Source organism: Apis cerana, linkage group LG10, assembly GCF_029169275.1.
Source record: "Apis cerana isolate GH-2021 linkage group LG10, AcerK_1.0, whole genome shotgun sequence".
Lineage (NCBI taxonomy): Eukaryota > Metazoa > Arthropoda > Insecta > Hymenoptera > Apidae > Apis > Apis cerana.
The window spans coordinates 2669250-2730197 of NC_083861.1; the positions used below are offsets into that span (position 1 = coordinate 2669250).

The 60948-nt window shown below is 34.9% G+C and overlaps 2 protein-coding genes and 1 long non-coding RNA gene across 5 annotated transcripts; 1 reads left to right on the forward strand and 2 right to left on the reverse strand.

Moving 5' to 3' along the window:
- Positions 1-18474: 18474 nt before the first annotated feature.
- On the reverse strand, positions 18475-33522 carry LOC107993050 (uncharacterized). 3 transcript variants are annotated; one of them, XR_001765038.3, is made up of 8 exons: positions 32764-33522; positions 30021-30264; positions 26586-26847; positions 25157-25439; positions 24267-24455; positions 23001-23119; positions 20456-22917; positions 18475-20397 (listed from the first exon to the last, which is right to left on the reverse strand). XR_001765038.3 is itself a non-coding variant. In XM_017049243.3 (7 exons), the coding sequence occupies exons 2-7, from the start codon at positions 30084-30086 to the stop codon at positions 21440-21442; spliced, it is 2397 nt and encodes a 798-aa protein (XP_016904732.2). In that variant the 5' UTR covers positions 30087-30264; positions 32764-33522; the 3' UTR covers positions 18475-21439. The 3 variants fall into 3 exon arrangements, 2 of the variants coding, with proteins under 2 accessions (XP_016904732.2, XP_061936721.1); XM_017049243.3 differs by having other exon boundaries at positions 18475-22917; XM_062080737.1 differs by lacking the exons at positions 30021-30264; positions 32764-33522 and adding an exon at positions 29031-29427 and having other exon boundaries at positions 18475-22917.
- Positions 33523-36011: 2489 nt separating this feature from the next.
- LOC107993048 (SNF-related serine/threonine-protein kinase) lies at positions 36012-60359 on the forward strand. Its single transcript, XM_017049236.3, has 8 exons — positions 36012-37046; positions 47984-48187; positions 50246-50398; positions 51567-51813; positions 52894-53245; positions 53456-53584; positions 53676-53781; positions 53935-60359. Exons 2-8 carry the CDS (start codon positions 47993-47995, stop codon positions 56020-56022), a joined length of 3270 nt encoding a protein of 1089 aa, XP_016904725.1. The 5' UTR covers positions 36012-37046; positions 47984-47992; the 3' UTR covers positions 56023-60359.
- LOC114576891 (uncharacterized) lies at positions 40953-42735 on the reverse strand. The gene is made up of 3 exons (XR_003696422.2): positions 42266-42735; positions 41589-41737; positions 40953-41488 (listed from the first exon to the last, which is right to left on the reverse strand). It is a non-coding gene; the product is annotated as an uncharacterized LOC114576891 (long non-coding RNA).
- Positions 60360-60948: the final 589 nt, after the last annotated feature.

The following is a 60948-nucleotide window of genomic DNA, read 5'->3' on the forward strand; positions in this document are numbered from 1 at the left end:
TTTGATATATATATCACTGTAAATATTGCTGTAAATAATCGATTTGATGTCTACGTCGTGGTCTAACGAGCTCAAGTCGATTGTTGAAACGTTCGAACGAGTTAAATTATGGGCGAGGAGACATGGGGAGGAACAAGGGTTAAACATTTTTATGAAAGACAGATACAAAGTCTGGTAACGAGACGGAAAATGAGAATAATCGTCTATAGCTGGAAGATAGGGAAAGAAAACCGTATTTCTTACCGGGATGTCGTAATATGCTTCGTGAACGAGGATATATATGCAGGGTGGAGCAGTTAAATGGATAGTAAATCTTTGTTATTTATGAGTGGTTGAAAAAAACATTCGCAATGAATTTGCAGTGTTTGGGAACACGTTGATGCTAGATTTGTTCGAGAAATCATTCGGTTGAACATATATAAAAAGATGAATTAAATGTTGCTATGAACAATCTATTCTTCTTCTGTTATTTGAAAATTTTAGAAATTTATAAATAATTTCTATGTTTAGCGTTCTAATAAAAGAACTGCTTATAAATGCATGCATAATAAAATGAAATATTATGTTATTAACCCCTTAATATAATTTAATAGTTTACTTATTTTCATCGTTGATCTCTGATGAATTTAAAAAATCCAAATTTTTGTTATTTCAAAATATAATTACCTTCGGTATTAGTTACGAATTATTACTTAAAAGAGAGAAATTAATATCTTAATATTTTAAGAGAAATAAATTTTAAACAGGAAGATAGTCGCAGGATATAAAAAAATTTATTCTCTTTGAATATCTTTTTTCCTTCTTTCCTTTTTTTTTGGAGGGGAGGAGGAGAGATAGCGAACATTTTTTAATCCTACGAATATTTTCGCGAGAAATTCTCGAATACAGAAGCAAAAGCTTGAAACGTGTGCTTCGAAGCTCAGGTCAAGGGTATGGTTCCCATAAAGCTGTCACTTCTTTCCTGGCACTTAGTTACGCCGGTTCTTCAGGATTCTTTTTTTTTTCCTCTCTTTTTTTTTTTAGAAACACTACTACAGTGGGAAAATCTCGGGTCACAAATCATATAATTTTTTTCCTTCTGGTACAGCAGCTAGGGTAGAGAAAAATGAATTCAACGATGCTTAACGATTTACTGTTGCGGTCACCGACTTTCAATATATTTCAATGATGTCGTGCTTGAAATTCTTGTCTATTTTAAAATAGACCTGTTTAATTCTTGTTCGAACTAACTATACAGAGTTTCTCATTTTATACTCCATCCACTTTTATTCTTAAGCATAAAATTTTATCGTACGTTACGATATCTTTGAATCGCATAGGAGCCAATAAATTCTTATTTCCTCCTTATTTATTTTATTTAATTAAGAATCTATGGATCACTGGAAAGAAAAACGTAAAAAAACAAAAAAAATCAATACCACGAATACTTTACAATACATTACTCATGCTCAATTAATCTAGAAACTCACGGATAAGAAAAAAATTCGTATCGGGATTGAAATACCAATTTATTCCGACATCCATTCATTAATCACATCCCAAGCTCGATCTTCTCAAAGCGTTTCTTATCTACGAACGAAAAAAGGACAAGGAAAAAAAAGAAAAAGAAAAAGAAAAGGAAGAAGAGGAGGAATAAAACACGGCTTCCTTTCCACTCCCCGTCGTAGCAATCGTCGGTATTAAATTTGCCGCCATTAAAATCGGCGTGTTAAATCGCAACAGATCGAGCCGAGGCAGGCTGAGATAAATGCTCCCACCTGACAGAAACTTATCCAGTCGATGCTCGAATTAAATACGAACTAACTAACGCGAAGCTGGAAAGAGAAACGGGATAAAAACTGAAAAAGGAACGTGGAAAAGGCATTCGCAATCCTTTTTTCTCCCTTTTTTATTTTTTCTTTTTTTCTTTTTTTTTTTTGCAATCGAACGAAACGAAGGAGCGACGAATATAAATCGATCCGATATTCCGGGTCGAACGAGGGAAAAATGGCGGAGAAATGATTTTCATTTGGTCTCGAGGGGACTCGGAGCGGCGATAGGTTTATAATAAGATTGTAATTACTTGTTTTAATAAAGCCAGACGACAAACTGGTTCCAAGGAGAGAGAGAGGCTCACACGGTGCACCGGGGGTATCGATCCGATCCCCCCTTCCTCCTCTCCCCCCCGGCGAAACGAGCACCGCAACTTCTTATAATAGCACCGGCCATTTCAATTAATTCGATTCAACGCCATGGTTTCGAGTTTCGCGGCTATACGAAGTTCCGTGCACCGGGCAATGGAGGAAAGGGTGTCGTCGGAGGGGGGGAGGGTTTTTACGACCCACGCCATCCAGGCTTGAATTCCGTCGTTAACGTCAACCCCCGGGATTGCCGAGACGAAACAATGATCGATGTCGATTTATCGACGAGCCACGTTCGCTCCTTCGAAAGGTGGAAAGAGGGTTAATGTTTGCCGTAAATCTGACGCGTTTCTCGTCTTTATTTTCTCGTGCGTTCCTTGGCTAGCGGATGTTGATCGATCTTGGAAGAATTGGTGGATGGGCGTTGGGAGGGGGACGACTTATTTTTGGAAAGAAAAGAGCGTTTTGCGAAGAAAGTGAGGTTTGAGCGTGGTTGAAATTAGTTGGGATTCGTCTGATTAAGCGTGTTGGTTTTATTTTGGGAAGGATGACGAATATTGCGGTATTCGGTACGTAAAATATTTTTGGAAATAAATTTTTATTAATATTGATACATATCGCGTGAGGAAACATTTTGATTATTTGGTTTGTGTTTTTATAGGATAGTTTCAAGATTAAGATCTCCACTGGATAGAATAACAAGATCGAATACATCTGTCTACGATCCAATAAATTACATACAATTCTTTTTCTAAACTCATTGCTAATAATCAAGTCACAATCACGATGTAATTTAGCTTCTAAAAATACTAAATGATCGCAATAATTAATAACGCGATATCAAGTCACAATCTTATCGTGCAACATACCAACATCGAACGACAAAGAACTTGAACGGAACCGTTCAAGTCGAGAATCGAATATTCATTATCGCGTAAGTTTCTAAAGCACAACCGGTTGCATGATACAATTCTCGCATGCAACCGTTCGATATTTCGTTTCATGGCGTCGAAGAAACTCCTCTTAAACCCATAATTTCTCACATGGTCGTATTTATTCCACACTTTGCAACACCGGGCTCGAGGAAACGTCGGGAAGGAAGAGGAAAATTAAGATCCGGTAATTTGTTGTATCTCGGCCAACGATCGCGAGCCATAATTAAGGGAAGATCGACACCGTGATTGTATAATCGCGTTCCACGTGTAAGTGAAAGTCTTGTTCGCGCGTCGTTATAGTTTTCACACGATCCATCTTGTTGCCGAGGATTCGCTTGCGCGTTAATATCTTTCCTCTCGATCGATTCACGCACGAATCTCGCCGCGTATTAAACATTGGAAATAAAATAAATGACGAGGAAGAGGTATTGATTCAGATTTCGTCGTTGAACATCCATGTTTTACGCGGTAACAGCCAGTTTAATAACCTTGTTTATTTCTCGTTGTAATGGAATCATTTATATTTCCTCTCGCTTTGAATATCTTTAAAATCCTTTTTTCCTTCATTAACTTGTGTCTTATCCTTCGTTTCTTTGAACTTAATATTATATCGTTGTAAATTTTTACCCCGGAAAACTTTGTTTCGCTCGTGAAAGAAAGAATTTTGATTGATTTGTAGGTTTTTATTATATAATTTCGAAACGAGGAGACTAATAGTTATTTTACGCGTATCGAGATCGCACAGTGTTGTGAATGTTTTATTACGTTAATTATAATCGCTATCCATTGTCCGTAAATTACGAAATTTATCGTATCATAAATTTTATAAATTATCAAATTAGAAAAAGGGAAGAAAAAAGAATTATTTTATTTTTATTCTCTATTCGTTTAAATTTGAACAAAATCCATTAAATTTTATTAACCATTAAATTGAAAAAAACCGAAAAGCGATATTGGACAATCAAATAATACCCTCGCAATCAATGGTAAGCAGTAAATATTAGCGTTAGTCCCTCGAATTAATTCAACGAGAACACTTTATGAGAATCAGGTTTCAAATTTCGCGCGATACGTATACGACGTCTCGTAAAACGGTCCCGCAGGATTCTGGAGACATAACATGGCGAGTTAATCGCGTTTAAGCTTCGCGCACACCGAGTCCAACCAAATTCCTGCCCTCTTTATTCGTTCGATTTGTCACAGAAAATCGAGATTAAAGCGATTTTATCGATCGGATTTCGAACGTTGCAACAATTTGAGCGAAAAGTTTTATTTACCCGGCGATTAAGGGTAAATCGAGCGATTGGACAAAATTTTATTTGGTTCCAACTATATTGAACGACACGATTTTCGTTTAACGAAGCAGACTCGGTATTTGTTTAAATGCCGTTTAATTATCGATCCATGGCGTAATAATTGTTAGTTATTAGGTGGTATCGCGAAATTTAAGTTGGATATAAAAATTTTTCGCCAGTTTTAATTTTTCTTCGAATAAAAGTGGATATTAAATTATAAGGGACAGGAAAGTATGTAAGTTAATTAATCGAATTACTTGAATTATTTGAATGATTTGATTCTTTTCTTATTGTACTTTTAGTAACATGCCATTTCTATAAGCATGTCTTCAGACAAACGATCCATATTTTATTAATATTCTAACAATTTGTTGTGCATTCCTTTCTTCACGTTATCCCATTTAAAGGAAAAATTTAAAAAATAACGGGTATCTACGTTTCATGAAAAGCCAGAAACAAATTACAACGCGTAGAAAGAATTTTTGTACGGTAATTTTCTACTTTGTTTCTTAATCGAAATCAACGCTTCCACGGCATGAAATAAATATTTGTGTGAAAAACAATATCGAGTCGTTATCCTATTCTCGTTTTTCGATCGAAAACGCAAATAAAAAAAGAAACAAAGAAACAAACCTACCTCAACACGAAATAGGATTAGCGTTCAGTGTGTAGCTCGCTTTATTTCCACCAACCCCCTGGATCACGGGGCCAGTGTACGCGAAAGTCACAGGAGCTTATAGCGCCATAGCGAAAGCCGCGTACACACCCTCGCTTGCGTTTCGACGTGTATCGGTCAAAGAACCTTGAGCCGATCGAGGTGTACCAACGACTCTTTAACGTCGGAAGCGGCGTAGATTTATAGCCGTGTACCACGCTAAATTCGGAGTTATTTTTGCTGCATTTTATGATCCGCGATTCTGGTCACCTTTGTTACCAGCCGGCTGTTTCGTGCCCGAGATCGGAACGGAGATTGGGGTCCGGTTGGTATACAGTTTGTTTGTCCATAAATGCGATCGAGCCTCGATTTTTGGTGGCCGTTCGATGGTAACGTCCGCTCGTATTGTATGTTTGCTACCGTTTAAACGGGGTGAGCCTTTTTTCGGACTGGTTTTCTTGGTTTCGTTTCTTGGTATGCGATTGCTATTTAATGCGATAGCGTTTCGAGGATAATTGAGTTGGAATGATCGGATGGGTAAATTAAGAGTGTCTTAATTGCGTATCTTGTGTCGTCCGGAATTCTTTTTTTTTTTTTTTTTTACGCCGTTATTGATCTTATCCAATTTTCTTCAGTCTTTAAGATTGTGCAGCGTATGTATTTCCTTTGTGTCAAATGTTCTTGTTAATGGCGTTTTTTTATCAAAGTATGCAAAAATTTGTTGCGAAGAAAAGTTTTTGAGAAGAGAAGAAAGGATCTCGTTAATGGTGTATTTTATATAACTTGTATTTGGGAATAATATTCATTAGAATTAAATTTAGTGATATTTTTTTTTTCTTTCAATCGAAATTTTTCGATTCTTTTTTATTTTCCCGTGTTTATATTATTTTAATATTTATAGCTGCATATATTGCAGATATGTTTCCTCGTGTTAATTTCATTTTTACATTTACACGAGCTAGTTCTAATTAATCTGTCAACGCTAAAAATTTTCTAAATCAAGATTCTTTCTTCTAATATTAGTTTTCTTATTAATCTTAATTAGTGTCACTTCCTGCTCTAACATTTATTATATATATTTATTTTAAAGTGTCAATTCAATTTTTTACATTTACACAAGCTAATTTTGATCAATTCAACAAGCATCGAATTCGAATAGAAAATATTTAAAGAGACTTGAAAAATATTTTTGCAATGACTGTATCGTCAGACCGAGTCGAGATTTTTCTCTCCGTTTTTTTCCACTCCATTGTCTCTGATCGAATTTGATCGACTGGTCGCTTAGGTAAATCGGGCTAGATTAAGCTGTCTGTTTCTATGCCAGCTTAGGAATGGAACGCGGTAATCCGACACCCGGTTAATGCTCGACAGGAAGTTAACGGGAAGACGAGGAAAGGAGACAAGGTTGATATCGACCGTTTTACATCTATCCCTCTAGGGGAAAAAAGGCTTATAGTATTTTTTTTTTCTACGTTTTATCGCCTTACATCATTTTTTGAAAAACCATCCTTTGTTCATTGTTGTTCGTAACAACAGATACAACTCTTCTCGATGGATAATTCATCTATTTCTCGATAGTAGTAACTTCAATAGTCTCTTCTCTTCAGTTCAACTTCAAACGCTTTGATAATTGATGGAGAAAATAGTGACAGAGGAAAATCGAATGAATTTCAAGATGTAAATAATGCAAATACGACTTCAAAAGATTGTTAAATGCTTGAATAATTGGGGAAAAATAACGTAGAATTCAAGATATATGTAAATATAAAGACGCTTTGCTCGTCTTCGAAGAATCGTGATAAAAAATGAAGATACGTATAAATTTGAAGTTTTACGAATTTTACAAGATACACTGACAGAGAAAAATTATAAAATTCAAGAAAATTGAAATTATGAACGTGCGATTTATTAATTGATATCCTTTTACGATTATTACGTTCAACGTATCTCGATTCAATTAGCACGCAGACAATTTTACAATCATACAAATCAATATATATCGGGGGATGAAAAAATCAAATCTCGCGAGATTTCGAAAAAAAAAAAACGCTCGATGATACACGTACAAATTTCGTAAAAATATATTCGACATAAAAATTATTCACAGATAAATTTTATTATTCAGCACTTTTTTTAGTCGGCGCTTTTGTTTATTTTTTATAAAAATATCTGAACAGTTTATCGGTGAAAAAAAAATGCTTTTTCATTCAACATTCGTAGCACAATCGTAACGATCAATCAACATCCAATCAACATCCAATCGAACGTGTTACAATTAGAAAAAAAAAAAAAACAAAAAGCGTACAATCGGGTATACACGATTCATCATCGAATCGAATAAATATTTCATTCGAAGAGAAATTTTCTAGAGATCTGAAAAGAAAGGAGACGTTCACGACGTGGCATAGGGAGTTTTTATTTTTTTTTCAACGCGAATAAAGGGATTTCTCCAGCGTGGAAAAAACGTTAAAGCGAGGCGATACAGGGATGAAGGGCCCGCGTACGCAATTGTAACGCGCGAAAGAAACGTAAAATCATGATCACTCTGCCAACGCTCGCATTGTTCGCTCGTATTCCTTCCCGCGAAGGCGATGATGATGACGACGCTTAGCCTCTGGGCTAAGCTGGGGTACGGGCTCGAAGAAGGAAAATGGAAGAAAATGTCATTGGCCGAGTGCGTGCACCCCCTATACGCTTCGTAATTGCACGCGATCGATCCTCCAACGCGGTTGCGTACCCACATAGAGGGTACGAAAACGATCGCGTGTGTCTAATGGAAATCGGCTGTTAGCCGCCTCTCGATGGTTTTTCGATTCTTTAATGAGGATGAAGGGGTGAATCTTGGAATAATGGTCGTTTAATTGAATACGCGCGCGGATGCTTAACCAAGTGTTTCAGTTATGTATTATTTAACAGAAACGAGCGCGTTGTTGCTAATTTTTATCGACGATATATATCTAATAGAAATCTTTATCCGTCACAATCCGATACAGTTCAAATGGGATTAGATTTTTCTTAACGGTATATTCTTAATAGAAATAACGATTAATTTTTCTTACAGAATATCATATTCGTTATACACAGTTTGCGTAATTATCTATGTATAATTATATAAGAATTGGTTATATCTAATCGCAGTGATGAAATCGTAGATAACGTGTTTGAAATTGAAATTTTTATTAGGAGTTTATCAATTTTACCATCAAATCTGTCGAAATTCTTGTTCGATCGATTGATAATTTATCGAATATATCTGTAAATGTTATCGTAAACGTCGCATTATCGTCGCGTCATTATTAAGAAGAAATAATCCAAATAAATATTTTATTATAGTAAATACTTTAGAGAGATCTAATTCTTCTTTATTTTTATATTTCGTTATCAATTATCTATATAATTCAATAAAATTGATAAATATATGTATGCCTGCGTATAATAACAAAAGAACATCGTATTTACAATATCTTTAAATTGTAAATTTATTCTTCTTCAAATATAAGAATCTTCGTGTCAAGAATAAAATACGTTACGGTATAACCAACATCACCAATTTTAATGGAATAAATTTTTAATCTTGTCCAGATACTCAGGAAAATTTGTGAATCATTCTTGCAAAGGCTTTAAGATTAAATTCTCTTTTCCTCTTGTCTAACAAACGATTTTCATTGCGGGTCGTTTCCGGATGGAAGTGGAAACACAGGTATAACTCGCAATCACCGTTCATATTGCTTGTTGTTCAAAGTAAGAATTGCGAGAGGTAGTTGCGGGTTTCGCAATACCTGGACAGAGCATTACCTTGGTGTTTCCCTAATCCAGGAAATTGCTCGTCCCAGCTCGCCGATTCTGTCACGTGTACGAGGTGAAATGAGTTTCTAGGGTTGAAACACTCGCGTGGAATGCGATAGAGAGAATATTGGACGATGTTCCCGCGAATTTGGGTGAATTCGTTGAATTGGGGCGTTATCTTCCTGCAGACAACTGCGTTAAAAAGATAAAACTGAGATTTCTCTAACTGAATGTCCGCTTTGAAACCACGTTTTCGAGTATTCCAATTATCGAATTCACCGTTTTGGTGTTTTTAGCGAAACTTGTTTCAATTTAGGGATCATTTTGATATATTCTAATTCTACTTTTCAATTTATATTCATTCACGTTAGTTTTGTGTTCTTGTAAATCAATTATTATAAAGCAAAGTTTGTTTAGATATCGATGAATTCTTTTAAATTGAGTAGGTACAGATAGAATAAATAGCGTTTATACAGAGTGTTAATATATATATATTGAAACACATTCTTTGAGGATTGATTCTAGAACTAAAAATAATTTTTTATTTTTTATTTTTTAGTTATAATTGAATAAATAATATACATATATAATGTACATATAATAGAAGAAAAATTACGATTAAACAAAGAGCAATTAATAAAAATCGATAACGAAGCTGGAATACTTGTCCCATAATCATTATTCGCGATATCGATACGATTATTCCCTGCACAATTGCAGATGGATCATTAAAATACAAGCTGAAAATCATCTCTTACTTGCGGATCGTCGCTCAGGGAAGTAGCTGAATCCAGATTAACACAATGAATCCGCATAATGGGTTCAGAAATGACTTCTGATCTCATTAAAAAAGTTTTGGCGAGGATGATTCGAATGATTCGAAAGAAGGCTCGTAAAAACCAGGCTGGAAGCCATCCGCTATTGACAAGCGGATCATCGAGCGATCAATGTAACCGATGATGGGACATCGTTAAACGCGTTTCTGGCTCGTCTGTCACCCAGAAACCCGAGCGTGGCTCGTTTCCAAAAGCTTTTATCGCGATGCTGAACGCGTTACAACGTATTACATCATACTTGACACCAGTCGTTCCGACGTTAACGAGCGATAGTATTTCCCAGCGTGAAAGTTTCGCCTATCATACGAGAAAAAATCCTCCACGTCACGTGAAAAATTGAAACCGCTTGTGGTGGACGGCCAATAATTTCTGCCCGTCCGTGTACAATATTGAAAAAGGCGAGAATGTCAAAGGAAAAGGATAAAAATAAACGAAGAATGTAACGAGCGACGATTTTCCTGTACGAAAAGGACTAACCTCTCAAAACGATCAAATCTGAAAATTCGAACAATCGCACAAATCCCTTGAATATTAATATTCCGCATTCGAGAGACGCACGAGTTTCGAGCCAAGGGATCACGTAAATCGTGTAAACTTGCCGAACTTGGCAAAGTTGGCAAACTTGAGTATCGGATCGATTATTGAAAAATTAATAATTTGAATGCAAAAATTAAATTTAATAAATTGAAATATTCGTTCTAGGAGATAAGGGAACAAAACAGGCACGTCTGCTCGCCGAGTAATAATTTATTATCCATCAACGAGTGCTCCAAACAGAAGAAATCCACCCCGAAATCCGTCCGCAGGCATTTCACAAGTCCCATTAATCGTGCTTCATTACGACCATCGTGCCAGGTAGCAAAAACAAACATACAAATGGAAACGAAACGAGGCGTGGGTTCGATTGTTCCTCCCTCCCCACTGTGGATCGGTATTCCCGCGTATTTTCGAAGACAAATACACGATGGTGTGCACGGTTAGCCGTCGGCCGAGGTAAATTCAATTTAACGGGCGCGATGCGCGAACATGGAAGAACAAACAAAGAGAGCGGGGCACGTAAGGAAACGGTGTTTTACGCGCGCAGCTTTTCGTGTCCAAACAATTATAAAGAGGGTTGTGTGCGGTTACGCGCGCGCGCGACTTCGTGTATATAAGGTGTGATCGAAAAGTTCGGGGGAGTTTTCTCGTAAATTGTTTATTCGAAAGGATAACACGATTTACGAGTCGAATTCGAAACAGGCTTTGAAAATATACATATTTTCTTTCGATCATCGATGAATTATTCTATTCACAGCCATTTGGGTTGTACGCGCTCTTTTCAACTTGCATCGTCTTGCGTACTCTCATTCTTTTGCTTTCGTAATAGCCTGTCTTTGAAAGAATATATTATATTATATTTATTTCTGAAAGGAAGAGAAATTAAGATCGGATGGGGAAAAAGTCAGATTGAAATGATTAATTCGATGCAGCATTGTTGTGCTTTCTCTATTCATCAGATTTATGATCAACTGATTTTTCCCTCTGCTTCTAGATTTTCGTTAGATATGCATTAAAAAAGAAAGTTGAAGTTAAAATGATCGAACAAGTAGTTGAAAATTGATTTATTATATTTGTATAAAGATGCAAGTTGAAAAATAAAAAAAAAGAAAAGCATTTCCAACTCTATTGCGTAACAATTATATATTGTTTTGAAGGAGAATCGTCGTAAATTTCGCCACGCCTTGAAATAATTTATGAGAAAAGTAGCCGAATTTTTCGACCACACCTTGTACATCAAGCGGTAACCCACTTTATCGTCCGCTAAAGAGTGAAACGCCATTCTGTGGATAGGACTACCGTATTAATGGCCTGTCGCTAATGTGCGAATATTCCATTACACGGCTTAAGGTATTTACCAACCTCTCGTTGCTTGAATTTTCATATCGTTTCACGGAGAAACTCGTGTCCCAGAAGAGGATGTTGTGAGGAAGAGAGAATTGTGTGGAAGAGTGGACAGGATCTTAACGGTAGGTGAACTCTTGAGCAAAGAGAAAGAGAGGACAAATTGAAATATATATATATATATCTCGTTCGATGCTGAAAGTCTTTTATGCCTTCTTACTTTACTTACTTCGGGGATGGAGAATGAAAAGTCCGCTTCCGAGATTCTAGTTCGAGTGAAGACGAATGATGGTTTGAACGGGAAAATAGATATGATCGTTAATTCCGGATGATGTGATGTGTAAATGAAGGGGTGAGTTAATGGAGGAATTATACGTGGAAAGAAGTAATAAGGGAAGGAAGTTTCTCATTTCGTATATACTTTCCTTTAATCGCTTTTTATATTCTTGCCAATGCCAAAATTGCAAAATGTGAATCGATATAAAAATAACGAATAAAAGAAAAGGAGAAAAGGAAAGGCAAAATGACAATTTTTAACGCCAGTTTGTCGACAGCTGTTGATAATATCTACGCGTAATTGGTAACATTTCGAGCGAGCTGCATTCGGGACTTCTTCTCCTCGATCAAAAAAAAGAATCACACCCTTCCCTTTTATCGGCTTTTCCTTCCACAAAGGAAAGAAAAAAAACCTCGCCTCGCGGCGCACAGAAGCGCGAGAGCGCATGCATCAGAAAGGGAAGTTTGTTTCCTCGCGGAAAGAAGACCCCCTCGCCATTAACGTGGAGGGGGAGGAAAAAACGACGACGCCCACGTTTACGAAAACGCTCACAACGCGACGGAAAGCGTGGAAATTCCTTGCGCGAAAGGAAAGTGCGAAACACACGAATGGTGTCCCGCGTTCACTCCACCCGCGGGTACTCCATATTTATACCATTACTACACCCTCCCCCTCCCCGACACGAGTGCACTGATTTTCCACCCTTCTCGCGGGCGCAGACGGATCACGCGCGAGCGTTTCGCGCTCTTAATCCGCGCGCACGCACCCGAACGAACGAGACGGAAGGGGTCGCGATGGAATACCGTTCCCCACTAATTGCTAAATGCTAATGTACGCATACGCTTTGCCGACGCCTACTTTCACCGCGGCCTGAGGACATTATTCGCGACTGAGTTCCCCGATCGGCGGCGGAATCGCGGGGATGGCTCGTCATCCACTTTCCACGCTGGCGTGTCGCGCGCCCGGGGACCACGACGGATGCGCGATCGGAATTTGCATTTTCATCCCCCTTCCGATCCCCACCGCCGAGGATTAATCATTCCGGATCGCTACTCGCTGATTTATGAAAATGGGGAGAGGGAGGATGAGATTCAGGGATCGCGTGTCCTCTCCGTCCCTCCTTGCCCCTCTTCGATGTTTATCGCGATAGCTGTGCAAGTGGTGTGGGGCTTTCGCTATTGCTTTTCGCTTTTGTCGAGCGGGCGGTGCTCGCGTGAGGTCGAATGGCCCCGATGGGGGTTTTCGGCTGATTGCGCTGGACGATCGTAACGATTTTCGGCCGATTCTTATTCTGGTTTCGATGATTCTCGTTTTTTTTTTGAAAGGAATTTTTATCTTGCATATTTTGATAATATTGAATGGATATAATATTGGTTTTTTAAACGAATATTTAATAACGTGATACAAGGAACGTGTATCTTATATACTTTTATTTTCTCTGATTTAGTTTGTATGGATTAATTAACATTTCCTCGCTATATAAATTTATACTTGGGGTTTAGAATTTTTAACAAACTCGAAAAGGAATGCCAAGAATTTTTAATTTTAAATTCACAGTTGAACGATAAGGGTAAACACGGGGTAATATATGATGCCATAACTAACGAAGTAGTCGAGGAGTTCACACAACTTTTCACCGCGATAAAACACACGAGAAACGCGCGTCTGTTCATCAACAGACACGATTCGTTGTGAGAAGTCGCAGTAGCCCTCTACGACTTCCGGCCGCGAAGAGGCATCCAAGAATTAAGGTGAATTTTTCGAAGAAGAGGGAACAGACGATTAACCCGAGGGGTTGGAGATTATCTCGCGGTTGAATTTTCCCAGCCCGGTGTATCTCGAATCTCTTCATCCCGGGTTAACCGCGCCTCGACGAGACAACTCGTTCGAGAAGAAAAAGGAAAAGGAGAGGGAAAGAGAAAGAAAAAACGAAGGGATTAAAACGATTCGACCCGACCAACCTTTTTATCGTACCAACGTTTCCTGCACAGCCTCGTCAGATAGCACTCGACGATGACCCGTGGAATAACACCCCCCGGAATTGCAACTTGTTATATCGTGACTAATTATCGGATCGCGAGTTAATTATGACACGGAACGAAAGATACATATACGATTTTTCTCGAAAATTGCTAATAATTTTCATAGGATCGATCAGGGTCTCTTTTGTCGTTTCATCGATTATTCAGTTACACGTTTTTGAGAGGATACGTAGATGCAGAGTAGAATGTATAGAATAAAGTAAGAAAATTTAATATATCACGAATATGAATTTATTTTACGATAGGACGAAATTATAAATGTATAAATCATATAATTGAAGCATACGGTGGTAATTTCATTATTTTGTCGCGGAGAATGTGAGAATATATGATAGAAATATAAAGTATATTTCAAGTTGAAGTTAGAAATTTAATAAATTCATTTTATCGATTTTAAAAATGGAATTTTAAAAATATAAAATACTGGAGAAAGAATTTATCATATGCACAATATGCTCGATCTCAACAATATTTTGTCGTTACAAAAATTGCTCGCTTCAAGCGAGCTAATATACGATAGATAAAAACGAATCTCTATCAGCAATCGTAACATAACGAAAATATTGTAGATTATATAATATTTTCGTTGCGCGAATTCCATTAAGCTGAGCCAATAATTCATAAAGACAGTGAAGATTACGAGCCTTTCATCGAGCCAGTAACCAGCCTCCATAGATTTGTTTGTTGAGGCCACATTGTAATATCTTATATGCACATCCGCTTCGATAAACACGCTATATACAGGGTGTTTCCGGTTTCACCCGGCAAACTTTGGGAGCGTATCGAGCCGCCCAAAATGAAACAGGAAGTTCGTGTAAACACGCGCCTCCGCAATCGCTTTAACTTCTCTCTTCTGGATACGCCGATATTACTTACAAACCGAAACCGAGTTTTCAACGCCGCAAATGTAAAAATTTCCTTCGAAAAATCGCACCTCTGCTGATTATTTTCACATTCCCATTCGTAATCCCTCTTCCCCATCCGCTTCCTCATTAACCATAATTACCATCTTTAAACCACCTGAAAGAACTCCCTCCCCCCCACCTTATTTACAACAAACCGCAACGTCAACCCGGTCAATCTTTCTATCTCACCATTCATGTCGTTAACCACGCGACGTTCAAGCCTCTCCTACAGAAGAAGTTTCATTAAAAGGCACATATATATATATATATATATATAAAGTACGCGCCCTACGGTTGGTTCAGCTCCAGTTCAACTCGTTTCTGGATGCGCGATTCAGCAACGGCCACGCGGTGTAATTACACGGAACGTCAAGGCCGAAGGGGCCTTAACGCGTTAAAGACAAGATCGTGGGCCGCGATACCGGGAATCGAATGAATTAACATTCGAGCACGAATGATTCGGAGCGTGTTACCGGTGGCCGCACACGCGGCACCCATTTATAAATAGAGACACGCGTTCCAGCCCGTGGGGCTCCACGATCTTTGAAACCGATTCGGATCTGGATCGTGTCGCGGCTCGCTTTCAAACAAACATGGATCCACCCTTGGAAGTAGGGATGTGGATTCGTGAATTGATTATGAAAATTCGTACGAATATCGGGATCAATAGTTTCTACGTGCACGTCTTTTGAATTCGTTACCGATTGTCAGGGAAGAGAGAGTCATCTGGATATTTCTGTCTCAAATATTGAATTACACCTTTACAAAATTCAATACATCTCGGATATTTTCTTTTTGCAGTTAAAAAAAGAAGAACTGCATAATAATCCAATTATTTTACATACAAATGTAAAGAACGAGGCGTCATCTGCATGAATAATAATCTTATCTCGCTAACGCGAGAAGTTTCTCCAAGTCGAAGATCGATATAATAATTCAAACGCTTCCTACATAAAAATACAAAGAGGAGAAATGGAACACCGCGAATGCTCATAAACGAGATTGCTTCAAGTTCAAAACCAGCTTAATAATTCAATCACCTTGTATATAACCGTCGAAACAACATCCGTATGAATACTGATCAAGTCTCGCCACCGTGAAGCGAAACTTTTTTCTTTCTTTCTTTTTCCTTTTAATCAGAATTGGATTCGAGTAAAATTAATCCCCTCATTCTTGTTGAAAAATCATCGCAGCTCGCTATGCGTATAATGTGTTTCGTAACGAGGATGCAGAAGCTCTCTCTCTTTCTCTCTCTCGGCTCGAGTCACGGGAAGCCATTAACGCCAATTGTGGTTTCATTAATTTTCATCCTTGCTTTCGCTGGCTGAAGGTGACGGCCGGGAATCCCGAATTGAGAACCCGTTCCCTTGGGCCTCACGTGGACCTGGTTCACGCAAGGTCGACGGTCTGAATGTGTATGCACGGCTTTTTTGCTTCGGGTGTTGCCTCGTGCTGGTGGTGGATTGATGCATTGGGTGCTGGGCGGACCCGAGCAGCTCGCTTTGCGCTTGGGTGGCTTCGTTTAAACACAAGAGTTTAATTGGGTTGTGAAATATACACACTTCGTGAAGATTGGCGAGGATACCGCGAAGGTATATGGAGAGGAAATAGGTGGTGGAGACATTTCTCGAGATTCGTGGAAGAAGGGTTGTTGGTTACGTTATTTTTAATACATTTTTTCTTCTGTTCTCTTAAATAACTTAAAATGTTTTGACGATGATTTTAAGAATCATCATTAAATATAATGATCAGATGACTCTATTATTTTCTCCTTAAAAAGATTGATTCTTCGAACACGAATACATCAAAATCCAGAGAAAGAAGAATAGTATCATTATTAATTTACACACTTCGATTCAAATTCAAATCCAAACAGCAAACGAGATACTCGTGAATTATAATAAACACTTCGTGTCTCATAATTGCCGCATAATTAATAACGAATATAAAACAGAAAGATAGAGAGAGAGAAAAGAAGAAACGGTACGTAAAGAGCGAGCATAAAAATGCTCGATATTCTCCGTCCATTCTGGCCTCTTCTTGCTAACCTTTCGCGTTGGCCCTCGTCGATGTCGGCATCGCAATCGTGAAGGCGACGTGGAAGTGTTGCCAGGGGAGGTACGTGTCTGGCGATATGGAAATAATTACCGGGGCGAGGCACGAATTAATTAAGAGATACGTAAGTAGCGTATATTGCACACGAGATGCAATTACGTCGTCTTTGAGTCCCACAACCAACGCCCCGGTTCCAGATAATATATATATATATATAACGAAGTGCAACCAGGATAGTCTTTGACACGGTTCGAGACATCAAATGAAGCTGGAATATCCCGCGTTTATCGACTTCTTAGACGACGATGGCCATCGATAGCCAGGAAATTGTCGCGGTTGTTAACGGAGGAAGTCGAACGGATTGGAGAAGGAGAGTTAAAGAAAGAGGGAGAGAGAAACGGGTAAAGCTTAATTGCTCGCGACTCGGACGAATTCGGATGATTGATGGTTTCGTGGATTGTCGCGTGGATTAGATGGATGGTGTTTCAAGGCTGCCAAAGACGCGAGTAACACGTAGGGTTATCCGATGTTTTAAAAGGCTCGAGCCGCTTTGTGGGGTGTAATTGAACGGTGGGTTGCGTTGTAGTGTTTGATATCTTTTTATGGATGGGAATTATAATTGATGATTAAATAGGTATATTAAAATTAGATACATGATTCGTTGATATATACATTTGTTTTATTCACGTGTATGTGTGAGAGAAATATGATGTTGATGCATCGGTAAAATTGATTTATATTACAATTTTTTAATCGACGAAAAAATTTATTTCGTTGATCGTTACATTTTTCAAATTAATTTTATGATATTACGGTATTTTAATATTTTGCTAAAAAAAATATTTGCACAAAATAAATTATTTTGTTTCAATTCTTACGTTCCGAGATTCTTATGTTTATATTATTACGAGTTTCGATAACCGCAGTGCAATGTTATGGGTTACATAAACGGCGGGACAAGAAATAATAACATCGATTGTCATTGATATCCAAAATCGATTTAATCGTCTTTCGAACACGGAGCGGAACAGAGCGTTTTGCTTCGCGCACGAACGTTGTATACGTTTAATAAATTAATTATTTTTGTGTGGATATATATAATTTATAAATAAATTAATTATTATAATTATTGTAAAAATTGTATTACCATTAATATCAATTTTTTACGATTACATGAAAGTATTATTATTGAATTATTGTACAAATTTAAATATATAATTTTATAATTAGAAAATATCCATCATCAATTATGTATGTGGATAATTTTGAACGATGGTGCATTTGAAAGTGGAGGAAAAAGAAAAAAGAAATATCAATTACAACTTTACGAGGTCTGCTTTCATAGGTTTTTTCATGGTCGATCTAGGATATTAGGATATTATTAATCGTGGTGATTTCATTGGTAGAGTAATATTTATTTTTAGAATTTGATTGATTCGTGAAAATTGAATCGATTCGCTTGGAGAATGAATTTTTTATGAATATTGAAATTGTTCGAGTGGTCGAGTTGATAATGAAGAGAGATGGTCTTGTTTCTGTACGGTGTTTTTGCAATGTTGGGATGAGGTTGTTCTCTTGGGAAACTTTGATGAAAGTTTTTCTCTTCTTTTTGTGAAAGTTTCTCTTGGCATTCATAGTGAAACGACTCGGGATATTAAAATTCTTGGGATTAATATTTTTACAAAGCTTTTGTAAATTGTATTTATTATATTTATTTGCTATTTCGTATACATATCGTAATTAAATTTAATTTTGCAAAATCTTTTATTATTAGATAGGATTCGTTTAACTTATAATATGATATTCTTTTTGTTATTACGTATGTAAGATTCGGTTTATTTATATTAAAAAAAAGTAATTTAATATCATGGAAAGAAATTTAAATGAAAAAAAAAACATTTTGAATTTCTCACGAGATCGAATCAAAGAATTCGATAAATGGAAGAAAAATAATTCGTGTCAATATAAATTACGGATCTTACATACATTTATCAAGAAAATCTACTTATATTTTAAAGTTACACAGATAAATTGTTATTAGAATCGTTCGTTTCATTTCATTTTTGTCCATTATATCTCGATGATAAATATTTGTCGAATAAACATCTATAAATGGCCGTCGCATATTATTTCCAATGAATCTCAAAATACATCGAAACGATTTATTAAGATATCTTTGTTTAATAATTGCCAAGAAAACAATTTGAGTCACACTTTCTCACCCTCGTTGCTTCGTAACCTTGGCTGCCATCTGTTATCATTTCTCGGAATTTCTATGCACTCTCTTTATCTTTTACTCTTTACACTCTTGTATTTTTCCTTTTTTTATTTTTTGGAAAAAATTTGTATTAAAGATTTCCAATGGAAGAAGAGCAATAGCGATAAGATAAATTCACACTAATTAATAAGAATGCAATAATAAAACGCATTTAAATTAGATCATCGATTTTTATCATCCGTGTTTTATCCTCGTTTATTCGTGGAACACTTATTTACAATAATACATTATTAAATATATGTAACACCATTCATAACTAACAAAATTATACATCCTTCGCGCGCAACAATTTATTGGAACGGTTCCAATTGGATAGATAAACGATTTGAAAGTCATCTTACGGGTCTTCTATTATCACAATTAATCGAAATCACGTCACATTCCGTTTGCCACACCTTCGACCACTCCGTGGTGAACGGAGAAACATGTCACGGTGTGCAATGTAATATTTACATTTCAATTAGAATCAATTAGAATCTTAACATCGTCTTGGAATAGAGTGGAATAGCGAGCGACACAGAATTTAGCAGAATTTAACAGAATTCCGGATATTTTTCTTCAATGGCGAGATACTTTTCCTGGTCGGTCTATCGAGATGAAATTTAGTGGGTGTCATATAGAGACATGTAAATATTTTAATTTTGAAAATTTATGGATCTGGAAGATATAAACAGATTTTATCGTAATGTATCTTTGTGTTTTTTTTTAAACAGTTTAAAATTTTCGACTTTTTTCGATTTTTTTAATAATGTTTATACGTGTTGTTTTTCTATCGTATCTTCATTTCATTTCTAAAATCATAATGCACAAATCATAATCACGAGAAAATATTTAAACGAGAGAAAGATAACTTATTTTAGATTAGATTATGTATAGAGTAACATTCTCGTTTATATTCAGTTCAGTCTATTTGAGAATTACGACGAAATTTATCGAAACATGTATATTTACTCGATTAAAATAAATAATAATTGATAAATATATATTAACAGTGATATGAGCAATCGAATATGATTGCATAATATCTGATTACAAAAGCAGAATTTTTGCATATAGTTTTAATTCATCGAGGAATTAATCACTTTTCTCATTTTTCCTGTATCCTCTGAACACATAAATTTTGAGAATCCGTTCCATATTTTCTCCCATATTTACACCCACCAGTTTGGTCTCGATGGGCCGACTCGTATCATTCACGATCGAAAACCCTAAATAATCAAAAGTATTCCACAGTCAAGAGCAAGACGTCTTGTTTTCCGGACGTGAGGTGCCAAAATTTGTCCGCCTCCACTCTTGCTGGCTGATCGACGATCACAAATATGTAAATAGTTCCTGAAATACACGACACATCGGTTTCAAAATATAATGATCACATCGCATTATCGTTTACCTTTATGTCCGTGTTCGATGGTGTTGGGCGTGTCCTGTTGCAACGAAAAGAAAACGATAAACGAAACAATAATTCATTAATTATTCGACACAAGCGTGTACGATACATTGGCCGTTCAATGTAAGAATCGACAACGAAGGAACAAAAGAATCTCTGTAATGGCACGTTTCCAACAAACGGGACACATTTGACGATGCACTGTTATATGTCGTATCGTTTGACACATAGTTGGGTAGGCATAATACGATCGATCGAATTGAGCGATGTACCTTCTTTATTGTATTATATCGCCTGTAACAGCGATATTTTATTCGTTTCTTTTCTTTTCTCTTTGGACCGTTTTAATACTGTTCGTGATATTTATTGCGAATAGAATGTATCATGTTCGTTCGTCGTACTTTACTTAACAACAACTTTCTTTCATCCTCGATAGATACCTTGAACGAATATTTTATTCTTCTCCTCGAAATAATCGAATTCATACGATTTTTACACGACGGTTACGCGAATCGATTCCAAATAAAGCTGGTTCTACTGCCAGATAACTTTGCTTTGTTAAATTAGTACTAAACTCTACGCTACATCTCTAGCGATCATTTTCAAATATTCCATTCCATCGTTGGTATTCAATTTCAAAAAAAATATCGTTTCATATGAAAAACAACATCTTGGAAAAATATCTCCAACACCCCCCTCCCCGAATTCAAAATAAACCATAAAGCGATCACGTTCGATCCCCCAAATACATGGTATCAAACCTCGTCAATACGTATAATATCAATCACCTATTCCCCAACGTGACCAAATTTCTCCTCCTCCAAATACTCGTCTGGCTACGTAGCCAGAAACACGACGCGTATACCGTGGCCAAACCAGGACACGATGTACAGTGTCACGTCCCATCCGCAATCCGCGCCAGCCTTCGACAACCTCCCCATCCTCCAACCTCCAGTGTCACGCGAAACCGAAATCAAACATCGATCCTCAATTACTAACAGATCTGTTCTCGCTCTCCATCGAGCCTCGTCGAGCGATTCTGTCCCTCAGAATCGCCCCTTGCGCGATCCCATAATGCTCGAACGGGTCCTTGCCGTAGTAAACGACGCTCTCCTCGACCCTGAGACTCCCCTTGTGCTTGGGTGGCGTACACGTCCTCGCAGGGGTGGTGGTCGGGCTGTTCTTAGGCGTGAGTACCTTGCTAGGTGTGGAGCAAGAGCTATTCCTAGGCGAATTCACGCCAGGATTGTTGTTATTATCCCCAGCCACGACCTGATTGTTGATACCTTGCATCGCGTTGAAGCTCTGCATGACGAGGTGAGAGGCGGCCGGCAACGCGAGCGGATTCATCGCAATGGGTCCGGTCGGCCCGGATTTCTCGTTTCTGGCCACGTTCGATTGATTCTCCACTCGAGGCAGCATCGCCACCGGTGCGTTTTCTACTCGAGACATCGATTGCGTCGCGGATCGATGTTCAGCTCTCGGGGCCGCGCTCTCGCCTCGAGCCACCGACGATTGCCCGTTCGTTACCGGCATCACTGACCTCTCCACAGGTCGGCCGATCCCCATTTTCGACCTGTCTGGCTGTTGCGTGGAATTGGCCAGCACCACGGCCGACTGGCTTCTCCTGGCGGAGGACTCCGATCCTCCGCTTCCGTTCAGCAGTTCCGGTGAGGCCGGAAACGGGGCGGTTTGCGATCGATGCTTTCTATTCGGGAGCTGTGGATTTTTCGACAAACTTGCGTTATCGATGGCGGCTCGATGATCCTGGAACTCCAGTTGGGGGGAGAGTGTGGGTTTCGTTTCTTGAGAATTAGGTTTGAAACCATTCCCTCCGCTGTTGGTTAGAATGGATTCGTCTTGAACGTTCAGGCTCGTCATTATTGGGCAATTATTGATCATTTGACCGTTCATCGATGCTTTCCGATCTTCCACATTGGCCTCGGCTTTTAGAGACAGGGGAGAGGTCGTATCGTTACTCGTTCCATTCTTGAGAAGTGCCAAATTGGGGTCGCCGTTGGGGAAACTGGCGAATCTGGCTATGGTTTCTCGTTCCTCGGCTACTTGAGGGGCGAATGGGATCTTTCGTTCGGTAGGCTGTCTTTTGATGGGCTGTCTTTTCCTGGCCGACGAGCCGTGTGTTCGATTTTTGTGCCTCCTCGTCTCGTTCCTGACAACTGGACGAGTTTCGGGGAAATGTCTCCCTTTCATCGAGCTAGGCTCTTCGTCCTCGTCCTCGTAGACGACACGAATATCCTCGTTTAGGTCCGACTCGTCTTCCTCGTACTCTTCGACTATAGCGCTCGCTTGAATCCATTCCCTGATCCGATCCTTCTTCTTGGCTCTGTCCACCGTTGTTTCGATCCCGTACGTGGTCAGGGTGTGAAGCAGTTGGTTCTTCTCCTCGAGAGAGCTGTGGAAACTGTACATCGAGGGACATAGCTCGTCCCTTTCGTCGGCGCCACCTGTGCAAACGTCGAATCAATGAGGTGGATGGAGGAATAAGAGAGAGAGAGAGAGAGAGAGATTAATTCGGATCGATCGTTACCGTTCATCGCCTTCTCGGCACCGAGTTTCGCTAGCCACCTGTCCTCCAAGTATTTATTTACCTCCAAGACGCTCACGGGTCGCTTCTCGGCCTTAGGATCCAGCAATCGCTTGAACATTCTGTGTGAATATCGAGGAAATGATTAAAAAATATTAAAGTATCATGTTGTTGAATATTTTAGAACGATCAATTCGTCGTGAAAATAGATATCTCGAGTAAGTTGGATCCAATTGTAATTTAATACAAGGAAATTTTTATAATTGACTTATTGTTGAAATGGTTAATTAGAAATGGTTAATCTCTTATTAAATTTAACGAAATCTTTCTTTTTTTAATAACTTTTTTGGAAAAATTGTCTTATGTTAAACTCATGTTTTAATTTATTTTTATTTATATCGATTGTAATTTTAAATATTTCTAGTGAAATATCAAATTTTAAATAAATTTATGGGAGATCCTAGTAACAACAGCTTGATTCTTTAAATAGATTTTCAAAGCTTCAGACCTTATGTAATGTAATAAGTTGAAATTGATTTCGTAAATTTCATAATTCGTATCTTGATCCATAAATAAGATATTCGTTATTTCTTTACGTTCGATAATGGTTCAGAGACAATAAATCATTTAATTCGGGGGTGGATTGGTTTTACACGTTCTTGCGCTTGTTTCGAAAACAAACCAAAGCTAAAATGGAAACATTTCTCGGTATTGCCCTCTTTAAGCGACCTCGGAATATAATCTGTTGCACCGCAAACCCTTTTGTTTGTTTTAACACGTAATATCAGCCTTGAATTTTCTTTTTATCAACTTCCTATCCCTTTAACGATTTTGACATCAATTTATACGTTCAACTATTTAGTTAGATACGATCTAAAAGATTCGTTTTATTCGTTCTGTGAATTTTAAAAATTGATCCAAAATAAAAAATTAGAAAATTCAAAGACACAATCCGAATCGAAATATCTAAATTCACTATGATAAAATAATTCGAGATTTTAATAAGACTTCAAAGTTGTCATTTTTTTTTTTTAAATGGGATGTATAATATAACATCGTGTCTTGGAATACTCAAAAAATTAATCAACAGATCTCGGAACGAAGATACAAGTTTCGAAAACACAGTATATAAAATCCTTTGTATAATTAATAATCGCCCATAATCCTTCCATTAATTCTTACGAATATTAAATGCCAAAATAATTTGACAAGAATATTCCAGCGGCAATTTAACAGAGGCTGGCGCCTGATCCACAATAAGAAACTGACCTCTGCGCCCGTGAGCTGATCAGCTGAAATAATTTCGGTTTCTTGGCTATGTTGAGCGTCGCGTTGTGCCAGTTTTGATATCTGGTGTAACGCGGATCGTCCAACGCCGCCTTCTGCCATGGCAAACATCCGGTCAGACAGACAAATAGGACAATGCCGAATTGCCAGACGTCGTGCGACGTGAGAGCTCTGAAAACGCCAAACGTAAATAAAATGCACGAATACGTATATTTTGTCATTCATGATCACGCGATTTCGAAGGATCAATCCTTCCATTTTTAAACGATGGTGGGTGGATATATACCTTGATAAAAGTTTCACAAAGGACGAGATCAATTTCGTCGAAGATTTATGGTTATGGTATATCGAGAATTATTAGAAAATGTAGATAGAATAAAGATTTCTTATCTTTTCAATGGTAAATAATTTTAAGATATTTTAAGATTTATTTATTGTGCTATTATTATTGATTTCAAATTTATATTCACGTACGATTTCGTATGAATTATTTATTAATTCATAAAAAATTTATATGATGCATATGCAAGCTTGATTACATATTCATGATTATATCATTGGAAAGATTGAATATTATTATTTTTCATTGCTTGGTATTTAGCTGTTGAGAAATAATTCCTACAATATATTATTCTTAGTGAAAAATTAAATTTCTTGTATTAACTTGTCTTTGCCTTTTGGCTTGTCTGATAAATCCTTCCTGATTTACATATTTCTTAATATCCTGTATAAATTGTCATGATTTAAAAAGGAAGGAAACAATTTCTTTGAACTTTCAAAATTATGAAATCTATATATATAAAAATATAATAACATAAATAGGGAATAAAATATTGTATTAATTGCTGATAATGGTTCAATCGTATAATTACTTGTACGTTTCGTCAGTGTCGATCTGCAATACCTCGGGCGGCGAATATGGCAGCCACTCGTTGTGTCGTCGCACCACAGTGTTCACTCGTCTTGTTTCTCCAAAATCGCATAACTTGATCCGCGAGAAGTCACTTCTGAACACGAGAATATTGTCGAGCTTGATGTCACGGTGCACCAATTCTCGACTGTGAATATGATGCACAGCAGCCGCCAATTGCCTTACAACCCTCTTCGCGTGAAGCTCGCCTAACCCCGTCTCTGTCACGTTGGACGTTAAGTCTCCTAAAAATGGCGAATCATTTTAGATATAATAAAATTTAAATCGATGAGATATAACGAAATTTAAATGAGATAAAAATGATATGATAAGGATATGCAAACGAAGAAGAATATCTTTTCATTCGCTGAAAATAATGGAGAAAGTGAAAGTTATAGAATAGTCATTGAATAAATAACATAAGAATCGAGGAGCAAAGTAAGAGGATGAAACGAGAAGTAAAAATTTTGGTCGAAGAAGAAAAATAAAAGTTACTGCTTTTTAAATTTAATAGATATGTTTTATTAAGGATTAAAAAATGTTATCTTTATGGAATATCTCAGAAGAACTTATTTAAAAGTGAAACGTCTTTGAAACAGACAGAGATTCGTTGTGCGTATAATTTTATTCAAAAATAATTTTCACGCACACACGAGCATTCCTTTATTTCATGAAAATCTTAACTATTATACTGCAACTATTTCGGCTTGGTTCCAAATTTCTATGGAATGTGGTAAACACAATGTCTGGTCATCATCATGGTTAACCTTGATGGATATTTTACCAAGAATAAGTAAAATGCATTGCCAGAGGATTATTCGATAAAAAGCAATAAAAATTTTAAAAAGAGGCAATAATTCATCGGCTCGACATTTCGCTGCCCTTTGTTTTTTTTTTCTTCTTCTTCGTAACTCGATCGAGATTCCGCCTCATCAAATATTCCATTATCCCTCGCATCTGAGGTCCCGCAGCTCCCAAGAATATTACTTTTAAGGTATTAATCCCACATGCACGGCACAACGTCTACTCCATATTTGTAGAATCATCGAAATCGTAAAAAAGGAAGTTGGTATTCATTACGCGATCGAACAAATAATAAAGGACGATCAACAAATGGATCGATGAACGTATGCACTCTTTTTTTTTCTCACATTTATTTGAAACGTTCTTTCAAGATTCAAGTGAACAGAAGCCGAACTTTATCTTCAATGAGAGTATAATAAAGCATTCAATTTTTATTATTTTGACAAAATTGATTTTAAATATCGATTGAGCGCAAAGAATTTCCAATCAATGACGACGAGAGGATTTAATTTGAATGAAATAAAGTTCAAATCGAGTTTTTGATTATTAATATCGGATAACTGGATCGATTCCTGAAAATCTCTCACCGAGTGGTGCGTATTCCTGACTGAAAACGTAGAAGCCAGCAGTCTCGAAGGCCACGTCGTAGGTGGTTATGATGTTCCTGTGCGCGGCCAGGTGTAGCCCGTAATGGAACTCGCGAAAGAAGTCCGAGATGCCGGTGTACGCCTTCGGCAGAGCCTTCAGCACCATCTCGGTCTGGGTGCTTCGGTGCTCGGTCAGCAGGATTTTGCCGAACCATCCCTCGCCTACGATTTGCAGGATATCGAACTCGTCGATCAAATTCACCTGTTCGACAGAGTAAAGCGCAAGGATTCAGCTGTTCTTAATTTAAACAGGATTGAACGAATGGCGAATATTAAGACGCGATGCAACAACTGTTCTTTTACATCGAGATATGGAAAATGTGTGTATTTTCGATTAGATTTCGCTGCACCATTTCGATAGAGTGGTTGGGATAGGTTTTGGAAGCAAGAGGATTTGTTTTTTCTTTTTTACATTGACGAGTAGTTCGTGCGTTAATGAAGGGTTAGGATTGGATTAATTTTACATTTGAAAATCATTGATAAATTTTATTCCCTGTAATTTTAATTAATGGAGTTTTAATTAACTTTTGGAAATGGCGAATTCCATCCTGTTTTTATACGATTTATCATATGTAGAGAAGTTTGGAGAGGTTAGATTTTTTATATTTTTTTTTTAGAATTTTGAGGATTGAAGGGTTTGTTTCAGTCGTTTGCAATTTTTTATTCTGAACAATTTTCTCTCTGGAGAGAAAATAATATTTTTTCATAATCTATATTTTAGAAACTACGGAAATTTTAGACTATTATTCATTCGCGTGATTTATGATTCACCCTCTTTATCGAAAAACTACGGTTTGACTCTGCCTCGCCTTTAGAAAGAAACAAAACTTCCACACTACAACTTCTCGTCTCATACATTCGCGAAAAATTTCTCGTTCAAAATGTATCTCTCGCTCTGAAAAAAATTCCACCTCTGAAAAAAGTCATTCATAATTCGCAAACGAACATAAACTTCAAGAAGAAATCGCGTTAACATCGTACTTCCCGTACAAAAGATGCATGATTTACACGCGAAACGTGTTCTAAAAATCTAAAAAGGAAGCTGTCTCTGTTCAAAGTGACACATATTTCACGGTAACTTTAGAATCGAGTACATAAACATCTCTCGTAACAGTTTTAGTAGATTCTCAGCTTTCCCAAAGTCTCTCGAAACACCTTGGAGGAACACGAATGGGACAATGGATGATCCCAACGTCGTTTTATTATACTCGAACACGCCGCAAGCAGACTGTTCGCATGACTCGTTCGAGGTGTTAAAGGTTACAATCGCGTCGTGCACTGTCATAAAGTGGGCATCGAGCGAGAAAGTTGGTTTAGTGCCAGGAAATCGGTCTAGGTGTATATGTCGCGCTTAACATACCACTATTTCTGGATCTCGACGGTAACTTGTGGCTGGAAACGCGGCCACGTGAATTATGTGACCAGGGAATTCGATTATTGTTAAATACGGTAGTGGTTCGTTAAACGGCACCTAATATGTTTGCAACAGTTGAGACATTGGAAGATACGTGCCTTATTTGCATTCAATGGAGAAGAGAGGTAATTTTCTGGAAATATACTTTGCCTCTACAGAGTGAATGCGACCACTTAACGAAAATTATTACTATATTATGCCCACTTGAAGAAAATGGAAGTACAGGAAATGAAGTTATTTGAAATTTTTTTAGAAATGTATGTTCTTCTTTTATAAATGATCCTCTCGATACGTACGATTAATTGAATGTGAAACATTATTTATTATCGAATATAAATCTTGAAGATTGAAGATGAATGATTCAGGAAAATTTACTATGTTACTTGATTTTGGGAAGTAAAGTTTTTCATTAGAGATTTATTCTGAAAATGGCGAATGATAGAACTAGAGATGCTAGGAATTTTTCAGAAATATAACCCTTTTCGATAACTATCCGAATATAGTTTTAATTTTAACGTAATCAAAATAATAAAATATTATATTATTTGAAAATCTTGTTTAACGATCGATTAGGATTTTATTAGATCGAGTAGGATTTTATTATAGGATTAATTTTATTATAGAATTGTCAATAATTGATTATCATAATTCTTCAGCTCTCGTTAGATTTAATTCAGAAACGTAAATTACTTTAAATAAGTAAGATAGATTTCAAGTCTTAATTCTTGTATAAGTGCCAACAATTTTGTACTTATCATTTACAACTCTATATTAAATATTTTAAAAAGGTCATATCATTGGCAAATAGTTTCGCGTTCACTGATATTAATTATCAATTAAACCAAATTACATATCTTTGAATTTTTTACATTTCTTTATTCAAATTATCATACTCGTATTCATTGAAGAAGAAGGAGTATATTTCTAAAAATATATTTCGATAAAAAGGTAGATATAGTTCCGACACGTACCTTTAACGAAACGTCACTTAATCTTGAGAATCCTTTTGATCAGTGGAACGATTAGTCGAATTTATTTGAAGAATGATTTTGTTGTTGTTTTTTGAGCTTGTTCATTCCGCTCGTGATTCATAGAAGATCGCAGCCAAGAATGTTGGCTTTTGTTTGATCTTTGATTAAGGAAAAAGTTGAAGAATCTCTTTACAATGATCCATAAGTAGAGTCGAATGCCAACTTCTTTATTTAGTTACTTTAGAGGGATATAAGTTGAAGAAATAAAAGCTTTGTTCACGAGTTATATTGAGTTTCTTATAAAAGTCGAAATCTTTATGGCTTTCTGAAAATTTGTAAAATTTATTTACTACCAATTTACTACAATGTGCAACTTGAAATTTATTGATGTAAACAGCCAAGAATCTGCATAATTTTACATAATTGTAAAATAACAATTCTGATATCCATTATTTCGAGTTTGAATAGTTGTTACTATAAATTTTCTTTTTAATACTTAATACAATACAATAACTCTAATATTCCATTTTACTTTCCTCCATTTTAATTAATAGTGTGATTTTTTTCCCCTCAAGCATGAAATTTCGACGAATGTTCCATAAGTTTTTAAAATTTATCATATCGACGACTAAAAATCTCGTATCAAGTCTTCATTACAACAAAAATGTATCAAATGCCAGCAGAAAATGCCAAAGAAGAAAACCAATAATCAAATTAATTCCTGTACGATATCAAACAATCAGAGAACCCACTAAAAGATCGAGTAATGATTCGGCACTCTTAATTTACGTTTATCGTGTTTATTCATCTCTTTCTGATTGGACCAATAGCTTTAGTCGATCGAATCGATCGAAAAATCATATTAGCCCAGCAGAGCCATCAAAAGGGATCGTAGAACGATGGATGGAAAAGAGCAGCGAAGGAATAGGAAGGGAAAAAAGAGGGTTGGTCGTATCACGAGGAAGATTCGATTCTCTCCAATCGAGTTACCTTCTCGAGCTCGAACTCTCGTATCCTGTGAATGGAGCCGCCGATGGCCTTCTTCATTAAGCTCATTCTGACGGACGGTCGTCGATCGCTCGCCACAGGCTCGAATTGAAGCCAAAATTCTCGTTTAACTGTCCGCAATGATCGACGAAGAGATCACGAATCTCGCATTCTGTCATCTCGCGATGAAGGATCCTCGCTTTTGTTTTCCACGCCCTCGCGTTGTCGATTCAATTTTGAATCATTTCTGTGAAATTGATGAATCTTTTTGAAGTAATTGGATCGATTATTATTTAATAATTAATGTTTCATTTGTGTCGAATAATTGATGGAAATTTTTACTCGTTCATTTAAGATTTATTTTTTCTTTTTAAATGTTAATGATCATTTTACTTTCTTGGAGATGAAATGAGAATAAAACGTAAAAATTGGAGAGCCTTGGCAGAGTTAAGTGACGAAACGAAGTGAAATGAAAATATGTTTATCCTGTGATGGGATTTTCAAATATTTGCATGAATAAAGAAAAATTTAAATTAATTAAGAATTACCAAGACACTTAAATATTACCTGTTTAAAGCACTCAAAAAAAAAAAAAATACTATTACAATTAACAAATTCGAAGAAACTTTAACTTTAACTTCCATAATATAACAGGTCGAAATTGACCAAAAGGGATTCTCTAAACCCCTCTCGGAAATCCCCAAAGAACAACTTGTAACAAATTTGTCCGATTAACTTCCATTGCGTTTTCTCGAGCGTTACGTAAACGGCGTTAGAATTAGAATCCACCATATCAGGCTGGCGGCGTTTTGTAACAACAAGATCCTGTTGAGAATTAAAGCGTTCGCCAAAGTGGTGGCGAAGAGTGGTAGGGGAAAGTTTGCCGAAAGCCACTTAAACCGCGATCACGTGCTTCCGCGTAGCCGCAAAGCGAAAGCGTAAGTTTTAGATAATGCGCCCTTTGTGCGCCTGTGCGGGGTAACGACGCGTTTTCACCGAGTTACAAAGCTCGTAAGTGGGCACACGGTCTCCTCATGAATGGGAGGAAAGAGAAACAGGGTGGTGGAGGGAAAAGGGCGAAGGCGGGATGGAAGAAGGAAAAAGTGGCGGAAGGAGAAGCTGGGAAGAGAGAGAGAGGAAGAGAGAGAAGAGAGAAAAGTTTGGTGAATGGCGCCTTGCGTCGGGGAAGGTTGAACTGCCATTTCGTCTCGAAGGAAAAAGATACTTGGTTGTATCGTGTTCAAAGATCGTGGAAAAGGATCGAAAAAGCTCGCGCGCGTTTGATGTTCAGCTACTTCCGATGGAGAACGCGTTTTCGCGATACAGAGCGGTGCATTCAGACCATGAAACATTCATGCTCGCACGGAGATGAGAAAGAGGGGGGAGGTATCGATGCAGTGGTGAAAAATAACGTGGGGTGAAAGAGGAGAGCCGTGAAAATAGAGCTTGAAAGTGGAGGATATTTCGAGAAGAGAAATTAGATGCGTTAATTTTGATTAATTTTTTCTGATCATATCTGATAATTTCTTAATAATGATTTTTTAAATTGGAAATAAGCGAAGATTAATTTTCAAAGAGCCAGCGAGAATATTATAAGTAGATTCATTTTTCTCATTTTACCGTGTATAGGCAGTTGTTTAGGTGTTTGTAGCGCAAACTTAAATTATTTAATTATAATTTAAAATATATTTGTATATTGTTTGTATTATTTTGAGATAAATCGTTACAACAGCAATTTTTTCCCCCTCTGAAGATTGATCGATAAATGAAAATGTAATATCACTCACGAAAATTAAAGACGTCAAAAAATTTGATAATTGGCATGATTAATATTAAAATAATACTAGAATTTCAGGAATTTTATCATACGTTATTTCAATTAAGTTTTATTATTATATTCTTTTTTATTATTAGTTCCATAATCAATTAATTATTTTACTTTTTGTCGACATTGTTGGATATATTATAGAAATATAAAGAATGAAAAATGTACGTACGTATTGTTAATCGCGTTAAATTTGTTTTACAATTTAATAAGATGCTTATAAAATGATGGAAAATCAAATGTTAATAATCAAACGATCAGATAGTATTTTTAGAATTAATTAATTTACTAGTTTTTAATTTAAGTTCTCGATTACTCTCGATGGTTATACGAAGGAATATTAAAGCATTTATTCGGTGTTCTGAAAAGATCGTTGTTAGTGTGTAGCATACACGTGCCGAGAACAAAAATAGCACCAGATTCCAAGCTATAATTCATATGTAGTTGTACATTATTCGCTCGAATAAGTTGTTCCTGCTTTTGATTTTGCATGGCTGCTATTTTGCTAATGGAGGATCTAACAGACTCGTATTTTTGATTTGCGATATGTAATTGTTACGCAAGTTGAAACACAACGAAACGCTGCAAATCTCGGCCGGCACATATGAATCCATCGTCATTAGCCAAATTTCGTTGACTATATCGTTTGCATATCCATCTGGATACGACAACTTCTTTCTCTAATATATACATATCTATCTAATTTGATTTGATTTCGAACGAATTAAAAATAAATAGTTTGCATTTCAAAATAATTTAATTGGAATTAATTATAGAAATATTATTCAATGTGTATAAATTATATTCTAAAATAGAATATAATTTATATGTAACGATGGATAGATTAACAGTTCGTTATAATGTAATTTTTAATAAATGTAATTTTTTAGCATAAAAGTAGGAGAAAATAGAATACTCAACTGTATCTAAGAAAATTTCACGGAACAATGATCAATCCTTCTTCAGAAAATCACAATTGTCGCTTAAACAATCACTTCTTCGATTCTTATCGCACTTTCCCGAAACACAATCGAAACTTATCGCTTTCTTCAAACGAATACGCTTTACAAAATGTTTCTTTCCCAACTTCCGTGCACACGCTAGTGTTAATTCGTACACTTTTGGCACTTGGTTCCAAGAATTCGCTCAGCCAACCCGGGCTACAATTAATCCACGAAAATGTCACTAACACCACTTAATCATGTATACACTTCCCCACAGTCAACTTCACAAACACTTTATCACAAAAAATCACAATCTAGACGGCACGAATATATTTATTTCTCCACAAATCGAATTCGACTCGTCCATGCAGCTGTAAAACCGTGTCTGCCGAGATCTTTCGTGATTTTACAACGACTCCCGTGTTCGCTGCACACTTCGACTGTCTGCAGTATTTATAAAACACCGACCGGAAAGCGCGACTGGTGAGCTGATTTTGGCGCCGAGCCGGCTTGGCCGCTGACGCCTCGACGTGGACATCGTCTTCGTGGATAATGATTGTCCGGAAGGAGATATGTTTTTTAAATTTTCAAGAAAAAGTCGTAAGATAGTCGGAATGGACGGGATTTAACCGAGTTTAGAGAGTTTAACTCGTGTTTCTTCGTGGTGACCGCCGCCATTTTTGTGTTTTATACGAGGAACCACGTGCCAGACGTGTAAATCGCGATCCCCAGAAAATTAATGCGTCTGCGTCGCGACGTGATGAGCTTTCTGCGAGTTTTGTGGGAACGATGAGTAATTCGCGAGTTATTTTCACGGATGTGGAAACGCGCTTTTCCCCTGAGAAAAGTGGAACAACGATGGAGGTATGTACAACGAGAAATGTATTCCAGTATTACAATTGCGTTCATCGCGATTATTCGTTTCTGATAGAAAAATTAGTTTCTGTAGGAGGAAGATGATGATTTGTACGGGAATATTTAGCGTGCTATTCGTGGAATTTTATTAGTTTTAGTTAATTTTATAGATCGTAAAAATATTTTTTGGGTATATACATATATAAGATATTATGGGTATGATATAAGATATTACATATATATGGGTATATACATATATATAAGAAATATTTCGATAAGATTGTTTCTCTATATTTTTTGTTTTTTTTATATTTGGAGAATTAATAATTAAGAGAAAAGATTGTGTTTTCGTTGTTAAATTTGAGAATGACAGGATTATGCAATTAACAATTAATAAAATTATGCGATTAATAGTGTAAGCATGATTTAAATTATTCCGCCAATATTTGCTCCGTGCACTACGGACATCTATCGATAGTTTGTTGAACTATATTCTCTTTTTCTTTGAGGTTTTTATTTCATCCGATAATTGTAATTTTTTATAATATGATTTTTTTTAATCGATTAAAATATATAAATAACACATGGGTTAGAATCTATATTTAATTTTTTAGATTTGTAGGGACTCTTTTTCTTTGTCATTTTAGTAAATTCATTTCCATTATTATCGACTCAGTAAAAAATAAAATTATACAAATAATAAATTATTAATTATTAATTTTAAAAAGGTATTTGTACATATCTAGAAAATAATATCATGAAAGTATAAATATATTTTTATTCCACTTAAAAATATATATATACTATCATGATTAATTGCTATAAATATAAAAATTATATATTATTCTAGGAAAATCATTTTTCATTATAACGATAAAAATTGTTTATTTTCGATTACATCTTCATTATTGTTTCCATTGATTTTTTATAAAAGGAAAGAGAAGTCATTTCCTATTAAATTTCTATAGTAATATAGATAAGAATAAACGTGACATATAATACTTTGGAGATCATCTGACCTCTGCCATTTTTACATCATATATGTTTAATATCATTTGTAGTCGTAACAGTGGTTAGAATAGTAATTTTACATTAATATTCATTATTTATTAATTAACAGTAAATCATAATAATTAATACTAATTTTGAGTTAAGTAATAATATAAATCAACTATATAATCATACAGGACAAGTAATATACATCAATTATACTGTGAGGCATATCGAGAAGTTTATATCAATAATAAAATCCTAAATTTTTTAATATTAAAATTGTTAAAAAACATTGCAGGAAAATGGTAAATAGATTACACAGATCTATGAAATATCTTTCTTGTATCTCATATAATAACAGATATATATATCTATGTATATATATATATATACATCTGTATATATATATATATATATCTATGTATGGTAAATATATTTTAGGTTTCTTGGTAATGGATATTCGAATATAATTATTATGCTCAAATATGAAATCAAATTTTTAATTCATTTTTAGAAATAGAATATTATTATTTACAATTAGATACATTATAATATAACAAGAGTTATATTCCATACCTCGTTAGTATGATTTCATTTCTCTTTTTAAAAATTAGTGCATTAATAACATAAGAGAATTAATAAAAAACTTTAGAGATTCAATTGAATTTTGAAAAGAATTTTAAAATAAAGACATATATCCAAGATTTTCGTATTTGAATTTGCAATATCTTTAATCAAAATTGTTTTTCAAACAGATATAAATAATAGCAATCATTTTAAGATATATATACATGTATAATATTAAAATAAATATAAAAACAAACGAATGTTACATTGAATTAATAAATTCGTATGCTTTATTCATTTGCAATTCTATGTGTATCGGAATCAAATATGAGAAGATATATCATATTTTATTCTTTTTTAAATAACATATTTTTTAAATAATATTAATAATAATATAAGTCAACGGTGATTTATCTCGAGCTTTTCGCTTGTTTTTCGAATTTTTTTTATTCCAAAAACAATTGCAATTCAAATAGTGCACATATTCGTATTACATATTGCCGATAGCTAAGCAAATGATTTATTTCGAAAATATATTATATTTTTCAATAGAATTGCAATGGAATATGTAGAATTCAATTTCTAAGTAGGAATTTCTAAATAATCTTTAATAATTATTTACTTATTTAATTATATATAGTTTATGCATATAAATTATTTATTAATTGGACTGAATTTATTACAAATTCAAATTTTTTCTTCTTCCATGTACACATTTCATTAAATTTAATAACTTTTGTAAATTATTATAATTTTATTTCATTTCTTTCTATTAAATAATATTAAATATCGTTATAAATATATTTACACGTTTTAAAACTTCGCGCGGTCTTGTGATGCCAGTAGTACGCCACGTGTGCCAGGAGGTGGCGCCAGCGTGAACGTACAGACGCGACAGAAGTATTCGTAACTCGAATCCAATGAGTACGTTTTCTCAGCTTTCCCGTGTCACGGTGTCGCGAGCACGTCTGTCGTTGACGCTCGCGGTGTCGGTTGGTTTTATCTAATCTGTGGATGAAAATTAAATTCCGTGAGTGTTAGTACCGGTCACAAGTGTTTGGTTGAGCGTGCATGAATTGCACGAGATCGGAAGAGTCGGTCCGAGAAACAGAGAAGAGGACGAATGACGAGGCCAGGCAACGGGTAAGAGACGAGCACGGGAACAGACAGAGAAAGAGAAAACAGTGGGGAGCAGGAGACACGGAACGAAAAGAGAGACAGAGAAAGATAGAGAACGAAACGAAATAGCAAAAGAAAGAAGCTAGAAGTGTGTCGGGCCAGTGTATCGAGGAAAGAGCTGGGAAATCTTGCTTTTCCTCTTCGTACGGCTGGATCGAAGGGGCAGAGGGTGTGCGGGTGGGTGGGGTGCCAAAAAGAGAGAAACAGAAACGAGACAGCTCGAAAAAGGAAGAAGTAATACAGCCACGAAGGGTGTACGAGCTGTGCGTCTCGGGGAGGGAAGAGTATTGTGTCGACAAACGAGAGTGTGAGAAAGAGACAGTGCGGTGCCGTGTAAACATACATCCTATTGCCGTGAGTGCGTGCGCGAGTGGCAATCAGCGACGACTTAACATCATCGTCGTCGTCGTCGTCGTCATTGTCGTTGAACGCCGTCGTTGTCGTAATCGTCGAGATAGTGCAAAACTGTGTGGTCGTCGTCTCCTTTTAACAACTAAAGGAGACGTTAACTTGTCGAGACAAACGTACGAAAAATCGACCAACTAACGTGTTTATCAATCGTCACGGTGTATGACACGCGTATGAAACTTCATCACAAATGACAGTCCATCGAGTGAGAAGGGAAGTCGAGTGCTGGCTGGATTCGTCTGTCTAGCGGGCAAAGCGGTATGTGTAATTTTATTCAACGGTACATTTAGTGGACTCTTCTGTAAAAATGGCTTCTGACGCCTCTTCTTCCGTATATACATCGTTCCCTCCCACTTTCCCATTTTCAATCGTATTTAAACATTCTTTTATGCATGAAAATAGTTATTGAATGAGAAAATGTTTATTGTTAATATTAGTTTGATTAACTATTATTTGACGATAGCTGGGTCATTTTTAACCTCAACGTCGAATGTTTAGTTTATAGCGATAAGACGGAGGCAAAAACGAAACAAATGAATCTCTAATAAGTCACGCAATATAACTTAAAACTTTGAGGAGAAAAGGTGCCAGAGAAATTTTTCTCTTCATAAGATATATTTATATATATTTTATTTATATTGATTTATAATATAACTATTATAATTTCTCTTTATTTTATTTTTTTTAAATATCTTATTATTTGGTTTATTATAGTTTTATAATATTATTATTGCAGCTATTAATCATAGTTTTATAATCATTACAATTCATTATATAATTATAGATTAGAATTATCTTGAAATTATTATTGTTTTAAAGTATATAATAAGTGCAGAAGTATAAAGATAAGAGATAAATATGAATAATATATTTTTCAATAATATTATCGGTATAGTTTTCTAATTTTTTACATCAATACAATAATATTCAAGTATATATAAAATAGCGTTAGATCAAAATTGATACATAATTATTATCTAAAGATTAAAGATGCCAGAATTTCGATCCTGTGCAATACGCAGGACTCGAGTATCGTGCTTCGTTTATAAACATTCACGACCTATCCTGCATGATATAGCGTGCAACTTGCATGCGTAAACGTAATTGACAACGGATCGTGTGACTACCGTTCGGACACCCGTTACGTTTTAAAAAAGATCCTTTTACATTTTCTATAAATATCTGACATTCCACCATATCTATTTCTAATAGATATATAATTTGAAGCGACCTTGAAACACTAATATTAGATAAAAATTGAATACGTTTGAATACTTATTGAAAAATGCATGTCGCATGTTTTAACCTATCTACCAATCATTGAACATATTATATAGTTCAACATGTACATATATACATTTTCAATGATATAAATCACAGAAGTTTCATTATTTTCTCTATAATAATATCTCTAGAAAAAACTGGCATATCTTGAGCACTTGCTTGAAATATTTGTGAAAGTATTTATTCCACACAAGTATGGAATTAAACTAGTACAATGTTACTATATATATATATATATTATATACTATATATATATATATAATTTCTGATGAGTTTATATATATATATAAACTCATTAGAAATTATTCAATCTGTTTTCTAAACAGGATTAATACTGAAGTATGGACAATATATTGAAATATGGACAATGTAACTAACAGATAAAATTTTTAAACAATCTTAAATTTATATTTTAAATTAGAATATTTTCTAAAAAAATGGTCTTAAAAAGAGAAACGAAGGATGATCCTCGATATTATCGGTTAACGTCGGTTAACGAACCTGGAACTCTGAAATGTTAATGTCTTATTACGTCACGTTCGTTTACCGTGGTCAAAGAAAGGGGTCAAAGACGAAAGGAATGGGAGGAGAAAAAGAGTTTGAGACGACTAAAAATGGCATGGCACGGTATACCATCGCCTCACGGATACAGATTACGGATTCTACTTCGTATCGTTCATCTTTTTCTTTTCGCTTTTTATCTATATCTCTATCTTTTTTTACTATGCACTTCATCGTATTACATTCATGAAGTTGTCTCGTTCTCGAGTGTCTATAGTCTCGAGAACAGAAACACTCTAATTATTTCTAATTGTTCTCGACTTCGAGGACGAACAGAGGCAGACAATAGATATCGGTAACTGTTTTATACAATGAAAGTTATTAGAGGTTTCTATCGATACGGCACACCCGGCATCTTCCGCGTGTCGAAGACTCATGAAATCTTGGTAACGGGACGCTAGCGCTACCTGTTACGCACTCGTGATAGTGCGTTTATATTACACATTACCGTAGGTTATCGCCTTTTAAATCGTGAATTTCACAGAGGAGTTCGTACGCGTACGACAGTTGCCGTTCTCCTTCTATTTTATTATCTTGGTTGTGAAACGTCGTCTTCGCGAAATAACGCAGTTATTATGCAATATATTTTTTCCCCGTATTTCTTTCTGCTTTTTTCTTTTACTTTTCTTTTCCTCGATGTAAGTCAACGTTAGAAAGCGCGATCATGTGATTGATATACAAAACAGTTCAAAGATCGCGAAAATTGTCAAGTCACAATAATAAAAACATTGCCAAAGATAGTCATTCTTTGTTACGTGAAATGTAAAATATAATGTTCGATTATCTTTCAAAACAGAAATATTTATGTATTGATATTTGATTGTGATAAGATATATAAATTATCTAAGATACGATATGGAATTCACGATAAATGATAAAGAAAAAAATCGGAAAAAATTTAAGTGCAGCTTTCACAAGCGTAGATAGTAAATATTCTTACAAGAAATTGAACGAGCGATTAATTCACTCTTATTGCATTGAGCAGAAGTAGGCATAGCGCATTTATTAATTTTTTAATGGCATGTCATGCGAGATGTTGGCATTTCACTCGTCTCAGACACATCAATAGAGATGAAATTCATGGGAGATTCTCACGAATGATGATGATGACCTTAGCACGACGAGGTCCCTCGTTGTCCCTCATAAGTACTTACGTGCATCGTCGTCTGGTAATGTTAACGAGCTTCATCGACGAAACTTGTTTCCCCTTGAAGAAATTGCAGACTAATGAAATTTTTTATTTGACTTTCTAACCATCCAATCTGTTTGCTTGATTTCTGGCTAATCGAGAAACCGAGAAATTAGATTACCTTTGTAAAATCTGATTTCCTCTTGTTGAAATTAAAGTTTCACGATGAAACATTCTGACATTTTTAGCTGATATATCTACGATGAATCATTAATTAGAAATACAGTAGTGTAATTAGAAATAGAATGACTGTACCAGAATAAAATGAATTATTTAAAATATAGTAAATAATATATAATAAATATTCGATTTAATTTCAAGATTTCAATTTTAATAAATTAAATGATAAATTAAATGATCAAATAAAATTAAAAAAAAATATTACATCATCTTTTATAAATAAACCATGAATCATAGAATTAGAATTATAGAATTTAGTGATATATTTATTAATTTATCAAATAAAATTATTGAATTAAATATTCAAATATATAATCAATTACTGAATCACATTACATAGGAACTAACGAGGATGATATAAAACTTAATAATTCAATATTTTACTTTTACACATATTCTAGAAATCTTTCATTATACATCATATTTAAATATAAATGTATTTTTAGTATCCATTCAAAATTATAATTTCTAATATATTCATATGTAAAAAATATGTATAAATAAGTATTAGAAATAATACTTATATTATTTTGTAGATTTGTATGCAGACAGCATAAATAGCATGTCCTTGCCGAGAAATTGATTACGAATCCTAATTGAATTACTTTAGATAATGCCTATGATTCTATGGCATGACCGGATTAAGTATCTCCGTTGCCACGTTTCCAAATCCAATTTGCCCATATTCACGATTATCTATTTTCGGTGCGTATTAGTATATAAGTAACAGTGATTATCAACTTCGTAAATCTTTTCTTTAATTTTTTTCTTTTTCGAAGAATCAATAAAGGAAAAATCATTCGTAAAAATTAATAATAAGTTTGTATTGAAATATTATTCTACAATTCTATAATACAATTCTTAATTTTTATACTCATTAAGATAGATAATTTTTATACTCATTAAGAATTCATTAAGGAATTTCAGGATTTAAGGCTAGGAAAAGTTTATATTATTTCTGATTAAAAAACGATATATTTCTTGAGCATCAATGTGTATTGATAATAAAAAAAGAGTATAAATATAATTGTTATTGTTATAATACAGTTGAAAGTTTATTTTTACTTTCAAAAATGATGGAAATTTAACTTCACATACAAATTAATAAAATTAATACAATCGTTTTATTTCATAATTTATTCAAACAACGAACGTCGATTTCGCTTCTTTTTTTCTTTCTTTTTAGCTTGAATTACCGATATACATAGTTGTTGTCGAGATAAACTCGTGAAATCGTTCATTCGCGGAGGAATGCAACGATCCGTGGCACACAAGTTTACACTTCCTCCAATGTTATGCAACGTTGGTGTGTCGATAACATAGTTTCCGAGTTGGGGGCGCGTGTTGTACTGCCATGGTGTCCAAGGGGACACCGTAAAAGTTTTATCTTCAGTTGATAGCCGTGTCTCGTGGTTCATAACTCGATGTGCAATGGAACCAGGTCAACGGGCGAGAGATACGCGTCGTGCGCAGGTGGATGCTGATACTGGGGCGAATATAAGGTTGTTATTGGGAAAATGTCAAGTCCAATCAGTCGTGGCGAGATATTTGGACGAATAGACGTATTGTAGGTTTTTCACACCTACCTCGGCGAAATCGTTTAATAACTCGGTGCACAGCATCGGTATATGTATTTGTGTGTAGATTTATGTATGCAATCGTGCGTTCGTCCATCTCCCGTGTAACAAATGGCGTGAGTTCCGGAATATCGGCTCGATATAGGTACAGGTAACCACTGAACGCGATAAAATTAATTAGGTACACGGTAATAGCGAGTTCCATAAGATACCCTTGAGTATTTCAAAGAGGAGTGGAGTGAAGATAGGCTTTTAAAGGGAGCATGCTCGGTCTGATCTTGTTTCGCTATTAATGCAGATATGATGTAATGATTCGTACAAGTTCTTCGCGAGACTCTGTTTCACACTATAATTGATATATGTTCGTTTATATTTATATTAAAAAATAATTTGATTAAAACTTTATCAAATGAGTCACGAAACGAAATTTTTTTTCTTTTCTTTTGAGAATCTATATATTTTGCTAATATCTGTAATATTAACAAATTTTTGGAATTTCTAAATTAATCAATATTTATTTTTCAGCTTAAAAGGATTTCAAAATATAAACAGTTTCGAGTGTTCCATTTCTAATTTATATCATTATCTTCTTCATTATTAAACATAGACAAAAATAACTTTAATAAAACAAATATATCATTGGACTTGTATCTTTGGACTCGAATCTGATTTCGTTAATTGCTTACCATTATAATGTGATTCTGATAAGCCTGGATTGTAGGTCAATTAAATTATTTTCATCTATTAATGTTAAAATGTAGATTGAATATATTTTTCACATTTGATTTAGATTTTAAATATTTAATTTTATCAAGGAAAAAATATCTATGAATAGTTTATTCCATTAGGAATTGAAAAGAGGCGTATCGGTTTTTAAACATAAAAATATTTCGAGACAGATTTCAATCCCTCTCCAATTCGTCCATCGATAATGATGCACGTCGTTATACTAAACGGGTAACATCGAATCAATTGCGAATCAGTCGATATCCATTTACAAAACCTTTTTCCGCATACCGCGCATTTTAATCAGAGCGTAACGAGTGTCTGGGCTGTGTTATGCCCACCAGGGTGATAGAAAATACGCGTCGAGACAACTCGACCAAAAATAATGGTCGACTAACTTTGTAACCTAGACTGGCCTCGAGTGTGGAGACCTAACTCAACACTCTCCATACCCCACTTTTCTTAGAAGCGGCACTTTTGTCTGCCCGCGAGAGAATTCGATCGAACAATACGAAGAAGTTTTCTGGCACACGTGTGGCTCCACGATTATCCACAGTTTTAAAGAAGAATCGAGGAGCTTTGCAAGAAACAGTCAAAATAGAAAATCGAATAAATTGGATATTTTGGAAAGCTACATTTGAATTTATAATTGAATGGTTTTTAAAGCGATTCACTTTTTTTTTCGAAAAAAATCTAGAATAGAATAAATAATGTCGTGTTTACATATGTAATTTTAAAAATATGTCTGCGTAGGCAGATATATTTTTTCATACTTTAAAGATAAATCGTAATATTTTTACTATTCTAGATATTCAAAGTATAGACAATTTTAGGGTACTTATCAATGTCTTTATTGCGTTATAAAATTGTTTGTCGTGTCAAATATATATTTCAGTAGGAATTTTAGTAGGAATCGGAACTTTGCTTGAATAGTTTACAAAAAGTTAATTTATCTTAAATTATGATATAAATTTACTTCTTTAATTTTTTTTTACATCTATTTTGCAATGATCAGAATAAATAAAAACTTATTTGTGCTATATTTATAACAGAATAGATAGTGAATAATAATTTTCAATCGTATTCCATTATTTTATCTCTTTCTTTTATCAAATGATATTTCCACAGTTACCTTATCTACATGCAGATATATTAAATATACATAAATAGAATAGAGATAATATTTTCATATATCAATTTTTTACACAATTACTTTCTTATCTCTAGATTTTTTTTATATAATTAGTTAGAATATTGTTTTTAAAAATAAAATCTTCATATGATTCTTTTTTATCTCCGTATGATTTATATTCTAACACATATGATCTATATCCCTAATAAAATATGACAAAACACATACCCAATAAAAAAAATATTCAGAATTTATAACAATTTACTCTAATTAATTGTAAATCAATTTCTATTAAATTTAAAAATCCAGATTATTGCGATGATTTATTTTAGAATTTAGATATCATTACGTATACATTATATATAAAATTAATCCCGTTATTGGGACTAATAATCTTCACAATCATCGTACAATTCTCTTTTACGTCATTTATTCAGCGTATGAGTAAACAAGTTTGTTAAATCACGAATCGATGAGCGAATCGTTGTGTGCCAAGGAAGAATAAATTCACTTGTTACACGTATATGTATACATTCACGTGCGTCACTTATGTAAGGTGTACACATAAAGGATTATGGAACCGTATCGTTGTGAAAAGCTCTAAGTGTATCGCGCGTTCATAATTCCTGTCAAATATTTTCGAGATCAGAGGGAGGGCGTAAGGCATCTTCTTTGATTGTTGCTCGTGTAAACTCTCAACGTTGTGCCGTTTTAATTTTAAACTGGCATACGAGAACGGCGCGGGAGTCTATCTTATATATATGTGCTGTCTTTGTTCGTTCCTTTCATACTTCCGTGCAGTTCAAAGAAAATGTATTTTTACATATGTTTCGATCTTGAATCGGCGCCATATAAGGAGTTCGCGTTATTAATTTTTAAAATTCTTTTCTGTATTTAATTGTTATATTCGAGAAAACTTTTAATATACGATACGATGATTACTCAAATAAAATGAATATTTGTTATATAATGATAGTAATTTTTTTGATAATTAATGTTATGGAAACAAAATAAAAAAGAATATATTGATTGAAGTATATTTATTATTTCTAATGAATATAAAGTATAATAAGGAATGTTTTAATTCTATTTTTTACATAATTATAACATCATAAATTTTTTTAAATCTTTTTTACGTTAAATGAAGATAAATCATTTGAGATAAATATTGAGATAATCACAAGAAAATGATTTTAAATTAAAAAAATTTATTATCCATCGTATAAAAAAAAATAAAAATTTTATCTTTTATTATTTTCTTTATAAGTCCACCATTTATAAGAAACAAATATTGAAAAGTAATAGTGCATACAGCATGTATAGCATATGTACAGTGAGAGTTCGTGAACACGGCTCCTCCTACATGTTAGTTATGCATCGTTTCCGCCTTTGACGTAGCATACATAGTCTTGACGTAAATGTGTTTCGTAGCACGATGGCACGAAAAGAAACCGGAACTGGCGTGACGTCTGTCTGACAATCAAACAAATATTCCAGTCTATCGGTACATGATATCTTTTCCTTGACGATCTTCGATTTTTCTTGCGATAATTTTTAATATATAAAATATGAAATATTCCAATAATTAGCAGCAGGTATAGAATTTTGTTTTATTTCATTTAATTTTTGAAATAGTTTAAAGCAATTAGTTTAGGATTAAATACACATATATAATATTAGGAACATATATGTATGTAAGTTTTGTTGAATTTATTAAATATTTAATTTTTAATTTAATTTTCAATTGTAGTCTCGTTGGATAAATATAAATATAAATATAAAAACTAGAATAGTTTATTTGTATGATATTTTATAATATTTTTATTGATTTAGTATTTAAATTATAGGTTCTAGATTTATACATCTTTGTTGTGATATTTTTAATTCTATCTATTATAGTTATATAAGGCACGATTGTATTCTCTACAGATTGAATTGTACATTATTTACGGCTGATATATATCGGACTTTTCTTCCAATATATCAGCCGTAATGCAACCTTGTAATAAAGTTTCAGATTTAAATATCGCAAGAAAATCGTTATATAAATAACAATTATTATATATATATATTATAAAAAATATATTATTAAAATCACTCTTTTAATTTTTCACATATCAAAAAAATAACATTATTTTATAATTTCTTTTATTCATTGCTTATGTTAAAAATACGAATTGTTATATAGGTGGAAATTATTTGGATTTAAAATGTCTTCTAATTTACAAGTCCAAGTGTTGGCCATCTGCATCCCCCACACCGGAAAAGACTAATTTTTTTCTTTATTTTCTTTGAAACCTTTCAATCATCTTACATCATTTTCACAAACATCGTTTTTTACTATTTTCTTCACTTTCTTCAAGTCAACTAATAGAAATATCTGGTATAATCATTTCTATAAAAACCATTTCAGGCAATAGAATAAATCAAAATAGAATTAAAAGAATCATTTTCAAATTTCTAAATTGTTTCTATATAATCGTATGAATAGAATTCGGTGTGAGATGTACGAATAACACATTACCATTGAATCTAGGAGACTTCAAGTTAGGGATATTTACGGTGACATCGTGTTTGATTTATTAACGATTCAATTTCACCCTAAGTACGGCCATTACGAATCGAGATAGGGACCAATGCATTCAAATCGAGCCATAAATTATTCAAGCCTCTTTTCGTCGGTCGAGAACAACTGGTTCTCTCAACTTGTGTATATTGTACAGTAACGAACGATAAGAAAGCAATTTCGCGTGCAGTTGAAACAATCGGGGTGAGTCCGGTGAATCGCAAATTGCAATCAGTACGTGACCACTTTTCACTGAAGCTCCGCCAAACTTGCGGAAACCTTTTTTACCGATCGATCTCTCAGTTCCCAGTCGATCGACGAGGCCCTGCTTAATTATTATTTCTTCCAGGTCTAAAAATAATCACCGACCCTCTTTTCACGATCCGTAAACTCGTTGCAGCGGAAAATGGTCGTCGAAAGAGGATCGATCGATTTTGCAACCAAAGCTATGTCGAATACCGTTTTCGATATTCCGGAAAGAGCACCGGAAACGAGAGATCCATTTTTACCTTTATATATAGAAACGATGGGAGCTTCATTTCTGTAAGAAAGAAAGAAGTTATAAAAATAATATATACAGGATGATTCAAAAATATATATTAATTTTTTTAAAGAGAGATTATATATATTAAAGACAAAATATTATGTGCCCTATATCATATATATTTTAAGGGTCTGAAGTATTTGTATTATAAATAAGGTTAGATACACATGACCGTCCTTTTCAGCTCATTAAATTTTTATTTTAGGAATTTTTTAAATTTATTGTGTATTCAGTGATGCAAGTGATAATAGATTATTTATAAGAAAGATTAAAAAAACCAAAAAATAATATGTTGTTGAGATAGAAGATGGGTATTTTCTTTAAGCATTCATAATTAAAAAAGTAAGGTATGTAATATATATATATTCATATAAATTTTATTTATTTTAATGTGCAGATTTATCTGTTGAAATATTGAAATAAGAATCATTAGGAAAATTATGAATCATCCTCTACTTACGGCGATCTTTAATCTGATCCTTAGGCGCATCCAATAGGCGCGTAGAAATTTATTTTCCATATAAGGTAGACAATCGATTCGTTGTTATTTACGGATGCAATGTTCGCATTTGCACGTATGCAGCACGTGCATGTTATTATTGCAGTCACGATGCTGAATCTTTTTGCTGGACAACACGACCACCTCATACGATTTCTATGCTGAGAGCAGTGGAAACATTTATGTTTATAATTGCTTCGAAATACATTTATTATGCTTATGGAATAAGTTATAGAAAATTGAAAGATGCTTATGAAAGTAAAACTTATGAACTTATGAAATTCTAAATGTTAGGTTGGCAAAAAAATTACTTTTAGAATCCTTTGAGATTAAAGCAATCAAATAAAATTATTATTTTATCCTAATTAAGTCTTTTGTTAAACTTTTATGCTTCCTATAAATTTTAAATGAAATTAATTTCGAAGCATATTGAATTTTTAATATAGAAAATAAATAAGCAAGAGTTTTATTTTAGATATTCAAGTAGAATGTGAACCTTTAACATTAAAGAAAAATATTTTAAAATAATCATGAAACACATAGTATGTAGAGCGGAAAACTTACCGCTTTCCAAAACTTGAACATTTTCATATTTAATAAATATTGTAATTTATTCATATATTTTATTACGTGTTAGAAATATAGTAAAAAAATAAAGTTGAAAATAAAAATTAATTATCATTTATATTTATGAAGAAATTATAGATAGACATATATAGGTTAAAAAACATTGATATTTATTTCATCACCGAAGCAATAACTTCTACATCACTCTTGATCAACTTATCAATCTACCATCATAAATCATCATCACAACTTTCAATCACATCCATCCAATTTCCATTATCGTTAAAACCTCTAGAAATGGGTTGGAACGGAACAAGTTTCACCGTTGCGCGATCCAATCGACCATTCACGGCTCGTTTCCTCATTTCAGCGACACGAGATGCATCGGAGGGTGGGGTACAGCAACTACGATGGCAAGATTGCCGGCCTCTACGACCTGGAGGAGACGCTTGGCCGTGGTCATTTCGCCGTAGTAAAGCTCGCCAGGCATGTTTTCACCGGTGAGAAGGTCGCAGTGAAGGTCATCGACAAGAGCAAACTCGATGAGGTTTCGAGAGCACACCTTTTTCAAGAGGTAAGCATATAGAGATGACATGATATTCATTTTTCTTTTTTTTTTATTTTTGTTTCTGAATCGTTCTTTGAATTTAGATTGTTATCCTTAAAAATATTCTGAATTTTGAGACATCAGAAATTATTAGCTTTTTTTTATGTCTTTCGAATTGGCAAATAGATTCTAAAATATAAGTTTTAATATTAGAAAGTCATTTTATCAAAAATTACGAATATTCAAACGCAATCTGATATTCTATCTAGATATTCTTCTGTTTGCGCAGCAAGAGATTAATAAAACGAAACAATCTTCAAATCATTAACAAATAAAACAAATTATTTCGAGTAAAAATTTAATTAACAATTAATATCTTATTTAAAATATAGAATATAGAAAATGAAAAACTTGTATTACTCAATTAGAATCCATTAGGTTATCTATTTTTTATCACTACAGTAGACATTTCGTTTGCATTAACCATCGTCTCATTTAATATGTATTTTAAAAATATTTTCTAATTCTATTCGTCGAATATAAATCGATATATAATCGATACATAAATCGAAAAAGTATAGTGTTATCTAAAGGATTTATCATGAAATTAGTAAGAAATATTTTTCAAAAAATTCATGTGCATGGGAATATATAAAAACGATATTCGTTCATTTTTTCTCCTCGTTTTTTTCTGTTTTTTTTTTTCTTTTCTTTTCTCATTCGTCGCATGTCTCATCAATGCAAGTCGACGAAGGCGACCGCATATCCTTCATCCCTTTGTTCCTGCACCCCTGTGAGTCGCATGAATGGGAATACGTCGAGCACAAAGCGAACCGTGAAGGAAATGGAAACGCGTGCTAATCTCTTCCTTCTTTCCGTTTGCTCGCTCAATGATTGTAATGCATCGCGTATATCGTATTCGAGAGCACGGGGTTTTCTTCAGCTTCTCCAACCTTTCACATCTTTGCTTCTTCTGCTCGATGATCGAGGCGATGCTACATGGATTTCTTCCTTTAGACGGGATATTGGAAAGTGATAAGTCGAAATTAATCTAAACTTTTAAAAAGCGATAAAATTGATTACACATTTCTTTGATGGTAGATGTTACTTTGAAAATGGATTTTGAAAGAATAGATTTAATCGAAATATGAAAATTTTTGTACACTTTATAAAGATGCTTTACTTTATCGGATAAATATTATTACTTTATCATTTGTTATCACTCTTCTTCCATATCTCTCGATTAATTCTCGAAAGATTAATTCTCAAAATATATTCGCCATGATTTTTTTGCGAAAGTCCATTATTCCATTAATTGATGAAGAATACTCTCTTGAAGAAAGTATGTTGGTTTTGAATTGCTTTTGAAATTAATGCGAACATCACTTCATTTTTCAAGTACGCATCACTCGGATGATGCTGCGGCAATAGAATAGGTAATAACCCATTACAGCTCTAAATAATAATCCTTTACGTCTTATTCGAATAATAGGAATTTATATATAAGTGGTTTCAATCAAATAGAAATTCATTCAATCCCTTTATCATACATATTCGTACAAATTTTATGCCAATCCTGATAGATAATAATTATGATTACACATTATTCCAGCAAATTTAATTAATAATCCAATAAAATCAAACAAAGGGAAACTAATTTCAATATAAAAAAAAAACACAATTGGATCATATGGATCCAAACATGATATGAGAATTGGTTCAATAAATGAACCTCAAATAAACTGAATTTCGCAATAGGATAAATTTGATTTCAATGAAGCTCAGATAAACACAATTGTTCCATCAGCTCTAATACTGCTTCCTACAATCTTCATTATATCGAACATTCGATGTTAAATATTAACGACTGATTGCGTAAGATCCGCTCGACAGATCGCGTAGGAAATATCTACGATCCGCTTCGAACTTGTAGATCTTGTTAAGGTCAACGAGATAATGGCCGCGATGGAGAGAAGGAGAGAAAGGGTCATTGACCATCCGTACGAGGGCAAATGTCGAACCATCCTGCCCCCTCTGCATACCACCATGTCCGATCATCATCCTCTTTTGTTTCAATGTCCGCAGGTGAGATGCATGAAGCTGGTGCAACATCCGAACGTGGTCAGACTTTACGAGGTGATAGATACGCAAACGAAGCTCTATCTGATCCTCGAGCTTGGCGATGGCGGCGACCTCTACGATTACATCATGCGCCATGACAGCGGCCTCAGCGAGGAGGTATATATCTCGAGATCGTTTCAACATATTCCACTTAATGATCCTGTTTTACCGGAGAAAATGAAGTCATTCTGCAGGCATTGGCTTCGTGCAGAAGTTTTTCTCTCCCCTCCTTTTTTTTTCCCTCTTTTTGCTATCTTGTTATTCTAGGTCAGTATTTCTTAATATTTTTCTATTTACTCGCGACCCAATTGAAACCTTAACAAACAGTTTCTTAATCATAAAATATATCGCATGCTTGAGTTGAGTTTAAAATTAATTATAATGTATCAAGTATGTGTAAATAGTTAGATATTACTAAATAGTTGTCTTTGAAACATATATATATATAATTAAATATTATTATTCCTGAATTTGTGGGTATTGTAAATATTTATGTTCATTTAGTAGATTTTGCAAAAGTTTATATTAATTGGAGATAAGAATGTATTTACGAAGAATGTGGAGTTATAATTTTTTGTTACTCGTATTAAGATAATTATATGATTCAAATCATATTATATTATTTTTTCAAATTTGATGTTATCGTGTTATTAAATTAAAAGAAAAAAATCTATCTCGAAAACTTCAGAAATATATCAACTCACGGTCAAATCATCGTTTAAAAATATATTACAGCGAAATTATGAACAGCTTCCAAAAGTACCTTTTTAAATATAAATTGAGTAAGGTAAAATAGTGAATAAAAATAGCGAATATACTTTAAAACATCGAAATCTAAAATAATATTCGAATCAGTCTAGATATCGTCAAAAATTAAAGCACTATTTAAAGTAATAATTTTCTAATAATAAACAATACACATTATTCGAGATGTATCTTAGATCTCTTAATAGTTTTGCTCCATATTTCCAATTCTATTAATAACAATTATACCATTGATCAAATTCTATTTATCATACGCCACATATGAATCACAAACGAACATAGTCATCGTATACTGAAGATGGAGCATTCCTTACTCATTACCGGAAATGCAGTAAATGGATTAAGAATTCTTGTAACGAGGCAATGATGTGTTCCATTTCAATTCATTCCATTCCATTCAGTTTTATGGAAACTCGAGAATATTCTCGATTCGTCGTTTTTCGACATGATTGATGGGGCATCAAGGCCGCAACCTTTGCTTTCTCGAGGTTTCCGCTCATATGCTTTTAATCGATCGCAGGTGGCCAGAACGTACTTCCGGCAAATAGTCAGAGCCATATCGTATTGCCATCGATTGCATGTGGTGCACAGGGACCTGAAACCCGAGAACGTGGTCTTCTTCGAGAAACTCGGTACCGTGAAGCTCACCGATTTCGGATTTAGCAATAGATTCTGCCCTGGCCAGAAGCTCGAGACTTCCTGCGGTTCCCTTGCGTATTCGGCGCCGGAAATCCTACTTGGCGATAGTTACGACGCTCCTGCCGTTGGTGAGTACAATAATATCGATTTATTTCAAGCTATTTTTTTATTTGTGTCGGTGCTTTCGATAGTTTTAGAGATAAAAAATGAAGCAACGGAAAAACATATATAACTGTTTTTCATATTTTTTTTTGCGTCATTGTGAATAAGGAAATGAAGCAGTCAGTGTTACTTAATTCAGTATTACTTTCAAAGTTACACAACTTAAAAAATAATATTTCTTCTATGAAATAATTTTGAATAGTATCAATATAATGTAATTATTATTTATGTGGTTTACAATTTATAATTTTAATGGATTTTAAAGTTAAAAAAAAATGATTTTTAACCTGTATTATCTTTTATGAAAGATGTATTTTAAAATGTATAATTCTAAAATGTTATTAGAAAAATAACGAATGAGTATAGAAGCATACTAATTTTATTGAATATGTAAAAAATATTCTGCATAATTGCAACATGTTAGACATAAAATATTTCTTTTTGTTCTTAAGAAATGACAAATTTATTTCATGCATATCTAATATGCAAAATTTTTTTAATCTCAATTTAAAATAGAAGGAACCAATACTGGCAATGTTTTATCAACTTTTTTACAATTTACAATTTTACATAAATGTAAGTACAATCCTATAACAAGTTAGTTGAATTCCCCCTATTTATTATTAATCTTGAACTTCAGCATATCAAAGTAGACCGGCATTCTTTATCAAGAGGAATATTTGGAAGATCCTATGACAAAGATTATTGTTACATTAATTCCTATTGTCATATCTTTATCATAATAACTTTCTTATTGAATTTGATGAGAATATCAATCAAGAAATTAAACATAAATTTGCTATTATTATCATCATTCCATTTTTTGAGATATATTTAATAAGATTAGATTTTCATTTTAGATAACAAATAGGAGGAAATTAACGAACACATTTGTAACTGATGATAATTAAATCAATATATTAAAGCAATATTTTAATACAAAAAAAAAAACTTATATTAAACTCATCTTGATATATCAACAGTTAAAATAATTAATCCATCTGTATCAACATGCCTTGTATTCATCGTCCAATTCGCATTTTCAGATGTTTGGTCACTAGGCGTAATTTTGTACATGCTAGTGTGCGGTCAAGCGCCTTTCCAAGAGGCGAACGACAGCGAGACCTTGACTATGATCATGGACTGCAAGTACTCGATACCGCCACACGTATCCGACGGCTGCAAACGTTTGATCGCGAGGATGCTCGTTAGGGAGCCAGAGGGCAGAGCGACGCTCGAGGAAATAGCAGCTGATCCTTGGCTGGCCATTGGACCCGACTTAGATTCGGTGGAAGCGCTGCCTTTGGTCTCGAGACAACAGGTGTCCGATGATCATCATAATCATATAATAACTAAGATGGTCAACGGGAACATTGCCACCAAAGAAGAAATATTGGAGTAAGTATGTTTGTTAAATATTGCAGGAACTCGAATATCTTATATGAGAATAGAAATCAAATTATCTATCCATTGAAATATGTAAATTGTATACTGAGAATCCTGTGTTGAGATTTTTAAGACTTATAGTAGAGTTAATCTTTTTAATCAAGTATTTAATATTTAAAAATATTTTAATATTTAGCTTGTTAAAATTATTTTTAATTATAGAGCTCTGGACAAGAACGAGTACAATCACATAACAGCAACGTATTTCTTGCTAGCGGAGAGAAAATTACGAGCTCATCGTCAGGAACAGGTGCAAAAGACACGTCCGGAAATCCTCGAAGTATCGCCTAGGTATATTGTACACGCTAGTACAAAACTCGTTCATAAAGACAATCAAATATATATTAATCATTCTATACATTTAACTATCGGTTATTTTCAGCCGGCAAGATGACGTGGCCACTAATATGCGTACCGACCAAAATTCATTGAGCACAGTTAACCAATCGCTGTTGAGTGTGCCACGGACACCGGGTGACGTGCCTCAGGTAAGTATTCGATGATTTCTCTTCTAACATACTATCGACTATACAACAAATACATGCATACAAGAATGTGTAAAGGAAAATAAATCGCGATTTATTACATGAACATTTTTTTTAGAATAAAAAAAAAAAAGAAAACACTTGTTCTCGTTATAGAATATTCGAACGCGGAAGTGCAGCATCGTCCAGGAGGAAGAAGACGAGGACGATGTATCCTCGTGCTCGGGTCGCGACGAGCGCGGCAGTAATTCCACATTAAACTCGTTCAATCGCCGTGGTTCCCGATCCGAGGGTAAATTATCGCACATCCTGCAAGAGAGGCTAGCTCAACTTCCGGAAAAACCGAATCACAAGCCTATATCGTCCCAGCGGAACTCGCAAAAGGACATTAACGTGATTCCTGTAATCACAGACGGAGAGGAGCGACTGATGTCTAGTCCAAAAAGCGGAAACAGTGATTCCTCGTCACCTGTCCAACAGAAATCGGGGGTCAGACCTCAAGCGAGCAATCAGCTCGCGGACAAAGTACCTGCAACAACGAAATTCGACTCCACGAATCAAGAGAACCTGAAAAATCGTTTCGACGATTCGTTGCCCGGCTGGTCGAGAAGAGGATCTTCGGAAAACAGGCCGAAATCGGTATCAGACTGTTTAAAATCGATGGGACCTGTCCCAGCCAACAAATGGAGGATGGGATCGCAACACCGATCATCTGCTTCGTCGCTGGATTCTTCGTTGACGATGAGTCCGTCGAAACCGTCCGAAACTAGCACGACGACTACCACGACCACTATCCTAACAGAGTCATCCACAGTGTCGATTCCTCTAAGACCATTGACGGGGCTCAACGATAATCTATCGTTGACGCCTAAATATAAGACCATGCCATCACCAGGAAGTACTGGTTCCACGTCTACACCATTAAATGAAATTCTAGAAGACGGAGATGCGTTGCCTCTATCCGGCAGCGAGAGCGGTGGTTCCAAGTGTCGGGTAGTCAGAAGAACGGGATACGAACAGCGAAAGAGCAAGTTTCACAAGACGCGTACAACTTCCTGCTCGAGTTCTGACGCTAGTGACGATGACAGTGAGAGTAGGAAGAAAAGGGCACACAAATTGAGCACCTCTGCGAGTAAATCGATGTCTTCTCGTCGTGACAGTCACGACGATTCTAGCGATTCGCAAGATCCTGGAGGGAGTGGCGGTGGGGGTGGGGGTGGTGGAGGTGGAGGAGGCGTAGGAAACGGGGAGCATACAACGGAAACACCACCAAGTGAAACGAATCGCAAAGACAACGGAAACAACACCACTACCACAACGACTACAACGACCGGAGGAAGACATCGGTGCTCGGAAAATCAGGTTATATTCGGCAGAAGACATCGGGCAGGTAGGAGAAGAGCCGGCGAAACGCGACTACGCGAGAGCCAGTCTTTAAACCGCATCACTGAAGTCCAAGAAGCGGAAGGACCTTCGGCGTGTCACAATCATCACGTGTCTCGCAACTCCGCTGTTCTAGGAGTTCAAAGCATGTCCTCCTCGTCGTCCTCGGTGTCGCAGAGTAGTACAGGCTCTCATGGAGTTCCTCAGCCCTTGTCTCAAGCAGCAACGACAGTTCAAAAGGCCAAAGGTTTCGGGGCAAGGCTTCTGCAAAGTTGGTCCCTCAGCGCCGGCAAGTCCTCGTTATCTCAGCCGTCGAATAAACACACGAATTGTAGCCCCAACGGCAGATGTACCAAACAAGAAGCGCAACGGGATGCTTGTCAGAGGATCGAGATGTGCGACGAAAGGGAATTGAATGGTGGCTCGGTTAATCAAATACCGTCCAACGATAAAGAAAATAGAAACGGGTCGATGAATAGGAACGATTGCAAGAACAGGAAAATCCGGTTGCTTAGTCGATATTTCGCTGTGCATAAGAAACTTTGTGTTCCATTGCCAGGATTATTCGGTAAAGGGCGGTTGTACAAGGCTCGATCTTGCGGTAGCATTGCTCGAGACCGTGTCAGTCCACCGTCGCCGAAATCTATGTTGTTTTGCGCCACAGCCGACGACAAATGGCGGGATCGTCGGCAATGGTGCGACGTGAAGCATCAGCATCGTGGCAGCGATGGGGACATCAATCAGAACTTGGGTCTGTCGCATCTGGTTCAAGAGAGCGTGGTAGGTAAAGGTTGCAGCGCGTTGCCCGCGATTTGCCACATCCACCTGGGCGATGCATCCAAATGTTGTAGTCTCTGTTGATGAATCTGCACGGCGAGTAGATTGATGCACAAATGACGACGGAGAAAGACACCGTGGGTCGCGTAATTTTGACCTGAAGTCGCTGGAATCATGGTCCAAGCGACCGAGTAGACGAGAATCGTCACTGTTCCGTGACGAGTAATGATTGCTTGCGATCAGGAAATGGAGAGGAGGCGCGAAGAAGAAGACGCAAGGGAACGTAAGGAGACGTAAAGAGATACGATTATTACGAAGTGCAATCAATTTCATGATGGTCGTTTTGCGTGCAGAGAGGGAGAAAGAAGAAGATAGAGGGAAAAGGAGAGTGGAAGATGATGGAAAGGAAGATAGACGTGGTGTGACACGATTAAACGCAAGATAAGGAGGATCTTCTGTACGCGATGCGTCGTGTTGATCGTGTAATTAACAACCGCGGTCTCTCAGCCGATTATGCAGCACGCGTCACAATGGTCAATGTATTCAATCGATCGTGTCATGTCCCCTCTAGTAGATCGATGCTGTTCCACCAGTATCCCGATCCTATCCTTTTCAAACGCGACGCGTAATCGAAAGAGACTAGAATATAATAAGGGTCATGTCGGAGAGGGAGAGAGCGTTATCGATCGATCTTTCGCTCTGCGGGAAGTGTATCTAGTCCGTGTGAACAAACCTATATTAAAAATTACAGAGTTTATTATTATTAATATTATTATTATTGATATTTTATTATTATTATTATTATTATTATGATTATTATTATTGACTATAATTATTAATATTGTCATTCTCTTAGTTATTGTAATGCAGACATCGACCAAATCGCACGCAGAGTCGCGAGGAAAAAAAATCGTCTAACGTCCATGGACATTGGAATCTCGCAACCTCGAAGATTCTTCCTCTTTGTTCCGCTTTATTTATCTGCCTATCTCCCTCCATTTATCCTTCTCTTTACTCCTGTTCCTTCCATGGATTGCGATCTTGCTACTTTTTCCTACGTGTAACGTAGAATATATTCGTGGCTGTTGCACAGTAGCCTGCTCCAGGAGTGAGCAAAACTCGTGTTTCCTTCATCGAGGGAGGCTATACTTCTATATGTAACACGCTAATCGATTAAGCTTATGCGTATAGCGTATCGATCGAGGAACGTCTTCTGTGGTGCTATATGCGAAGATCTGACGCGACGAAGAAAAGACAACAAAGGAAAATGGAAGATATTGAATTTTTTTAAACTCCTTTTTTATATTATTATTATTATTATTATTATTATTATTATTATTATTACTATTATGATTATTATTATTATTATTACTATTATTACGTCCTAGGGGATAAATACGATGATACGATACGAATGGAAATGATGGAAGATGCATAGGAAAGGAAGCATTGAAACTCTTCAAAAGAAAGTTTGAATGTGAAAAGTTCTAAACTTTCAGTTTTATAGAGTGCTCGAATAACAGAAAAAGAAACAAAGTGACCTGAATAAGAGTAAAGTTACTGCTACAACTTTTAAAGTAAGGTACAAGGTTTAAGGAAATATATAACTTTGCTGCCACAAGGGCATAAAAATCAAAAAGTTTTGCCCATCGATCACTGTTAGTTAAATCAATGAACAAGAGACTGCTATACTCGACTATTTTTTTTTTTGAACTATAAATCATAGTTATAAATCAAAAGAAAAGCTGTTCTTCAAGAAGATTCAATATTCTGATACCAAAGCGACAATATAAAGATCTGGAAATTGTTTGAATTGAAAAAAGAAATGAAATCTCCTAGGACAAATTTTCGTAATTGAAAGATCTGTATATGCACGATTTCTTCTCGTCGTCAAGTTCAAGAGACGATCCTCTTCATCCATCGAAGCTATTGGCAGCAAGTGTCAGCGCGCTTGCCGGCTGAGCGCATACTTCATTCTTCATCCTCTTCATTCTGAACGTCATCGTCATCGTTGCCGAATGCACGCGTTCATTTTGTTGGAGAACGCAGGATGATTGTTGCTTCATGAGAAATATTTGCTGAAACAAATGTAACTGTAGAGTAGAATGTGTAACTGGGAATTTATCCATGACAAAATACGCTCCTTTTCTGCGTCGATCAATAAAGTTGCTGAAGATTAGGTCAGATAGAACTTTGTGAAACTTCACGGAACTTTGTAAATTGTTTGCTTCGAATATAGAACGCGGGCCATTCGGCAGAATTCTCGTTGAACTTAAGCGATGTACGTGCACACGCTTTTTCACCTTTTATATATATATATAAAAATATATATATATACATATATGTCGCCATGATGAGGTGGTGCATCGATTGAAGATCGAAATTGTGTATTTATTTTAATAGCATAATAGAAAAAAGTTAATTATATTTAACCCCTTGTCTTTGAACATTAAGTAATACGTGATAATGATTGATAAATTTAAGATAAATTTAATAAGATTTATGTTGAATTTTTTATTTTCAATGTTTCATTATAAATAAATTGTTTAAGTTACACATGAATAATATTTTTATATTATTCTCATGTTAACATTAACTAAGTAATTACTAAAGTACAAGGGGTTATAAAGAAATAAAATATGTTGAATATTTCGTAAATTTGTATTTCTAGGACTTATTACGTAAGCGATACATTTTTAGAAAAGATATATTTCTTTCATACTGGAGTTTAAGGATTCATTGATACTACTAATATAATAATTGAAGGATTTATAACAAATACAATTCTTGTCAAATTTTAATTATGATTTGATTTAATATTTTATTATTATTATAATTTGATTTTCTAATAAAGAAAATTCAAATTTATTGAATGAAAAAAAAGCGAAAAATATTTTTTATTATTGAAAAAAATAAAAATTGACAAGTATCGTTTTTCTGTAAATTCTTCAATTCTTCTTAACTGATAGATGTTTTCTAAGAAAGAGTTACTAAGTAATAATGCTGAATAACTATTTGCTCTAGTTGTGAATCACTGTCAGTATTTCTTACCGCAATATAGTGCGTTGTGACACTCTAAACATATCTATAACAATTTTTCAATATCTAGATAGAGTCGTAGGAATCGTTTGTGCCATTTAGTCTCTCTCTCTTTTTCTAAATTCACTGTATATGATATATAACTATTGTTCGTTGACATAACACAATCTAATTCTAGATATTCGTATAAATTTAGAATTGAAATTTAATATCACAACAGGGACCACATCATCGCAGTCCAAAATTCGTCTCATTGCTTTCATAGATTAGAGGATAGAACGAAAAATTAGGATAGAAATAATATAGTTATTTTATACGTATAATGTTCCTTTCTTCTTAATGATCTTACTATACATTTTACCTTTTTACAATTTTCGAAAATATTCGAAAGTAAGTAATATCTATATTAGTTAGTATTGATGAAAATCCGAGAATGAAAATCTTTTCTAAAAGAGAATTGCTTATACTCGAAGTCCTCGAATGCTAATTATTATTTAGTTCTATATTCACGGAAATCTAAATTTTTATACGTTTAGTGGATACTATATTTTTATTGTCTATTATGTTATAACAGAATTTTAAAATGCCCCTTTCTATTATTCTCTATTCTTCTATATTTTTCTCCTATTCACTTGCATTCATTAGTATATATATAATTAATTTTAGATTAATGATTAATTAATAATGTTTTATGCTCGAATAAATAATAATTTCAAGCACGAGACATTATTAATTAATGAATAAATTAGTATGTATTATAAATTTTTTCTTATAACTTTTTAGTAACTTTTATTTTGTTTATATCATACACGTATCATTACACTGAATGTGTTAATCCAATATTAAAAAATCAACGTTTCCCAATAATATTTAGATTTGCGTATTTTCAAAGCAAAGCCGACAATCCGATCTTCGATTCTCGAATAGCACCTCATTAATAATTCGACGTTTCATGTCCCTCCTGAGTAGGCCAAGAGCGTTTGTATGTACCTAAACTGTACATCAGGTGTACGAATCTATGCGTAAAACTGTATGTACCGAGCCAGATATTTTTTAGTAATACAATATTTATTGTACGTCATGTAAAGAAAGAAAGAGAGAATGAGCGAGCGAGAGAAAGAAAAAAAAAAAGGACGATCTTTTCCAATCGTCACTGCCGACGATCGTCAATCCCCTCCCCCTTTTTCGCTTTTTTCTTATTAATATAACTTCTCTCACCCTCGTGTCGTCACTTCGAAAACAAGATCGTTTGCTTCCTCCACAAAGACTGAGCAAATCGTACAATAAATTTCCATAATCGCTTGAATGCCTTGTGTCGTACGATGACGATGACTCGACGAGACCAAAAAAAAAAAAAAAAAAAAAAAAGAAAAAGAAACAAACGAATCATACGTCGAATATGATGTCACGAATAAAATCATCCTTCCTCGATCACGTTTCATTCGAATCGTGATAGTGCTATCGAATGTGCACCTTATCCTATAGGTGAATTGTTAAGGAAAAAAAAAAAGAATAGTAATATTAAAAAATAATAATAATTTACATTCAACGAATTTGTTCATCGTTTCGAGTTCCAACGAATCGCGACCAAGGTGTAAAACGGGCATTAAAACTATTTCCATTCAATGGAGATTTAAGAAAAGAAGGGAAGAATAAAGAGAAAAAGAGAGTGTGAGAGAGTTAAAAGGAAAAGAGAGCAGGGAAACCATGACGCGTGAATTTTGCTATTTAGCTGTAGAGCTATCCGGAACCAGAGTGACGTGCTTTGTTACCGGGCATTATGGGTCACGGTGATGAATTCAAGCTTGACCAATTACATATACTTACACACAGACACATACATACACAAATATACTTTCCCTTTGAAACAATCGTAGAATTGTACGCCGTGTGTCCGTTCAGTTCGATCACTTTCTACGCGAATATTAGAGATACCTTTACAAATCCGAGAAAATAGAAAAAAAAAAAGAA

What these genes read in the sequence shown, in the direction of transcription:
- LOC107993050 (XM_017049243.3), bottom strand. Translation starts at nt 30,086, where the DNA reads ATGAGCTTAATGAAGAAGGCCATCGGCGGCTCCATTCACAGGATACGA. An exon ending in ATCAGCTCACGGGCGCAGAG is followed by an intron (nt 23,120 to 24,266) that starts GTCAGTTTCTTA and finishes ATATTCACACAG; the next exon opens with AATGTTCAAGCGATTGCTGG. An exon ending in TGCCGAGAAGGCGATGAACG is followed by an intron (nt 22,918 to 23,000) that starts GTAACGATCGAT and finishes ACGTTTGCACAG; the next exon opens with GTGGCGCCGACGAAAGGGAC.
- LOC107993048 (XM_017049236.3), top strand. Translation starts at nt 47,993, where the DNA reads ATGCATCGGAGGGTGGGGTACAGCAACTACGATGGCAAGATTGCCGGC. An exon ending in TTACGACGCTCCTGCCGTTG is followed by an intron (nt 51,814 to 52,893) that starts GTGAGTACAATA and finishes TCGCATTTTCAG; the next exon opens with ATGTTTGGTCACTAGGCGTA. An exon ending in CACCGGGTGACGTGCCTCAG is followed by an intron (nt 53,782 to 53,934) that starts GTAAGTATTCGA and finishes TTCTCGTTATAG; the next exon opens with AATATTCGAACGCGGAAGTG.